Raw genomic sequence first — 64,139 nt, 5'->3', positions numbered from 1 at the left:
AAAAAATGAAAAGGACTTGGGATATAGCTCAGTGGTAAAGTGTCCCTGGGTGCAATCCCCAGTACAAAAAAAAAAAAAAAAAAAAAAACCAGAACTTTTTTTCTGCTGCAGAGCTGGTTATTACATGTTTACCAGAAAACCACTAGGTACTCTGTAGTATGTAGGTATCTTATATTTACTGTCTTGTGATAAATCTTCTACGATTTCATTGGTAGAATTAAGTGGACTAAGTTGAGAAGTCTTTCTTTGACTCTGATCTCTATGATTCACACTGTTATGCTAATTTTACATAATTAAGCAATCTGCAGCCTAGGAGGAAGCTTTTTAGCCACAAATAACAAGCCATAAGAAGACGTTGAAGGAATAAGGATATAACTCAACACATTTTTATTTAGCAGCTACTATAGGGCAAAGATGTGTGCTGAAGGCTAGGGAAGATATGAGGTGAACAGTATTTTATACTTTCAAGGAACTCACTTTAGAGTAGGTGGCACAAAACCTGTAGCTAATACAATGTGATAAGTGCCATAATAGAGAAACAGAAGCGTGGGTAAGCTAACTCAGAGATGATTAAAGAGACTTCAGAGAGATCCCGGACTCGGCACATTAGTGTTTATCTCATTCTCTGTGGTGTCCCTAGCACACTGCCTGGCACAGAATTACCACTCAATAATTGTTGCATGAAGGAAGTAGATAGCAATGCCCTTGATCCTTGAAAAATAAGTAAGCTTGCCAGACAGAAAAAAGTGGGTACAGGAAGAGCACAAGCAGAAGAAACAATGTGTAAACCAGTCACCACGGCACATGCCTGAAATTCCAGCTATTTGGAAGGCTGAGGCAGGAGGATTGTAATTTGGAGGACAGCCTCAGCAACTTAGTGAGACCCTGTGTCAAGATAAAAAATAAAAAGGGCTGGTGATGTCACTTAGTGGTAGAGTGCCCCTGGATTCCATCCCCAGTACCACCACAAAAAAAAAAAAAAAAAAAAAAAAAAAAAAAAAAAAGGAGAAAAGGAAAGAAAGAAAAGAAACATTATGTGCAGAGGCAAGAGCTTAACACAGACTCTTAATGTGCTCTAAGAGTCCAAGACCCAGGACTGGTAAAGGTGAAAACATGGAAGAGGGGTTCTCTGCTTCAAATCTCTGCAGAGCTCTCAATAGACAAAAGGAGTCGGCTTGGTGTGCAGAGCTAGGTGCAGTGCAGGGAGTCACAGAGAATCGGATTTCAGTGTTATATAAAGATCTTCCCAACAGAGCTGTCCAACAGTGGAATGGGCTGCCTTGGAAGCAGTGAGCAAGTTCCCTAGCAAGGAAGCAAGTAGATGCTGAATAAATTCTTGGTGCAACAAATTGCTGTGGGTAGGTGCATTTTCCCCCTAAGTAGATTTCAGAAGAATTTATCAAATCTCCTTTTCTAAGGGATATCAGATAATAGATGGATAACCATCTTCAATAGTATTACTGCAGAAGACCCAGAAACTTTTCTCAAGTGCTTGTTTTTGTTCATTTTGTTTTTGCAATGCTGGGGATCAGCCAGGGCCTCTCACACCCTAGATAAGCACTCAACCACCCAGGGAAGTCTCCAACCATGTGCTTGTTTCTCATGCTTCTTATTGATGAACACTGAGGTCAACAGGGGTGCTAAAGGCACTCACATGAAAGAATAATGTCTTTTCAAATCACTGAAGTCCTCAGTCATTCATGCGCTAATTATTTATTTAGCATCTTTGTGTGTAAGAGACTTTGCTAAGTGCTGGAAACAGAGATATAAATGAAAAAAAGTCATCTGCTACCACAGTGCAGGGTAGAAATTTAAATAAATATTTAGACTCCAGTAGCTACAATACAGTGTTGTGGGAAACACAAAGATTAAAAAATATTCTTTGGGCCTGGCACAATGGCGCATGCCTATAATCCCAGTAGCTCAGGAGGCAGAAGGATCAGGAGTTCAAAGCCAGCCTCAGCAAAAAATGCAAGACACTAAGAGACTCAGTGAGACCCTGTCTCTAAATAAAATACAAAAATGGGCTTGGGGTGCAGCTCAGTGGTCGAGTTGCCCTGAGTTCAATCCCCAGTACCCCCAGCCCCCAAAAAATATTCGTTGGAAGAATCAGGAATGGCCTCAGAGGGGAAGTGATTCAGCTGACTTTTTTTGTTGTTGCCAGGGATTGAACCCAGGAGCACTCGACCACTGAGTCACATCCCCAGTACATTTTTATATTTTATTTAGAGACAGGGTCTCACTGAGTTGCTTAGGGCCTTGCTAAATTTCTGAGGTTGGCTTTGAACTCGAGATCCTCCTGCTTCAGCCTCCCGAGTTACTGGGATTACAGGCGTGCACCACTGTGCCCAGCTCAACTGACTTTTGATAAGAGAGATTCACTAGAAAGAGGAAGAGAAAGATTGCCTAGGCAGAAGGAGAATATCTGCAAAGATATGGAGGCATGAAAATGCATGGCCAATTTGGAAGGTGAGTGATAAGTGAAAGTGTAAAGTAGTTGGCAATGTCAGGAGCTAAAATGTGCATGGTCTTGAATCCAATGCTGAAATTGTTGAATTTTAATCTGTAAATGATAGGAAAATCATAATGGAAAAGTAACGTGCTCAGATTTGTAGTAGAAATGATCGGCATACCTCTCCATGGCAGATATGAGAAAAATATACTGGAGGGGCACACACGAGGGGCAGAAGACCTGTCAAGAGGCTGGTTGGAAAAGTTCAAGTAAGAAATGATGATGACCTGAATTCTGGGGGTAATGAGGATGGAGAGGAGAGTTGAGATGATAGAGACCCTTTGTGACATGAAATGAGAAGGATGTAAGGGAAATCAATCTTAATCCACCTCTTAATACCTCAGACAGGAATATATATGCATAGCATATTTTAAACAAAGATAAAGGAAGATCTGTTTCAGATGCTGGTATGAAATTGTTTAGCAACTAAGCACTAAATTTAACTCAGAGCTCCCTGAAAGCCAAGGCAAGAAGGGAAAAATGATGACACACATAGCTCTCACTATTAAAAGAAAGTGCTGTACCTTTCTTTACGGGAGAGTGTGATTGACCAGATTCCAGCAGGGAGAAGGCAAGGCTGAAGGGCACCAGGTACTCTCATGTTTGCCCCTGATTCTAAGAGTCCTGGGAAAGGCTATTTCTGGGATCACTGGTTCCCCCTACTGCTCACTATTGGGAGCAGTGAGTGGCCAGCAGCACAGTGGAATGGGCAGCCCAACCTTGGCCCAGGATGGTATCTTTACACACAGGCAGTCAGAAGGTTTGAACCTGGAAATCTGACTTCCTACCAGAGCAGGATGGTAGAACATCCATTCTCACTGCTTTCTCCTCCCAGAGTTCTCCCTCCGACACTCACCGCAGCCTCCAGTAGCTCTGCAAGAGAAGATGGGGAAGAATTGACTGTCAAAAGCAGGTGTGGATGTATTTACCTAAAGCGGCCCAGCATGTTAGGGACAGAGCCAGGACAATGACTTTGCCTTTTTGATTTCAGAGTGTTAGTTAGCTTTTTGCTGCTGTGACCAAAATACCTGACAAGAACAACTTAAAGGAGAAAATTTTTATTTTTGGCTCATGATTTCAAAGGTTCAGTCCATGTTTGGCCCACTCCATTGCTCTGGGCCTGAGATAAGGCAGAACATCATGGTCCATTGTTACAGCAAATGAAAGCTGCCCAGTTCTAGCAGCCAGGAAGCAAAGGGAGAAGAAAGGGGAGCCAGGGATAAAATATTGTCCCAAAAGGCATGCCCCCAGTAACCTACTTCCTCCAGCCATGCCCACCTGCCCACAGGTACCACCCAGTAATCCATTTAAATTACTAATCCATCAAATGGATTAATCCATTGATGGGGCTACAGTTTTTTATAATCTGATCATTTCACCTCTGAACATTCCAGAATTACCACAAGAGCTTTTCCAGAGCTATCTCCTATTCAAATCATAACACAGAGTTTGGGTGTTTCATTAGTTTATAGGCTTATTTCACACAAAGCATGGAACATAAACCTGGACTGGTGTAGAGCCCTGCTCTCAGGGAGCTCACCTTCTGGTGGGAATGACAACACTTTTGACAACCGGTTCTCACTGAGGATGCCTGAACAGGCCCTCTCTCCAAGGGAGGTGTGGGCCTCAACTGCTCAGGCAAAGGAGAGATCAAGTTGTTTTAGGAGTAGGAGGTAAAGACCCAGGAGAAAGTCAAAGGATCCCGCTGGGCTCGCTTTCAATCAAGTCATGGCAAAGGGAGATGAAAGCAGGGACGAAGGGCAACTGGCATCCTAAGCACCTGCAATTATGACAGCTACTCTATGAGGTTTGAGTGCTTCGACGTTCATTATCTCATGTGATTTTTTGCAACAATTGTGGGAAGATATTAAATATATTTAAATTTAAAATTCTCACTTTAGAGCTGGAGGAATGGCTCAGGTGGCATGCAACTCAAATAAGAATGGCAAGTGTCCTGCCCATCTGTATGCTGAGTTCCGTGCGCCCACAACCAAGCGCCCTGCCCTGAGCTTTCCCGGTTCCCGCCAGTCCACTTCCCCACCCCCACCCGACATCTCACCCTTCTCCACCTTAAAGTTCCACCTGAAGTCTAAATGGGCTCCGCCCTCCTGCACTCTGGGCCTCGCGGGGAGTCAGGGGTTAAAACCCGTGGTCCCGGTGGCCCCCTTCCCCCTCCCCAGCCCCCTTGCTCACTCGGCGCCGCTCCTGGAGCGGCAGTCCCGGAGACCCGCACGAGAAGGGAGGGGGGAAAGTGGGCCTGTTTCTCGAGTGGCCAATCCACGAGCCCGCGGTGCCCCAGAGGAGGCGCCAGCGCTAGGCCAGGGCCAGGCCAGGGCAGCCTGCTTCCCGCGGCAAAGTACAAATGCGCCCGAGCACGGCGCCTGGCGCCCTTGGCGTGCACAGCCCGCCCGCGCTCAGCTTCCCCCACGGCCGCAGCGCCGCCGCCACCGCCGCCGGGACCGCCGCCCCGCCGGGCCCCAGGCCCCCGAGGCCCGACCCCCAGCCCACCGAACAGGGGGCGCCGGCCGCCTCCAGCCCGCGTGCCCCGAACACCGCTGGTCCCGGGCGCTTCGCCCAGCACCGCGCTCCCGGCCGACCCCTGTCCTCGCCCCTCTTTCTTCTCTCGCTCTCACCTTCTCCCGATCTTTGATTGCTTTTCCCTCCTTCTGGATCTTCCTTCATCTCTCCATCTCTCTCCCTCCTTTCCCCTTGTCCTCTGTCCACCTTTCTCTTATTTACGCCTTAGACCTTCCTTTCTGTCCTTTTCTCCTCTAGACCCTTCTCTGACTCTCCTCCAGCAGCAGCACCCCCTGGGTCTGTGGAGTGATTCGTGCCCCTGTGCCTCAGTTTCCCTCCCATCTCACTTACTCCCGGCTCCCCTTCCTGCTCGTGCCGGGTGGTCGGACCCTGGGGGAAAGAAGGATGGTTCCCGAGGTGAGGGTCCTCTCCTCCTTGCTAGGACTCGCGCTGCTCTGGTTCCCCTTGGACTCCCACGCTCGAGCGCGTAAGTAGAAGCGGGACGCAGGGCGTGTAGAAGAGGGTCCCAGGGATGTGTTGGAAAATACCCAAATCTGGGACTCTTAACTGTGTGACAGCTATCCAGGTAGCACCTGTGCCGGAGGGGTGGAGACTCCTCTGCGGACTATATGGGCTGGTGAGTCTGGGGGAAAGGGAGTGTTGACAAGACTCGGAGCTGAGGGAGCTGCTGCCATGGACCTGACTGAGGATGGGAGGACTGATGGCAGCGGCCAGACGGCAAGAGGTAGTGCTTAAGGGACTTAGTAGAGTGGGGATATGTTTGACTGCAAAAGCGGGTGTGCTGGAGATGCAAAGGCTACTGCCTTTGGGAAAAAAAGAGCTAAGTAGGATAACCTTTCCAGTCTCTTTTCTCTTTTGACCTTCCCAACACTCCTCTGCCCTGGGTATTGTCATTTATATTTTACAGATGAGCAAACACGTTGAGCAAAAAGAAGGAACTTGCTGGAATTTACAGAGTTAATAAACCATCCAAAGACAGAACTCTCTAATTCCAAATCCTGCCCCACAGAGTCTGGAAGGGACCCTGTGAGACAGGGAAGCAGCAGGGCATAGTGAAATAGACCAGGGTCTTCATTAGCTCAGCCCCCCTGAATGCCAGTGGGTGGGAGGTAGGTAGGGAGGGCATCTCTCTGAGCTCAGTTTTCAAATCTATAAAATGGGAGTAAAAACATCCCAGGACTGTTATGAGGATTAAATTATAGGAAATAGTAAAAGAGCTAGCACAAGGATAGTACATGGTATCGCCTTGAAAAAAATTCAGTTGCCTAATTCACACTTTTCTACTTATGGAACAGTGGAACTTCAAACAGGTTATATAATCTCGCTGAACTCAGTAACCTCACTGTCCCAACAGGCTGGTAGACCCCCTCTGCATCCCCTGCCAATCTCTTAGAATGCTCTGAGAATGCAAAGCCAAAGCAAAGATTTGCTTAATGAGGAGGAAGGAGTTCTGTTCAGACCCTGAAATACTTGATAATGAAATCAAGGCCAAGGAGGGGTAGTGGCTTGCTTCAGGTCCCACAGAACAGAGCCTAGGATTAAAAGCCCAGTTGCCCAATGCCCAGCCTGGAACTCTTTCGTCTCCACCTCTCAGCTCTCCTTTCCATCCCTTTCTTTTGCACGTGACTTTCTGGCACTGGCGTTGCTGGATTTTGTTTCAGTCTTGTCTCTGTTTCTGAAGTAAAGCCTGCATGTCTGTCTGATGTCCCTAGCCTGCAAGCAGCATGAGACTCATAGAAGTCCTTGGAAACAACTAATGAAGAGAGTTCAGTGTTGGTTTCAAGTGTTGGCTCTTCCTCTTAGAGTTGTATGACTTTTCCTAAGTCACAGTTTCTCTAAGCCCCAATTTCCTCATCTGCTTAAGAGAGATACGATCCTGGAACCTGAGGGTTCTGGTGAGGATTAAAGGAGGTAATGTGTCAACATAGTCCTCTGCAAATGTCTCCTTCCCCTCCTTGAACCCTGAAGGTTTCCTCCTAACACCTGCCTGTCCCTGCCTATTGTTCCTTGAAAGAAATTTAGCCCAGGAGGCCCTCCCTCCCTGACTGCCTTCCACTTGGCCCCTCATTCTTAGCCCCCATGGTTGTACTCCAGATGCCATTGCCCGTGGCCCGCACTGGAAAGATGTCCTAGAATCAGATCACTGCAGGATTGCTCATGTCCTACTCCTTTTGTTCTGTGTCTTGTCAGCCTTTCACTTGTGTCACCTCTTCCAGCAAACTCCCTGGTGATCTGATCCACTCTTCTTTCCCCTCCTTTGTGCCTCCATCGGCCTTCAAGTCCATACCTCTCACAGGTCCTGCCAGAATTCCATCTCTCTACAGCCTCGTAAATCCAGGGCTCCAGACATGAGAGAGAAAGACTTGGAGCCAACCCAGGGGTTTAAGGTGAGGTGGACTGGCATTCAGGGAGGAGTATTAAGATTCTAGGATGTCAGAGCTGGAAGAGCCTTCTCATCTGCTTCTGTTCATCAAATGACCAATCCTTAAAGTTAAACTGAAGCCCAGAAAGGGGGAATGATTTGTCACAACGTAGTATGGTGAATTTATCAAAGAAAAAAGACCAGAGGACTGATTTGTCACTTACTGACTTGTGAATTGGGACAAATCATTTCCCTTCTCTGAGCCTCATGTTATCTAGTGTTCACTGTCTATGAAGCCATCCTATAATAATTTCCCAGGATGTGATTTGAAGGTCTCTTCTGAAGGGCCTCATCTTAGTCTAAGTGAGATCTCAAGCCTGCTGTGGGTAAGAAATCTCCTACTGACATTCTGGATGTTTTAAGAAGTAGTGCCAACAAATGGGACTTCTGAGGTCTGGGTGGTGTCAGACTTCTGAGGTGGTCACACCCTGCAGAATGCTGAGGACCTGTGAGAAGGACTTCTGGCATGTTCCCCAGTTAAAGTCCAGGGCTGTTCAGGAAAGGTTATTTTCTCTCTAGTTTCATTTCCAGCCATGGATTGAACCCTGAAGCCAATTCAGACTGAGTTTCAACTCCAGCTACAGGTTGAGCATTGACCCTCCAGCCCTGCTCACTGACTGAACCCCAATTCTATTCCAGGCTGGAACCCTAACACAACTGGGTCCCTTACCTGGTCACTGACTGGTACTGACCCCAGGCTGAGCTACATCAATGTGCAATATTGGTCACTCTACTCTGGTCACTCATGCCCTCTAGAACCCAGAAGTAGTCTATTTTCTTCACTCCTTTTCCAGTATTCTTTCCCCTACATTGGCTCCCCTTCTTTGTGCTTGTGCCTTGGTAAGTGTTCCTTTTAGACCTGCTTCTGCTTTATCTTCCCTCCCCTCCACCTAGTGCTGCTCAGGAGAGTCAGTTACCATATGACAATATTGAACTTTCTATTCTTTCTTCAAGGGCTTGTGCATGATGGGAATTGAAGCTTTGGTTTGGAATCCCAGACCCTAGAAGCAGGCAGGGGCAGGAAGGGAGCTCTCCACGGTATGATGTGGTACTGAGGGAAAATTTGGAATCAGGTCAGGGCTTCAGTCCTGGCTTTTCCACTGACTCCCACAGAGGTCTTTTTCTGCCTCTCAGTTTTCCCACCTGTAAAGTGAGGCGATTGGACCAAAGTGGCTGATCACTGAGGACCATTCTGGCCTTAACAGCCCATCATTCTAAGTCTCTAAGATCCAAAGATTGCCTTGATTCTGAGTCCTCTCTGACCTTTGGAAAGAAAAGGGAGCTGGGACAGTGTAGGTACAGGGAGGAGTGGACACACAGATCCTTAGATGCCAAGCAACAGTGCCCAGAGGGCTTGGGACACTGGGAGCAGTGCACACCCACCAGTGGAGATCCCGCCCTGTTGTTCAGCTTCCTGGTATCCCCAGCCTCCTGTCTAAATGGGCATGAGGCGGAGGGGCACTGAGTGAAGGTCTGAAGTCCAGCTCTATCTAGGCAGACCCTGTCTGGGTCTCTTGCTCAGAGGTTCTGCACCTCCCCTCTTCCACCAGTAGAGGTCTCTGCCTCACTCCCTGGCTCCCAGGCTCTGAGCCCAACAGGAGACAGCTGCTCAGTTGCTCCAGCTGTTGCACCTGTTTCAGGACTGGCCTCTCAAGTTCCCTGGCCGCTGAGAGAGAGCCTTGGAATCCCTCAGACTCCCGAAAGAACTGGCTGAGGGGAGTGTCCCTGGGAAGTGCGTCTCAGAGATCATTCAGGCATCCCCCTGCCTTTGGGCAGGACCCCATCCCAACTTCTGGCAAGATGACCAACTAGAGTTACTGTACCTCAGCTTCTGTTGTCCATTCTTATATAACCTTTATTATGTCTCACCTGAGTCCTTTTGTTTGCAAGTTAAAGCCATGTCTCACCTGTCCCTTAGGGGATGGGTATTCCTATGAACATCTCCTGATCTTCCGACTGGCTTTGGAATTAGTGCTGGCACAGATCAGTTATCTCAGACAAGTCCCTTGCAGGGGCTTAGTTTCCAGGTACATAGAATGAGGGATTGAATGTCAGCCAAGTCCCTCACTTTCTAGAATTCTAGGCATTACAGAAGGCAAACAGTAATACCCCTGCCCCGCCCAGGACGAGTAACAGAGATGCCTTTCCTGGCTTGACCACTCTCTTCCCTGAGGCCCTCCTGTGCTGGTGTGCATCCACTGTGTGCCAGGTGAAAGGTGTCGGTTGTAGAAAAGTGGGTCCCTTTCCCTGGGTTTCACAACTCAGACACTGAGGCACGCAGGTTTTTCCTCTGATTCCTTTAAGAGGCCTCCCCCATTGGGTGCCAGAGCCCAGAGTGGAGCCGATGTCTCAGAGGGGAGCAAGTTTGTTTGTGTGAAGAGGGGACTATAAATAAATAAAGTATGGCTGTGTAGGCGTCAGGCAAGAGATGTAAACCTTCTCGCATTCCTGAGCAGCCTGGCTCACTCAGGCTTCCTGAGTTCTTGCAGGCTAGGGACAAGCCAGCCACAATTCCAGACCTCTTCTCCCACCCCAGGCCCTCCTGCCGCATTTTCATGACCTTATCCAGCCTCACCTCCAGTCCAGCCTCTTTCTGGTTGTCTTTTCTGCTTCCTAGTGGAAGAATTTCCAACCACACTACCCACTCCTAAGTGACACCCTGTGAGACCTTTTATTATAGCATGAGAGCTTCAAGCTGAACTGCAGGACGCACTTGGATGGGGACAGTTTGGATTACACATGGAGATCATGGAATCACTAGCCCCTTTATCTGCCCCCAGCTCCTGACCTTTTTGTACAGGGTGTTCTTTGGTTTGGCAGGTGATTTGGGAGTCAGATGGCAGGGAGCCCAAAGGGAAGGTCAAAGGCTCATTCCTATTAGGTGGCGAGGTAAATGTGCTGAGAGGGACTTGGCGGTCCTTCCATGTAATGCAGTTCTTATTTAAAAAAAAAAAAAAAAAAAAAAAGAGGTTTCCAGTATTAAGGACTGTCGGTTGACTCCTCTTCCAGAATTGCTCCTTCTCTTTTAACTCCATTCTTTCTTCATTCATTCATTTATTGAGCACAGGGCATAAAATGAGATCTGGTCCTTCCTTTCAAAAAGTTCACAGTGTAGTAAGGAAGACAAACCCACTTAACAAGTACCTTTGATCCATGACGTTGAGAATTTTAACAGAGGACTAAATTCAGTCTCAAAGGAGAGGCCAGGGCCTGGCGAGGTTGGGGCAGCTTCACAGAGACAGGGGTATCTAAGCTGGCTTTTGAGGGATGAGGAGGAGCTGATGAAATTGGAGATGGGGAATCACATTCCAGGTAGAGGAAACAGCACGTGTGCAGGCACAGACATGTGAAGGAGCCGGGTGGGGTGGTGGAAGAAACTCAGCAAGAAGAGGTGAAGCTGAAAACAGGGCCACCACAGAAAAAGTTGGGCTACAAAGGCAGGTGGAAGCCAGCCATGAGAGGCTGGGGGTGACATGATAACCCTGGAGTCTGTCTGGTAAATATTGCTGCCCTGAATTCAGATTAGATCAACTGAGACCAGTTACTTTAAATCTATCAAGACAGGTAAGGAATTTGGCCCAAGGAAGTGGATGTTTCCTGGGGAAGTGGTGGGTAGCGTGCATTGGACCCCAGCATGAACCATGTTCGCAGCCACCTCTGGACTTTGCAGGGCTCCCACTACCTGGGAAGCCCTTCCCCTCCTGCACTGTGTTAACTCCTCCAAGATCCAGCCCCAAAGACCTGCTCACACTCTGATAGCATTTATCGAATTGTATGTATTCCATCTGTCTGTCTTCTTTAGGCTGTGAGCTCCCAAGGGCAGAGACTGTATCATATTGAAGTCATGCAGCAGGCCCTTGGATGTGTGTAAAACAAAAAGCTCAATAAATAAATGAATGACAGGAGTGATACTATTACTCCTGTGTTTTGCCTCTTGCATCAAGTGCCCCACATGCACTGTTTTATTTTCTGGTCCCTGCCCAGGAATTGCCACCACTGTGGTCACCTTGTGCCACCCTTATCTCTACTGTCAGCTGCCGGAATATTGTATTGGCTTGCAGTTCTCCACAAAGGAGATGCTTTGGGCTGTCCCTGACATCAGATTCACCTATTTTTCAGGCCCCAAACCTCCATCTCATTCCTTTTTTTTTTTTTTTTTTTAGTTGTAGATGGACACCATACCTTTATTTATTTATTTATTTATTTATTTATTTTTATTTATTTATTTTTATGTGGTACGGAGATCAAACCGCAGTGCCTCACATGCGCTGGGTAAGCGCTCTACCACTGAGCCACAACCCTAGCCCCATCTCATTCTTGACTTGCTCCTTCGCCCTTTCTACTCTACTTATATCCTCTCCATCTTCCTTGTACCTATGAAGTGGTCCTCAAATCTGTATTTGTGCCCATTAGTACTGCTTCCATTTTGGCCCAGGCCCTAGGTCCAGGCGCAACATTAGCCCCAACAGGGTACTGCAGCAGCCTTCCCTGGCCTCTGCCTGCAGTCTTGCCTCCACAGCCATGATTCTAAAATGCAAACCCGATCACATGCCTCCCCAGGGTAAGGCTTTTCCATGTCTTTCCTTTCTCTTCCATGTTCTCAAGGTCCTTTGTGAGCCTCTCCCTCTATCTCCTGCCTCCTCATTCTCTGCACCAACCTTCGAAGCCACTTGATCTCAGCATCCCAGCCCGAGGTCTGTGTGAGCATGGGGTGTTATTGAGGAAAATGAGGCTAGAAGAGTGCAGAGAGTCACAGGAAAGAGGGTGGGTGTGGCTGTGGGACCTGGGAGATTGGACCTCAGTGGGTATTATGGTGTTCATGCCCTAATGATGCCTGGGGGCTGTTGCATAGAATTCTGGGAGTAAAAGAAATACCATGAGAAACACAATGAAGGAAATTTGGGGCAGCACCCAGATCTGGTTTTTGTCTTCCTTCCTTCCTATTTAAATGATTATCTAATATACATCAGACACTAGGCATATTACATATATTATCTAGTTTAATTATATAATAACCACAAGAGGTAGAGATTATTACTAGTCCCTTTTAACAGCTGTGGAAACCGTCCTGGAATGGTTAGTTTATCTTAACTCAGGCTGCAGATAAAAGCTAGAGCCATCATTTGAACCTTGCTCTATCTGACTCCAGAAGATCCTTGAGAGAAGACACGCTTGACCTGAGTGAAGGTGGGTGGAATGAGAAATGGTGGTGGATAAGAGGAAGTAGGGAGGTCCAGAGCCCGGATAGCAGTGAGAAGGCCACAGTGTAAACGAAGTAGATGGGAAGGGATGGGGAGGGGAGAGACAAACTGCCTCCTTCACAGTGTCACTCAGGATTGGCTCTAGTGGCTCCTGGAACTTCACCCTAATCCACCTTGGAGGCCCTGAGAGTCAGGTTAGGTGGGAACACGTCCAAGAACCATGGAATCTTGGAATGATCAAATCTTAGAACCATAACATCATACAATTCTAGAAACTTTGTGTTCTAATGAATAGGCTCTTAGAAACATGGCATTCCCAAATCTCGAATCCTAGGAACCTAGAATTTTGGAGTCTTTGAATCTGAAATCATAGATTTGTAGCTATGTAAAAAGCCCCTTTTTTGTTGTTGTATATGGACATAATACCTTCATATTATTTATTAATATTTTTATGTGTTGCTGAGGATGGAACCCCAGGGCCTTGCACGTGCTAGGAAAGCACTCTGCCACTGAGCCCCAGCCCCAGCCCTTTAAAAACCCTTTGAAGATCATGATCTACCCCACTGCATGTTTCCTGGTGGGAAGCAGGCTCACAGAGGGAAGAAAGACCCTTCCTGGACATCGCACAGTGCAGGGAGAGCTGCTTCCACCAGCCATGTGCACAGACTGGGGCTGGTGCCAAGGCAGCAGGAATGGAGGGTGCCTGCCCCTGCGGGTCCTCCTCCCCCTGGTGTTGGCATGGCCTTGGGCACTCACCTCCCCAGAGGAAGAGCACTGCAGGCACTGTCACCCCTCCTATGCCTTTCACCTTGGATGGTGTGGTAGGGTTGGGCTGTGGCCACAGGAGGCCTCCTGCCAAGCCCCCCACATTTTCAGTCTGCCAGACCTCTTGGTGGGGGAAGGGGCCTCCTGGCCTGGGCATTGGCTGAGACACTCCCAGTCTTCACAGTCTGAGCAGGCGGGGAGGTGAAGGGGTGCCAACTGGCACAGGGGCCCAGACTGTAGGGCTGCCCCAAGGAAGGTAGGACAGGATTTCTTCAGCAAGGGGCTGAGACCTAAGGTGGCCACGGTGTTGCAATCACCCCTTCCCTCATGCGGGGAGGGGACTGAGGAAGAAAGACATTATTCAGTCCTTGGAGAGTTGGGCTGGCTCTGACCAGTTCCCCAGCTGGGCCTGTGTTCCACCCTCAGACAGTGGAGGCCGAGAGATAAACACAGCTCATTTGATACGGGCCAGCCGGGCCTTACTGGCTCCCTGGGGAAAGGGGTCTGCAAACTGATTACTCCCTCCACTGTGGAGGCCTGGTATGCGGGTACGGAGAGAACTAAGCTGTGTGTTTCTAGGGTCCTTGGGGGTCCACTGAAGCAGACAAAGGCATCTTGACAGTGGCCTCAAATCTTTGTCCTAGGAGGGAGGCCCAAGAGGACCAAGCAGGAGCAGTGTGAGGGACCAGAGAAAGAGAAAGGTCAATATGGGTTTCTTTTTTTTTTTTTTTTTTTTTTTGGTACCAGGATTGAACCCTGGGGCACTTAACCACAGAGCCACATCCCTTCCCTTTTTATATTTTTATTTAGAGACAGGGTCTCACTGAGTTGCTTAGAGCCTGGCTAAGTTGCCAAGGTGATTCTCCTACCTTAGCCTCTCAAGTCATGCGGATTACATGCACCACTGCACCTGGCTTTATGTCGGCTTCTTACAAAGATAACATTCCTAGGTTTAGATGGTCTATGGGTTGCTGTCCCCTGCACTCCAGCCTACCACCAATGCTTGGGGGGATTCCCTGCAACATGTGTGAGCCACACCACACCGGACTAGCTGCCGCCGCCAGTGCTCTGCCATTTCCTAAGCTTGAAAGCCTAAGAAGTGATTCAGAAAGTGTGAGTCCTGACTGGAGTCATGGCTCGGTGGTAGAGCGCTCCCCTGGCATGGGTGAGGCGCTGGGTTCGATTTCCAGCACCACATATGAATAAATAAAATGAAGTCCATTGACAACTAAAAAAAATTTAAAAAGAAAGTGTGAGTCCACATTTCCAACTCTATAAAGCGGGAAGGGAGAGGCATGAAAGGCAACATCTAGATTCTAGACCAGAAGGGATCTAGGAGATAAAAACAGAATGGGGGCTGGTGGCCAGTGGAGCCTTTAGGCCTGGAGGTTGGCTTACAGGCCATAGTGACGGTGAGCTCAGAGGAGCTGCTCTTTGGAGCCTGGAGCCTTGGGTTCAGACCACTAGCTGGAGAGCTTCAGGCAAATCACTTGTCTCTATAAGCCTTTGTTTTCTTATCTAGCCTTCTCATAATTAAGATAACAATCACAAAGCCACAGCAGGATGGATGTTATCATTTTAGTCCAGATTTCCTCCTTCCCAGCATTCAGTCATGTCCACCTGGTAGAGTCTTTGTGATTGACACTATAATCATAACACTCAACCAGGTATCAGGAACTGGGCTCATAAGCACTTCACAAGCATTATCCTATTTAATTCTCAAGACAGAATGTCAAAATCATTAACTTACACAAAAAGGTCAACACAGAGGAGTCAATAAATGTTTTCGTTCTCTATATTTCATTCTCATTGAGTTCAGCAAGCCTTTGCTTGTGTTGGGTAAAGGAGAGTTTTCCCAAAGGAATGAAAGCTTCGCTTTTGGGATGAAACTCATCCATGGAGGATGGCTGGTGGGGACAGGGCAAGAGGCAGCGTGGTGCGGAGGCTGCAGTGTCGGCCAGGGAAGCCTGACCGGGGCTAGGCGGGGAGGGGCAAGAGTGAGGGCAGGGGGGATTGGTTATGAGAGGCGAAAGGGACAACAGAAAAGGAAATCAGTGTGATTATAAGGGCAGAAGCAGCACTGGACTGAGAGTCGGGAGACTTCGGCTCTTCTCGTCCCTGCTTGATGATGCTCTGTTGCTTCAAGTTATAATTTATCCCCTCTGGGCTTCATATTACATGTTACCCATCTAACATTTATACCATTACTTAAATATGTAAAGCTTTTGTGTGTGGGGGTGTGGGGAGTACTGGGGAATGAACCAGGGGCACTTTACCACTGATCCACAGCCCCAGGTCTTTTTTTTTTTATATATAAATTTTTATTTTTATTTTATATAATAAAATTTTTATTTTATTATATAAAATTTTATTTTTATAATTAAATTTTTATTTTAATTCATTGTACACAAATGGGGTACAACTTTTCATTCTAGGGGTTGTACACAATGTAGATTCACACCATTCATGTAATCATACATATACATAGGGTAATACTGTCTGTTTCATTCTACTATCTTTCCTTCCCCCACCCACTCCTGCCCCATTTTCCTCTACACCATCCAAAGTTCCTTCATTCTTCTCTTCTCCCTGTCCCTGCTGCCACCCCCATTGTTATGTATCGTCATGCACTCATCAGAGGAAACATTTGGCCTTTGATTTTTGGGCTTGGCCTATTTCACTTAGCATGATATTCTCCAACTCCATCCATTTATCAGCAAATGCCATAATTTATTCTTCTTTATGGCTGAGTAATATTCCATCGTGTATATATGCCACAGTTTCTTTATCCATTTGTCAATTGAAGGGCATCTCAGTTGGTTCCACAATCTAGCTATTGTGAATTGAGCAGCTATGAACATTGATGTGGCTGTGTCACTGTATTATGCTGATTTTAAGTCCTTTGGGTATAAACCAAGGAGTGGGATAGCTGGGTCAAATGGTGGGTCCATTCCAAGTTTTTTGAGGGATCGCCATACTGCTTTCCAGAGTGGCTGTACCAATTTGCAACTCTACCAGCAATGTACGAGTTTGCCTTTTCCCCTACATCCACGCCAACACTTATTATTTCCCAGCTCTTTTTTATTTATTTTTTTATTTTAATTTTGAGACATAGTCTTGCTAAGTAGCTGAGGCTGGCCTTAAACATACCGTCCTCCAGTCTCAGCCTCCTGAGTGACTGGGATTATAGGCCTACGCCACCACACCTGGCTATAAAGCATTTTTACTGCTTGATACCTTCATTCCCTGTAAGATAACTGTTAAGGCTCAGAGAGGAGCAGTAACATGTCCAATGTCACATAGCAAGTGTGTGGTCAAGATGAGATTCAAACTCAGACATTCTGGCCCCTGACTAGGAGAGCAGGTTCAGTGGATACTCTTGCCTGAAGAGAAGATACCATCTGAAGGAGATCAGATGACATCCTTCCTAGAGTCAGAAAGGAGAAGGGAAGAGGCAGGTCTTGGGGCCGGCACCTCCTGGGACTAACAGCAATTGTTGGTTTGTCAGGCCCAGACATGTTCTGCCTTTTCCACGGGAAGAAGTACTCCCCTGGTGACAGCTGGCACCCCTACTTGGAGCCACAAGGCCTGATGTACTGCCTGCGCTGCACCTGCTCTGAGGTAGGTTCCTCTGGCCACTGACACCTCACTTTCGAGTCCCTGGGTGCCTCCCAGAGCTAAGTCACAGTGGGTCAGCAGTTGGGCTGGGTTGATAACCTGGACCTCTTCCCTCATCTCAGCCTTCTTTCCAGCTAGTGCTGGTGCCATCCCCTGCCTCTCACACAACCTAAGACAGAGCCTTTCTGACCTTCCCTCCCACACCTTACTCCCCTGTATGATTTCCTCCTGCCACCTCTCCTGCCATGCCCCAAGATGCAACCCCCAAACTCTATTGGCCCAAATATTTGTTCTCCTCAAGTCTGCCCAAATGGGCAGATGACCTCTGCCTGAAAGTAGTTTTTTCTCCTGGGGTTCCACATAAGTTTCTTTGTTCCTTTCTTTTGTTTACTGTTCATAGTTTATTTGCATCTGTCAGTTACTGTACCTCCAAATTGAGTCCCCAAGAACAGGTCTTGCTGGACCCTCACATATGCCTGATGTGACGCCCTGCCAAAGGCTAAGCCAACTGGACAGAGAGCACAGATTTGTTTTCACTTGTCTTCTCCCACCCACTCCAACTGTGTTAGTCAGCTTTCTGTCACTATGACAAAATACCTGGAATGATCTGCTTATAAAGAGAAAAGCTTTATTTTGGCCCATGATTTTGGAAGTTCTAGTCTATGATAAATCAACTTCATTGCTTTGAGCCTGTGGCAAGGCAAAACATCATAGTAAAAATGTATGGCAAAGCAAAACCTCTCACCTTGTGGCCAGGAAGCAAAAGGGAGAAAGAAGCCAGAGTCCCATAATTCCCTTCAAGGGCACACTCACAATGATCTAAGGACCTCCACAAGGCCCCACCTCCTAAAGGTCCACAGCACCTCCCAAAAACACCACCCTGAGGACTAATCCTTTAACCCATGGACCTTTAGGTAACATTCAGCATCCAAATAATAACCCCAACCCAGCTCCTCCATTGGGCCTTGTAAAATCAAGTAGGTGGAACAAATGAGACCACAATGCAGTCCAGAGTCTCGGGTGAGGTGTGAGGTTGGAAAGGTAGGAGATGAGGGAGGGGCTTAGGAGGCTTGAAAAAGCCCTGGCTTTGGCTCAGTCCCTGGGTGCCCAGTCAGGATGTCCCAGCTCTCTTTGGGTGCTGGTGCTTGTGGGGAAAGTACAGCTTAGCTCCCTGCTAGACCCAGCCAGTCTGCTCCTTTCTTTCCCTGTATAGACCAAGAGTGGAAAGCAGAGGCTGCCAAGAACCTCCCTAGATAAGACAGGACAGAGAAGAGGTCCCCAGGAGACCCAGGTGGAGGAGCAGGTGGGCCAGCTCTCCGCTGACTCACCCAGGGGCTCATTCCCCCCTGGGGTCTTGATTCTCCTTTGCTTCACTGTTTCTCAGGTAGAATGTTGACACAGACAGGGACACAGCTCCCCCACGACTGCCTCCCTTTGGTTTTCCTAGGCACATCTGAGGCCAGTTAACCTTTTCAAGAAGAATTTTATGAAACATAGCCAGAGAACAGAGAGTAAACCATAACAGAAAATTCCAGACATATCATGTGGTCCAGTTGACAAAGTCCAAGTTCTTTGTGATCCAGTGGAGCAAATTCATTTCTCCATCCCCAGAGTTCACATACACACACACACACACACAAACACACACAGTTTCTTCACCCCAAAAGACCATTACCAAAACAGTCCTTTGGTATCTCCAAAGTGTTCAGAGTCCCTCCACTTCCCTCCACCATCCCTGCCCCCTGACCTAAGCCATCTTCATCTCTTGCTTGGGCTGCTACACCAGCCTCCTAATGGTCTCTCTGATCACCTCCCCAAATCCATCAGCCACACAGCAGCTAGAATGGCCTTTTCTGAACATGAAATTGATCATGTCAGGTTGGGGTTGTGGCTCAGTGGTAGAGTGCTTGCCTAGCATGTGCGAGGTACTGGGTTTGATTCTCAGCACCACATATAAATAAATGAATAAAATAAAGGTCCAGCAACAACTAAAAAAATTTTTTAAAAAAGGAATTGATCACGTCATTCCACTCTTAGAACCCTCCAATAGCTTTTGTTGCACCTACAATAAGATTCCAATTCCCTGCTGGGCGTTCTGTGCGAACCTGCGTCTGTCTCATTCTCCAGCTTCACTTAGGCCTGCTCACTCTGCTGCAGCCACGCTGGCCGGTTCTTGCAATGTGCCCACATATCCCCTCCACCTGGAATGTCCTTCCCCAGATCTCTTGAATGGCTCCTTCTCTCTCTCAGTTCTTAACATGAATGTTACCTCCTCATTAGGCCTTGCCTTCAGCCATTTCTAAAGTAGTCACCCAAACATTACATTGCTTTATCACAGACGCGACTTGAACATCCGGAATTCCCTTGTTCCCACCTGCTTACTTTTTTCTAGTCTAACTCCAACTGCTAGGATGTGAACTTGGTGAGAACACAAAGCATGTCTTCTTACTCTCCTGTGTTCCTCGTGCTCAGAAGAGGGCCTGGCTCCCAGTATGCATGTAGCATGTACTGAGTGAGTGAGTCCAGCCTCGTGGGCAGTGCAGTGTCCCTGGCGATGGTATTTTACCTGCTGTAGGATCTTAGATACTTCACCTCTGGGATACTCTTCTCATTTCAAAAGTGTGAATGGTAGTACTTACCTCTCTGGTCATTGTTCAGAAGAAGTGAGATAATCTACGCATATATAATACAAAGCCCCTGCCTAGTAGCCACTCAATACATGGTGGCTGTGACTTATCCAGGAGGTTCCTTTTAGCCTCAAAGGGCTTTGCCATGTGCCTTGCCCCTGCTTGTTCACCCCCAGCCTGTCTCTACCTGATTTCCTGCTGCATGCTGCTGGTCACCTCTAACCATGGCTCCTCCAAGGCCACAGTCAACTGAAATATTCTAACTCCTTAGGCCACACAGTCCTTCACACTCCACCTAGTTTCTCCTCTGAGAGCATCAGTTTGCCCGCCCGACTGATTAAGCACTCATGTGTGCCAGGCTTCTAAAAGGCCCCTGTTAGAGCTCAGAGTCCCTGTGACTCAGGGATGCTCCTCAGCACAAAGATTAGTCCTTGCAATTAGCTCTGGCCATCTTGAGCAGCAGTGACTCAGAGGGGCTAGGGCCTGTCTACAATCTTCCATGGGGCAAGAGGCTGCCTCCAGGGAAAATGCTGTCAGGGACCTCTCCTGGGAAGATGGCAGTAGGAAGGACTGGGATATGGGACTTGGAAATGAATGAGCAACTTCAAAGTTTTGAACAAAGCCTACATTCATCTAAGAGACCACCTATGCCTCCTCTCCAGTTCACATCCGTCACTCACTCATTTGTTCACTGGGACTTGAGCAGGTACTCAGAGCAAGGCCCTTTGCTGGCAATTCCTTTTGAGTTCATGGTTGAATAGGTGACACAGTTATAAATGGCTTGTCACCATACAGAGAGCCTGTAACGAGGGAAAGAGTGAGATGTGGGAAGGCTAGGGGGTGGCACTGGGAGGCTGCCTGGTGAACTGGAAAAACCTCCAGAGGGGTGGTGGCCTCTCTGGCAGTTTCTGCTCGTCTCTGTCTGCCTGTTGCACTGCCCAATCCCCTCTCACTTCTACACCTGAAAAAGTGAAAGAACTTGGAGCCCCTCCTTCTCTGGTGCCAACTCCGAAAGCTCTGTCCAGGATTTCCTGGACCTCCCGAGATTCAGGCAGTGGCATCACAAAGCCCTGAGAATTCTCCACATCAAGTATTTAATCTTGTCCCCATCCTGGTCACCTGCCCTCAGGTGTTTCATTCCTCCCTTGACAAGAGGCTCAGGCTGGAGTTAACAGAATAAAGCCCTAGAGTTAAGATAGTAGTGTCAAAGCACCAAGATCAATGTCAAAATAACTTGAGGCTATTTCTTGTATTTCTCACACACCATGAAGGGGATTACTACATCTGAGCAAATTCATAAACAGGTTTGCCCTCCTCCAGGGTAGGAGAGGGATACAGACGAGTGGCCACATGAGACCCCCATAGTGGGCAAGGGAGGGGAGGGCCTGGGTCCACTGGAGTTCGTTGGCTTTAATCCCATTGCAGGCTTAAACTCAGGGAGAGTTCCGCAGTTGGGTGGAGTTTTGGGAGAGGACCACCCATGCAGGTGGGAGGCTATGGTTCTTTGGAACCAGCGTTGACCTCTGTGTCCCCTTCAGACTGCCCAGGTGAGTTGTTACCGCCTCCACTGCCCACCCGTCCACTGTCCCCAGCCTGTGACGGAGCCACAGCAGTGCTGTCCCAGGTGTGTGGGTAAGTAGCCTCACTCTTCCCCTTGCACCAGCCTCCTCACTGCTTTCCGCCCTTTACCTCACTCTTGATGCAGTTCCGGGCTGAGCAGAGCCCTTGGAAGGAGAGGGGCAGTCTGCCCACTAAGGCATTGAGAAACAGAGATGCTTAGGGGAGAAAACGTGGACCCCCCCACGCAGGGCTGGAGTAGCAGCAAACTTCTCATTCTTAAGTTGGTGTGCAAGGCAGGAGGCAGAAAAGTGGAAGATAGCTGGATGAGACGGGGCTTGTTTGGCCTGTTGATTGGAGCACTTGGGCTCCAATCTCTCTCTGGCTAGCCAGAGGGCCAGGGAGTAGACACACTCTGGGAAGTGAAGGTGAGTGGTCTTGGGCTGGAAGTCTCTTCTCTGGGTCCATTTTCAGTTGCTGTAACGAAATACCTGGAACCTGGGTATATAAAGGTTATTTAGCTCACAGTTTTAGAGGCTGAAAGTCCAAGATCTGGCAGCCTCCTCACTTTGGCTTCTGGTGTAGTCCCTCTTGGTGGGGTCACAATATAGCAGAGAAACAGATAGGAAACTACATGCCAAAGGCAAGAGCATAGGTAGACTCACTGTATTTATTTATTTGTTTGGTATTGGATTGAACCCAGGGGTGCTCTACCACTGAGTTACATCCCCAGTTCTTTTTATTCTTTCTTTCATTTTTTTCTGGCTTCTATTTTTTTTAATTGTTTATTCTATTTAGTTATACATGACAGCAGAATGCATTTGAATTCATTGTACACAAATGGAGTTTAACTTTTAATTTCTCTGGTTGTACACAATGTAGAGTCACGCCATTCGTGTGATCATACTTGTGCCTAGGGTAATGATGTTTGTCTCATTGCACCATCTTTCCCTTCCCCCTGCCCCCTCCCTTCCCCTCATTTTCCTCTACACAATCCAACATTCCTCCATTCTTCCTTTACCCCTCCCCCTGCCCCCATTATGTGTCAGCATCCACTTATCAGAGAAGACCTTTGGTCTTTGGTTTTTTGGGATTGGCTTATTTCACTTAGCATGATATTCTCCATGTTCTCCAATTCCATCCATTTACCTGCAAATGCCATAATTTTATTCTTCTTTATGACTGAGTAAGATTCCACTGTATACATATACCACATTTCTTTATCCATTCATCTATCAAAGGGCATGTAGGTTGGTTCCACAATTTATTCTTTATTTTGAGACAGGGTCTCGGTTACAAAAGTTCTCACTAAGTTGTTGAGGCTGGCCTTAAACTTGTGACCCTCCTGCCTCAGCCTTCTGAGTTGCTGAGATTAAAGGCGTGCACCACCATGCTTAATAACAACTCACTCACAGGAACTAACTAGGTCCTACATTTTTCTCTTCTAAGAGCAGTGCCCCCAATGACCTAACCAATTCTATTAGGCCCCACCTCTTAAAGGTCATGCCATCTCCCAAGACCATCTCCTGAGAACCAAACTTCCAGTTCATGAACCTTTGGGGGACACACTCAAATTCTAGCCCAAATCATAGTAGTCCTGTATGGGGGCCTTCACAATGACCTCCCTGGGCCTGGGAGGGACCAAAGAAGTTGGTGCCTATACTCCAAGTCTCTGCCGAAATTCAGGGACTCTATTTGTCCTAATGCTAAATGTCTCTGATTCCATGATTTTAAGACTAAGAGCCTCTCAGTCTGGGATACAGGAAGCAGAAGGAAAAGAGAAGAGAGATGGTTTGAGAACAAGCTGGCACAACCAAGTAGCCTATGAGTTACCAACTTAGAAGGGACCAGTGAGATGCTGAGGGGAGAATCAATGTTCAGAAACATCAAGAAGGTGACAAGGAAGAGGTTCCCTACGATGGCCTCAACTCTGGGCTGTCCTGTGAACTGCAGCGGGGGTTCGTGTGGAGAGGGGCCCATTTTCTAAATGGGAGCCCTGGAGGGCCTCACGAGTCTGACATGGCTCTGGGTTCCTCGGGGAGCAGAGGCTCTCAGGGTCACCTGCTTAGTGAGGACACTGTGCCTCCTCCGTGTCTGGTGCTGACTCCAGGGCCCTCACCTCCTGGCTGACTGTGGACGTCCCCATGCCTTGGCCCATCCCTTCCTACCTGAAGGCTCTTCACTCTGTCTCCACCCTCTGTCCCTTCCTCTGCTTGGCTCTACTTGTTCTTTTATTTTTTCAGTACTGGGCTTGAACCACTGAGCTACATCCCCAGCCCTTTTTATTTTTTATTTTGAGACAGTGTCTCACTAAGTTGCCCAGGCTGACCTTCAACTTGCAATCCTCCTGCCTCATCCTCTCACATCACTGGGATTACAGGCAGGTGCCACTGCACATAGCTTCTCCTTGTTCTTCGAGACTCCGCTTAACCCTCAGTCTCCCTGGGGAGCCTTCCCTGAGCTCCCCTCCACAATGGAGGTACGGGCATCTCTGTGCAGCCCCTTCTGTGCCACCACCAGCCCCAGCCCTCGCCATTCTGCAGTTTTGTTGCTATGGCTTGTCTTTCTCTCCCATTTACGTTGTGGGTCTTCTGGTGGTAGGATCTGGATGAATCTTGGTCTTCACTCCATTCCCAATGTCTTACATGGTGCCTGGTCAGGGAAGCTGCTTAGTAAAGGTGTCCTGAATGAATGAGTTGTCCCAGCCTGGAGGCTCAGCCTCTACCCAACTGACTGACTGGCAGGTGATGGGGAGGGGGTTCTGGCGGTCGGTGAATGGTGGAAGTTTATGCCAAGCACAGGAACAGTGGAGATCATTCCAGCTGACTCTGAGAGGATGGGGACTTTATATCCTCCCACCTGTATCCCTTGGCACCTAGAAAAGGACCTGGCACCAGGAGCTGCTGCATAAACACCTGTGCGCCTCAGTGGAGCTGAGGCTTCCTGTCTTTCCTTCTCGCTGTGGTCAGGGCCGGCTCAGACACTGAGGGCTGCAAGGCTGTGGTGGAGGGTTGTGAAGAGAGGAACGTGGTCAGATGTCCGTGATAGCAGGACCCCTTGGTGGGCTGATGTGGAGAATGGCTGGGGAGGCAGAGGCCAGGGCTCAGTGTAAATGCCAAGAAGAGATAAAATGCAGAATTTTCAGAAGAGTGGACAAAGCTCTTAGGTTCTGGTAAAGATCTTAGGTTCATCTAAAACCTCGTTTTCTTCTTCCTCCTGCTCCTTCCCACCTGCAGAACCTCATACCCCCTCTGGGCTCCGTGCCCCCCCCAAAGTCCTGCCAGCACAACGGGACCACGTACCAACACGGAGAGATCTTCACTGCCCGGGAGCTGTTCCCTACCCGCCTGCCCAACCAGTGTGTCCTCTGCAGCTGTACTGTAAGACCTTCCACTGTCCCTGTAGTGTCCAGGCCTGGAAAAAGCACAGTATGGAAGTGGGTGGGGCGCATTAATTCCCTGGTCTTAAAATGGGAGGCTTAGAGGGAAGGGAACCCCTGGGGCCTGGGATATCCCGCCTTATCTGGGTCAGGTGACCTTTCTCTGGGCTTCCACATCCTCCCGATCTTCCTGTTACAGCACTGTCACTGGTGCTGAGTGACCTGTTTCTGCCTCCCTCAGTGGGCACTGCACCCCTGGAGAGGCAGGAACATACCTTTTCCTGGGGGGCCAGTGCTGGGGATGGAACCCAGGGCCTCACATATGCTCACAAAGCTCTGCACCACTGAGCCTCGCATCCAGCCCCGAACATACCCGTTTTGTTTGTGTCTCTGCTGCTCTTGGCCCAGGGTGTGGCATACAGAAAATGCTTATAAAAATCACAGAATGAATGAGTGAATGACCATTTATCAGTCCTGGGACACAGAGGCTGGGCCAGACAGTAGCAAATGGAATTTAATCTGAAACTGCTTAAACTCCCCCTGTCTGTATGTAGTCAGAGACAGGCAGGGCAGACTTGGCAGAATTACCAGGGAACAGAGAATGGCCTGGAATGGCTTGGCCTAGAAAGTCTTCGCCCTCTTGCCCAGAGCCCTCTAGATGGGGCTCTCTTTCACATCTAGAGAAACCTCTGCTCCTCTGACCTCTTTGTTAGCTAATCATCAAACTTCTCTGGCCATAGTTGCTCTGAGTCCAAGGGGAAGTCTGACAAGGTGATCTCTCATGCCCTCTCTAGAGGAGGTCTCAGAGACCAGGTCTGAACTCCAGCTCTGCTTTGGTTCCTTGTGCGATCCTGGGTGGGTCTCTTCTCTCAGGCCTCCCTCCCCACCTCTTCAGTGAGAAGACCCCATCAGTCTGAGGCTCTGAATCCAATCTGTTGCTACAGAGCAAACAACTTAAAAATACCTGGAATGACTATGTAACAACCTTGAAAGTGACCTGAGCCTCTCCCAGTAGTCTAGTACATTGCACCATTAGACTCACAGAAATGCCATATATATCTATCTATAGAAGATAGAAGGAGGATATTACGATTCCTATTCTGTTTTAAAAAATAACTATATTTTCTTCATGTATTTTCATGTGGTTGCTGAGGATTGAACCCAGTGCCTCACATGTGCTAGGCAAGCACTCTGCACTGAGCCACAAGCCCAGCCCACTATTTCTATTCTTTAGATTAGCAAACTGGAGCTCAGGACAGTCAAGTGATTTATCTAAGGTCATACAGCTAGCAAAGGCAGAGCCAGAATACAGACCTAGGGCTACATGACTCCAAAACCCCACGTTCTTTTCCCTGTGTCACACTGCTTCCTGTGTAGAGAGGGCCTACATTAGGACAGGTATGTGAGAAGAGGCAAAAATGATGGTAGTAGGCTGGTGAGAATTTTCTAGTGATACCTCTGTCTATTCTCCCTGGATACTAGGGTCCCCCCCTTCTTTCTTCTCATTCCTGCTTATGAGACTGGCTCGACTCCTGGCCTCATCTGAGGGATAGGGATCCTTTCTTCTCAGACTCACTGGGAGGAGCAGGGGAGGACTCAAGGTCACGTCACTTCCTCCAGGAACACTAGCCTCACACTGGTTTTCACAACCCAGATGGGTATGCCCCCATTTCACAGAGGGGGAAAGTTGGGTCCAGAGAACAGAAACCCTCACCAACGTCATCTGGTCTCCTGCCTCCCAGAAGGCCCTTTGCCCTGTGGTTTTGCCTTTCAAGGCTGGTCCCAAAGTGGGAGGCCAAGGACTTTCAGTAAGAGCAAGATGAGCCCCAAGCATCACCATCATTCATCTGGACCCCCACCCATCCTGGGGCCCCTGTCCCAGGCCAGGGGAGAAGGATCTTGATTTCAGTAGGAGAATCTTAAAGACTGCGCTCCAGTCCATTCTGCCCCAACCATCTCTCCAACTCATGAACCAGGCCCTCCTTGGGGCTCCCCTCATCTGCAGGATGGGAACAACCCCTCCTCACAGGTTGCTAGGAGAGCCCAGAGGAGACTAGGTGGGGAAAGGCTTTAAAAAAGGAAGGAAGATATTACCTTCAGGGCTGTGGGGACATCCCCCTATCCCCCAGCCCCAAGCTGGCTGGACCTTGCCCAGGAGCCTCATGCTCTCCGCCCCACACCTCAGAGGAGACCTCCAGTGCATTTGCTCTCAGGGACCCGGGCTCTCGTAGCCCCAGGGCTGGTCCTCTTCAGAGCTCATTTCCAGCCCCCATTTGTTCTGTCTGTCAGGAGGGCCAGATCTACTGTGGCCTCACGACCTGCCCTGAACCTGGCTGCCCTGCACCCCTCCCGCTGCCCGACTCCTGCTGCCAGGCCTGCAAAGGTGAGTCTGTACCTAGACCTGCCGGTCACCCTGGCCCCTACTCCAAGGACTAACCATGGACTGTCAGAGCTAGGAGAAGCCTGAGGGGACACCCAGCATACAGTAGACCATTTCTCCAGGGCAGAGGTGGCTTAGCTGGGACTCCTCCCAGAAAACAGAGCCCACTGCAGAGGCCAATGTGCCATTTACATTACTATCACATCCCTGGAAGCGGGGAAAGGGAGAGTGGGGCAGAGCAGGAGAAGGAACACAGGGACGTTTGGGAGCTGACCTGTGCTTGGCCAACAAGGTACCTTGTGCTCTAAGTGGTCTTCCTAGAAAAGTCTGGGGTGGGGCTGGGGTGCAGTATAGCGGCTACCTATGCACAAGGCTCCGGTTTCAATCCCAGCACCAGGGAATAAGAATGGAAGGAAGGGAGGGAGGAAGGAAGGAAGGGAAAGAAAGATAGGAAAATATGGGGGTGGCAGAGGAAGAGGTAAGAATTTATCTACCCATATATCAATTCCCATGGGTCAAAGGTTCAGCCCATGATGGGGAATTCCTTTACCCTTCCCTGTCGGTGCTGGGTGCTGGCTGCTGGGTGCACTGGGAGCAGCAGGCAGGAGTGAAGTGAGGTAGGAAGTCAGGACACAGGCCACGAACAGGAGGTGCAGGCCCAAGGAAGGGCACTGCTAGGTTGAGGACACATTGGCTGGAGACAAGGGACACTGCTGTAGTGTGACAAGTAGACACGTCCCTACAATCAGATGAGGCTGAGAGGAGCGAAAGTGGCACACGAGCAGGAACTAACACAGGCTGGGACTATGTCTCTTCCTGTTTTCCTCAGGGCAGGGTGGGGCACAGGATTGGGCTCACCAGGGCTCAAAAATATGGCTGTCAGGCAGAATCCAGGTAGAATCTCTGGATGCAGAGAGGCCTACACATGGGCTAGCGATGTGCAGGCTGGGCTTGAGCAGAAAGGAGTGGCCAGACTGCTCCCTGTGTGCTGGGTATTCAAGGACGGCTTCTTGAAGGAGGCAGTGCTCAGGGCAGGGGAGCGCTTCACTGTGAAATGGTCCAGGAGTCAGGTGACTCCAATGTAGTCCTGGTTCTTGAGCTAACTCCCCAAATTTCTTGTCTTCTCTGGGCATCAGTTGTGCCCAGAGAAGTTGGGCCTGTGTTTGCCAGCAGATATTCTAACTCCAGTGTCTGAGTCTGGGAACCAGGAAAGCTTGGTGGGAGCCAGATCGTAAAGTGAGGGCGGCCTCGGAGAGAGGATGGCACCCAGGGCTGTAGAAAGCTTTGTGTGCTGGTCCCCTAGGGGAGTGGCAGCTAGAAGATCCTGGGGTGTTCAACTGGAGGGGCAGGGTGGAAGAGGAGCTGGAGAATACAGACCTGGGAGTGTGTGGTAAAAACCAAGGCCTAGTTCTTGAGTGTAGCTGTAGGTAGGAGGAGTGGCTGCCCAGAACACTGTAGCTATACTGGCTGCAGGAATGGGATTCTGGATCCTTGGACCATCCACGATGCCTCAGTATCCCAGAGAGGCAACTTGTTTTTGTTTTTGTTTTCTGGAGACGGATGCTATGTTGTCTAGGCTACTCTTGAACTCCTGGGCTCAGGGGACCCTCCTGCCTTATTCTCTCAAGTAGTGAGCTACAGGTGGGTGCCACTGTGCCTGGTTCAGAGTTGACTTTTACATAAAGACTAAGCAAAACCAGATGCAGTGATGCACGCCTGTCATTTCAGGGATTTGGGAGGCTGAGGCAGGAGGATCACAAGTTCAAGGCCAGCCTCATCAGCTTAGGAAGGCCCTAAGCAGCTCAGCAAGACCCTGTCTCTAATTTAAAACTTTAAAAAGTTGGGGATGCAGCTCAATGGTTAAGCACCTCTAGGTTTAATACCCAATATAAAACACACACACACACAATGAAACCAAACAAGATGCTCTGGTCTGGTCAAGCAGTCCTAATGGTGACCAGGAGGTCAGTGTGGGAAAACAAGGAAGCAATCCAGAATGAGGGGAGGCTGAAATGGGAAGTGGGATGAGTTACCCCTGGGAAGAGGAGCCTGCTGGTAGGCTGGAAGGAGCAGAGTCTGTGAGTGGGGGCCTCAGGGCCAGAGTCAGCAGGGCTGAAGAGCTGAAGGCTGACCTATCTTCCTTTTGAGTTTTCAGATGGGGCAGGTGAGACATCAGCTGAAGAGGACACCATGCGATCACACAGTGGGGCGGTAAGTACACAGCTTTACCATAGCAGGGTGGGGAGAGAGGCTGATATCAGGGCCTAAATCTGCATCACTCATAGCTCATTCATGCCCTGGGTCACCTGTTAGCCCCCTCCCTCCCCGCATAGTCCAGCTCCTCTCCCTACACTCCTGTCATGGCTAATGGGCCAGGAGGAGCCTGAGAGAGAAAAGAGGTAGCCGCACAGGGTAGGAACAGGCCCTAAACCCTGAACTTCCTTAATTCCCTCTTGTGAATCTCTTCGACACTGTTCCATCCATCCTGTCCTCAGGCTGCTTCCAGGAACATGTTCTCCGGAGGGAATGACCTCTGGTTTGGGCCAGCACCTCCCCTCCCCCGCCCCAGTTCTTGGGACACTGGTTCTTTGTCTGGGATCTACCTCTCTGTTTTCCCCTCCCAGTCAGTCTACAGTTAAGATGGGCTGAACTGCTCTCTCTCTCGTCTGAGAAGGAGGAGGTGGGAGAAAGGGCCAGACACTGACTCAAGTCCCCACTTGGTCCTCTGTGCTAGGTCTCCAATGGGAACAACCCCACCTGCTCTTTCAGACTGGGTCCCCTGAACCCTGGGGCACTGGAGGCTGGGTTCTTCTTCCCAGAGATCCTCGGGAGTGCTCATGACCTCTCCTCCTCTGCCAGACCATCCTCCTTTCCAGGCTGGACCTTCTCAAGTGGGGGCCTGTGCCACAGGACCTGAGCCATTCCATCCTCTCCCTAGGAGGCAGTGACTTCAAGCCCACCCAGGCTTAGTTCCAGGCCTGGAGCATCAACTTGCTGGATGACTTGGGCAAGTCACCACATGGGGAGTGGACTCTCTAAGTCCTTCCTGCCTCAGTTCCACTCAAAAAGCCTTTTCTGGAAGATTTCTGTGTGCCTGGTCCTGTGCTGGGGTCTGGGACAGTTTCTACTCTGGATCTCTTGTGAGCTCAGTCTCTGGCCTATGAAAGAACTGACTTAGGGACTGTAAAGGCAGGAATGGGCTTTAGCAGAAGGGATGTAAGTGACTCTGGGTCACGAGGGCAGTAACAGGCTTTGCTCTCTGTCCCCACCCACTTGTTCTTCTCCATGGCCTGGAGCAACCCAGTTCCCAAACTGAGCTGCAAAGCTCCTGCCCCATAAGCTGTCCTCACTTCCCACCCTTTGCTGTCACTGCTAGCCTCCCGACATCTGATCTGGAGGGGCAGGGCCTTGGGCTCTTGGATTCCAGGGGCTCAAGCAAAAGAGACCTGAGCTCTGAAGACTCTCTCTGGATGCAGCCTGCTATTAGTCTTCTGCCTGTAGGATTTTGGGGCCTACTGGGATATTCTGAGGCCCATCCTTTTGTCATATCACTTAACTCTTCTCAGACAAAAGAGAATTTCCCAGTTTGTACCCTTACTATGTACTCACCTTTTGGTTTTTTGTGTTTTTGTTGTTGGTGGTGGTGGTGGGTTTTGTTTGTTTGTGTGTTTGTTTTTTGGCACTGGGAATGGAATCCAGGGGCATTTTACTGCTAAGATACATTACTAGTCTTTTAATTTTATTTATTTTTAAACAAAATTTTGACACAGAATCTTGCTCAGCTGCAGAGCCTCTAAGTCGCTGGCCTTGAACTTGCAATCCTCCTGCCTCAGCCTCCTGAGTTGCTAGGATTATAGGCATGCACACCATCTTCACCTTCTGTTTCTCAAACTGAAGTTCTCTATATCCTTCATCTTGTCTCCCAGATCAAGACCTCAGCAGCTTCTACTCACTCCAGCCCCAAGCTCCTGGCTCTGACAAGGCCTGGGAAGGACCTGATGGAAACTGGATTTCCAAATCACTATGCTCTGAGAGTTTTCAGAGATCCACAGAACATCTTAGACCCCATCCAGATCTTGCTATCTGGAGCCAATCCCTCCCTTCACTGGGAAGTCTGCCGGTGTCCACCCTCAGGCCTCTTGCTGCAGCCTGGCCTGTGGCTCCTCCCCCACAGTGGACCATTGCAGTCAGTCAGTGAGCTGTGTTCTTCTTTTGCAGAGACGTTCCCAGGATCCATGTTCAGGTGATGGTGGGAGAAAGAAAGGCCTGGGCACCCCAGCCCCCACTGGCCTCAGCTCCCCTCTGGGCTTCATCCCTCGTCACTTCCGACCAAAGGGGGCAGGCAGTACAACTGTCAAGATTGTCCTGAAGGAGAAACATAAGAAAGGTGGGGGCTGGACCCTCCTCCAATCTGTTGATGGGGGCAGGGGACCCAACTGCTTCTACCTCCTGCACCTGCTACTCTGGTTCCCCAAACAAAACTTGGTCATGAATTTATAATCTTGTAGAATATCAAAACTGAAAGTGCCCTTAAGGTCAAGGGTCTAACCCCCATTGACAGGACCTTGAAGTGCACAGTGTTGAATTAGAGATAGAACCAGTCCTAGAACAGCACAACAATATTGTTTTGAGCCTCTGTCATGTCTTTTCTGGTAAATGGAAGAGACAGAACAGAGAGATGAAGAATGGCCTGGGGTTGTGGCTCAGGGGTAGAGCACTTGCCTAGCATGTATGAGGCACTGGGTTCGATCCTCAGCACCACATATAAATAAAATAAAGGTCCATTAACAACAACACAAAGAATGTGCTCTGCCCTCAAGTGGTTCATGGATTAGCTGGGAAGACAGACATGAATAAATTAATATGAAGCAGTGCTGAGCAAAAGTTTGACAAAGGAAGGAGGGAGCTGGGCTGCAGGAAGACAGTGGGGTTAGAGTGGGGGAAGCCATGACTGCATAAGGGGACAGGGGCCCCACTGCAGGGCTCCCCCACAGGTGGAGACGGAGGAGCCATGTGGCTACCAGATCCCAGCCCATTGTACAGATAGGACACAGGTGGGGAAGGGGAAAGGGACCTGCCAGAGCTCATATGATCAAGTGTGACAGAAGTTAATCTCGGTTCTCCTACCCCCAGGCCAGCCCTCCCCTTGCTTCCCGAGAAGTGCCCTGAGGCTAGAGGAGGGCTGTCCATCTTCAGCTAGTCCCTACTGGGCATCTCAGCCCTGGGTGCTGAGATGGGGGGATACCAGGGTCAGGGGACAGGTATTATACCCTGGCCTGCACTTTGCAGGCAATGTAGCTGGTCACACTGATGGTGGGAGGGAACTCCTCCAGGGCCCATCCCATCTGCTGCTGGCTCAGAGAATCTAGAGGGGTCCAAGATGCTGACCCTTCCCGCTTCCTGTCCTCATCTAGCCTGCGTGCACAGTGGGAAGACATACTCCCACGGGGAGGTGTGGCACCCAGCCTTCCGCTCCTTTGGCCCCCTGCCCTGCATCCTATGCACTTGTCAGGATGGCCACCAGGACTGCCAGCGTGTGACCTGCCCCACCGAGTATCCCTGCCATCACCCTGAGAAAGTGGCTGGCAAATGCTGCAAGATTTGCCCAGGTACAAGGAAGTGCTGGGAGCAGGGAGGGCACACTCTCCCCAGGGCCACAGACACTCGGAACATCTCAGACCTGGAGGTGCACACACTCAGAGCCACAGGATGCAGGGTTTATAGATGCACAGGCTAGAAGCACAGGAGTGGAAAATGTCAGACTTTAATAGAACGATCAAATGTTATAGTAATAGACTCAGGTTCCTGATATAGATGTAGAATCAAATAATGTCTGGACTCCATCAAGTCATAAAATCTTAGAACCTTAGAACTTTCAAGAAGAATAGCCAATGCTGATTGAGCACTTCACGAGTTCCTTATCTCATTCAGAGGACAAAGCAGACAATGGCCACAGTGAGATCAGTTCCACCAGGTGTCCCACAGTGCCCGGCCGGGTTCTTGTCCACACATCGGTATCTCCAAGCCCAGACACCCTGCATCGCTTTGCCCTTGAGCATGAGGCCTCTGACCAGGTGGAGATCTACCTCTGGAGGCTGGTAAAAGGTGAGCGGCTCACTCTCGACCGGGTGTACCTCTGAACTTTCCCCTTCCTGTCCTCCAAACCCCAACGGGCTTTAGGGATGTTTTGTTGATCAGGTGCTTTTGGATGCCCTTCCAGGTATAAGAGTCCCTGATTCCAAGAAGCAGGGAGATCAATTTCGTCTGTGATTCTCTTGACAGTTCTGATAAATTCCCTCATTGAATTGCCAAGGCCTTGAAGTGCTCCCTCTCCTGGGGGGAAAGGGTTATTGCACCTTGCAAGGAGCCTACCCTGATGAAATCAATAGTTTAATGGTAGGATTTTAATCACCCGTGAGGGAGACCTTTCCAGGCAGGACAGCATCCTCAAAGCGCTAGGTCTTGAGGCTAGTTTCACTCAGCCTTTTCTCAATGGTGGATCCTATCACTTCAAGGTAAGCTAATGTCAGAACATACTTCTCATTCTGTGAGAAAATTGCTCTATTTAATAGGCTGCTTATATCACCAAGTGAAGGGTTGCTGAGAGTTTGGTTTTAAGGCTTTTCTTAAAAAACCTAAGTCCCTTAGGTAGAGTGAAACATTAAACCATGATTCAAACTAAACTTTTTAAGTATGAATTAGTGATAAGATCACTTTCCTCGACATGGGTTTGCCTGGGGGAGTGGGGTGGAAGAGGAAAAGGGAATGATGATAAGAATGATGACTGATAATGACAATCAATGTGTGTCGCACTTTAGAGTTTATAAAGTGCTTCCACATTCACTATTTTACTTGATCCTCAAAGATCCTGAGAGTTAGGTATTATTGTCCCCATTTTACAGATGAGGAAACTGAGGCTCAGAGAGGTGAAGTACCTGGCCCAAGGCCACACAGCCAGTAAGTGGAGGACGGGAGCTAGAGCCCATGTCTTGTGACGTCAGATGCGGCTCTTTCCCTGCTCTACTCTGCCCCCTGTCGTAGGAGGAATGGACGAAGAAAGTGGAGCTGTTCAGCCTGGAGAAGAGAAGACTCAGGGGGCCAGGACTGCTGGCTTCATGGCTCTGAAGGGATGCCCCAGGCAGAGGGAACAGCCATATACTGAGTGATCACAAGGGTCAGACCACAAGCATGGGCTTTGGAATATGGCAGACCTGGGTTCAAGTCCCACCTCCGCCACTTCAAATCCTGATTCTGCACTTTCTTAGCTGTGTGATCTTGGGCAATCACTTGACCTCTCTGGACCTCAGTTTTCTCTTTTGTTAATTGGGAAGAGGGGTTTTGGAGGGTTAAATGAAATGATGTAAGCATAGCATCGGACTTATAGTCAGTTCTGCAAATGTCAGTTTCCTCCTCCCACCCCATGGGTTGGTTAGAATAGCAGAGAGGCAGGTTTCTTATCACTGAGAGGAACTTTCTCATAGTCCAAGCCTTCCAACAGAGGAAGGAGGGAGTAAGCTCCGCTTAGGGGCAGAGAGTGAGCAAGACCTGGTTAAGGGTCTGTCCTTTCATTGTTTTGAGTTTTAAGATTCTATGGGTCCCTGGACTGGTGCTGGCTGCATGTTACTCTGGGCCTCCCCAGAATCCACACTCTCCAAGCAGGTGCTGAGGCCACGAAAAGTAATAAACCCCAGGCTCTGTCCTTAGGAATGCATGGCTTAGTGACCCAAGTGCAGTGGGAGCTAATGGGGAGCTAAGCTGGTCAGGAAAGGCTCCCAGAGATGGGCCTCCACAATGTAGCAGGGTGCAAGGGACTTAAGAGAGGCAAGAGGGGTGCTTTGCAGGCAGAATGGCAGTGGCAGCCCCAAACTCTGGCCCCAGAGCCTACGATCATGTTCCCTGTGCTTGCTGCACTGCAGGCACCTTGTAGCGGGCACCTTATTAAATCCTCAAGAGAAATCTAAGGGGTATGTACAAATGCCCATTTTGTGGATAAGAAAACTGAGTCTGAGAAATCAAATAACTTGCTCAAAGTCACACAATTTAAACAGTAAAGCAAGGATTCAAACCCAGGTCTGACTGTCCCCAGTGCCACCTCCACAGAGGTGACTATGTTTTTTGGAAGGTGCTAGAGGAAGGCCAAGGAGTGCCAGGATGGCACAGCAGGGGTGTAGCTCAATGAAGTATGTGTGGGACTCTTCACCTTCACAATGCCAGGCCACCCTCCTGTCACTACCATGTTCCAATCTCCTGAACCTTGAACTGCCTAAACGCTACTCCGGTCGCCCTGTTCCCTCCCTGTCCCAGATCATGAGTCAAAACAAACACTCTTAGGGCTGACTGTCAGGGGACACCGATCAGTGTCCTATAAGAGGGGTGTGAAGAGTGAGCAGGAGGGAGCTGAGACCGGTGTTAACAAGGCCTCCCCACGAGGGCCAGCCCCAGGCACCGGAACCAGAGCAGAGAGTTGGCCTAGTGGTAAGGACCTTGGAGATTCTGGAGTTTCAGAATCGGGAAGACCTCAGAGGTCTCAATTCTAAGCACTGCTAGGAAGGAAATGCCCCTGCATCTTCCTGATGGCCTCTGGTCCTGCTTGCACGTGCCCCCAAGTGACTCAGTCCCAAGACTTTGAATGGCTCAGCTCAGGGACAGTTCATCTTCATAATGAATGGTACCTGTCCTCTTTTCTGGAACTCATCAATTAAAGCCAGCTCTGCCCTGGGGGACCACGGGGCCCGGCTACCCTCAAACCTGCACTGCCCTTCAAAGGACAAGAGACACTACCATGACCCTCAGGCCAGCTCTTGGTTCCAGGTCAAGAGCCTAATCCTCTCCATTATACTTTACAAGCTATAATGCGGGCACCCTCCCTCATTCCTGTCACCCCTCTCCAGGGGCAGGCCTGTGCATAAGGACCTGTTCCTATCTCATCTCATGTTCATAACTCTGATGTAGCCCCTGTACTTTTGGAGTTATATCCTGGTCCTTGATCTCTGGGCTCTGAGTCCCAAGGACTGTGCTAGGTGTCTGTAGAGATGGCACTGAGGACAGTTTCCTAGTTCCTAAAACTTAGTTCTAGGATCAGTATTTTGTTTGGGGTCCCATTCTGATTCCCATAAACCTGCTTAGTTCTTGGTTTTCTTGAAGGCAGTGCTGGCTTAACAGAGGTCTTGCTGGTTGCATCTGTTCTTTTTGGCCAGAGGCCTTGGTGGATAACAGCTGGTGCCATGTCACAGTCCATGTGCTCAGAGCCTGAGTGTCATGTGTGGTGTCAGTGGCCAGCTCCCCACAAACTGCAAACATCAGGGGTCCAGCTATACTTCTCTCCTCCTTGGGGCCTCACCTAGCCTAGGTACACATGTATTTGTCCATTATCCATCCATCCATCCATCCATCCATCCATCCATCCATCCATCCATCCATCCATCCATTCAGGGATTCATTCATGCTACATCCTGATATAGGCCAAGCTCAGGACCCAGAGGGGAAAGCCCTCTAGAAGCTGGAAGTCTGGTAGGGACATTGAAATAGACATAATAGTAGCACAAAAGCCAAATGCTGTGGGTGTCCCAAGGAGGAAGTTCTCGGTGCCTCGGGCTAGATTAGGGAAGATGTAGCAGCCAAACATGGTGGATGGTACCTCTGGCAATGGGAGAAGTAAAAGGTGCAGAGAAGGTGTTCCAGCAAAGTGACTGGCGTTGTAAAGGCTTGGCCCTCAGGGAACTTAGGAATTTGCTTAGAGTTGGACCACATGCAAGGTACTGCCACTCAGCTCTTGGGTGACTGAGTAAGCACAGCAATTGATCTTTACCATACATTCTCTGCCCAGGGGAAAGCTTGACCAGTCTATGTGGGCCAGTCACCTGCCTCCCCCTACCCTTCCCTCTCTCTGTCCTGGCACTGTAGCCAGGTTGCTGTGTGAAAGCAAATGGTGCTGGTGAAAGGAGCAGGGTCAGCAGAAAAAAGAGGCTATAGGATGTGGGTCTTATCTTGGAGGTGATGTGAAGGTCATGGAAGGGGAATGGCAGGGTACCATACGATGTCAAATGGCCACCATTAGGATTATAGTTTAGAGGGACAATGAAAGGGGTTAGGCTGGAGTAGTGAGTGGGGCAGGGCAGTGGGGGTCTGAGTGAGGAGAGTGACAGCAAGCAGATTGAAATATTTAGGTTCGTTCCACAGGATTTGGTGTCTGATCAGAATGGGGGTAGGGGAGGGAGGTGGCTGGGTTGGTTCTAAGTCTAAGTCACTGACCATAAGGTCCTGCTTTCCCTGCTCATGCCCTTGTCTCTGCCCTCAGGAATCTTCCACTTGATTCAGATCAAGAAAGTCAGGAAGCAAGACTTCCAGAAAGAGGCACAGAACTTCCGGCTGCTCACCAGCACCCAGGAAGGTGGGACCTTGGGCTGAGGAATGGGGCCTGGGAGGAGAGCAGAGTAGAGGCAGGACCTCTTGGGGCGTTCCCAGGCTGCTGGTGCAGGAGGAGGGGCTGTCAAGGGGGGGGTGGTGTCGGCCACAGACGTCAGTTCCCAGCACAGAATCCAGTGGGCGGCTGGGCCAGATTTCCCAACTCGGAAGCCAGAGAGGGAAGGTGAAGTAGAGCTGACTGGCTTTGGTCTTAGTGCTGGGGATGGGGGTAGAGGGACAGAGCTGTAGGAGGGAGGACTGAGCCCCCAAACCCTGGTGCTCCCGCCCTCTCTACTAAAACATTCCCCATTGAAACCCTCCTAAACACTTTCCTTGACACCTTAATTTGTTCTGCATTACTTTTAAGAAGATGGACCCAGGTAGGGCTAGGAGAGGAAGGTCACAGATGGGAGTGTTACCAGCAGGGGTCAGGAACTTGCCCAGTCCTAAAACACAGGTTGTTTGAAGGCGGAGTCATGGAACAGAACTGTATGATGTGGATTTCCCCTCTGACCTCCAACCCCTGCCATGCAGCTCCTCCTGCCCTCAGCTCCCCATCCCCTATCCCCACCACTGTTGTATGCATGCGCACACACGTTCCCCTCCTCTCTCTTTTGCCTCCCTCCATACAGGTCACTGGAAAGTCTTCCTAGCCCAGACTCCAGAACTGAAGGTTACAGACAGTCCAGTCAAAGTGACCAAGAGCTTATAACAAAGACCTAAACAATTGCAGATGTGAGCTTTATCATTTTTGTTATTATATATTAATAAACAAGAACCTGCATTACCCCTCACCCCTGTCTGCTGTGTTCAATGCAGCTCTTCCAGGGACTCTGCAAGGTTGGCCCAGTATCCCTATTTTATAGGGGTGGAAACAGATCCAGAAGGGGCAGAAAGGAGCCCCAGTCCTCATGGTAGCTTACCACTGGAGCCAGGGACAGTTCCTGCAGCCTCCCAGCCCGGGCCCTTGTCTGCCACAGTACCCTTGTCTTCTGCCCTGCACTTCTTCTACCCCCAAGCCTCCTACTAAGACAGCTCCTGCTTTTACACGTGCAGTTCCCTCCCCAACCCCAACCCTCCTGGCCTCACCTAAGTGGCACTGAGCCCAAGAAGGCGTACTGACTCAGTTAGCCAAGTGGGTGGTGAATGGAACCTCAAAGCACTTACCCAGGAGTCAGGGGCCCTCACCGTCTTCAGTCTCTTGACAATGATGAAACTGAGTTTAAGGAGCATAAGCAATATTTGCCAGAAGGCACAGAGCTGGTTTGTAGCAAAGGTGGAACTGGAAGCCAGGGTTCCTGCTCCAGGCGAGTGCTTATTCCCTAGTTCCATGCTGGGATGAGTGTTAGAAGCCCAAACATTCTCCCCTCTCAGGAGTTCCAAGGCTTTGCAGTGAGATAGCCAACTTGGCACCATGTAATGAGAAGAAGAACTAACACTTATAACTAAGGACAGATCAATAATTAATTCTGCCCACATGCACAAGTCCTTGCCATATCAGAAATGCTTTAAGACCCACGATTTCCTTAAGGTGAGCAGTATAGGATTTGTCCCTGTTGTAGAGAGGAGAAATGAGACTCAGGAAGGGTGATGTCCTTCCCAGTGCCTCACAGTGTTTGGAGTACTGAAGCAGGACCAGAGGCTCTGGTATAGTTGGTCTCAACTTCCCGTGGCCACAGCTCCCCTTGGCCACCCTGCCCAGGCCTGTCTGAAAGCCCTGGAAAAAAGGTGGACAGGATACTTATGCAGGCACTTAGAGGGCCTGGCAGCTGTTCTCATAGCCTTGGTCTCCAATCTAGGGTTCCTGAGGTCTAGAAAGACTGTTAAGTACCCCACCAATGGCACCCTCACTGAGCAGGGATGGGTGTCCAACTTCCTTGAGATCCCTCTGCCAGCCCTAGGGGCCCTGGTTTGAGACACTAGGATTGGAGTAACATGGCCAGAACTTTACCTTCATCCTCTGAGTCAGAAGACATCTACCTCCTTCCCTCATAGCCTCTGCCTGTCCCTCCTGAAGAAGACTCCTTACTTCAGCCTGCCTTGCTTCCACGCAGGCTTAACCTAGAACTTGGAATGGGTTCTGAGCATCCCATATTCAACTGAGCACAGGAATAAGGTCCAGTGGTGACTCTGGTCCTCTTATTTTTTAGTTGTAGAAGAACACAATATCTTTTCTTATAATTTTTTTAGTCGTCAATGGACCTTTATTTTATTTATTTATATGTGGTGCTGAGGATCGAACCCAGTGCCTCACACATGCTAGGCCAGTGCTCTTCTACTGAGTCATAACCCCAGCCCGACACAATCTTTTTTTTTTTTTTTTAGGTGCAGGTGGACGTAATATCTTTATTTATTTTTATGTGGTGCTGAGGATTGAACCCAGTGCCTTGCACGTGTGAGGCAAGCGCTCTACACTGAGCCCCAGCCCTAGCCCATCTGGACCTCTTTCAAGCTAGCTTGGATGTGTTCTTCTAGTGCAACTTTCCCTGACACCAGCCCCCTCCCCTCTGCTAGAGGGTGGTCTTGGAGGCAGGGCTCTGCAATGGGGATGCTTCAGGGTTGGGACTGGATACAGGGAATGGATTTCCCTGTATACTTATCCTGATGTTACAGCCAATCTGCCATCCTGGTTTCTTCGATAGGCTTATCTGAAGCCTGTGCTGTGCACCCCGTGTTCTACTGTGGGAGTGGCACATCAACCCCTCCTTACTTTGGTCTGGGCTTTCCTCAGTGTGTGAACACAGGCTCACTGTGTTAATCTAAGCAGCTCTACCATGGCCTCAGACTGCTCTAGGTGTCTTCTCCTTCCATCATTCATTCATGAAACATATTCTAAGCCACTCGGTTTGACCTTGTGCTAGACCATTGACAGAGCAAGGAGTCAAAATTGCCCTTCCCATTCTGAGGAGGCCTCAAGTCTTTAGGGGATGGGGGAAACAGAAGTGTCATGACACCTAAGTGCTGAGGGTGGTGATGGCAGGGACTGTGGGAAGTATAGTCCCCAGCCCAAACTGAGGCAGTTTAAGACAGCTCTGAAGGACGAGGAGGTGGAAAAGGGGTAGGGATGTCAGGCATGCGAGGTGATGCATACCTGTAATCCCAGTGACTTGGGAGGCTGAAGCAGGAGGATCCCCAGTTCAAAGTAAGCCTCAGCAATTTAGCAAGGCCAGCCTCAGTGAAGCCCTAAGCAACTTAGTGAGACCCTGTCTCAAATAAAAAGGGCTGGGGATGTGGCTCAGTGGTAAAGCACCCTGGGGTTCAATTCCCAGTCTCAAAAAAAGAAAAACCCTCTAGAAGGATTGGTGATAGCATGTGTAGAGAAAACTCTGTAGAAGATGAAAAAATAGGGAGAATCACAAATAGCTCACTGTTGTTAGACAATAGTTTGAGGCAATGGGCAAAGGGAAGTAAGGTTGCCTACTGGCTGAGTCTCTGACTTCATTCCAAGGGCAGTGGGGAGCCTGGGTAGCACTTCAGTGCTGTGGTCAAGATTTGTGGTTTAGAAAGCTAGAAGGGGTTGGGAGATTGGGAGAAAGAGGCTGAGACCACGTAGGAGGTAGTTGTGGGAATCCATGTAAGGGATGAAAATGGCCTGGCAGGAGGGAGGCCATGGGGAAGGCAGAAAGGGTGACCGACTGGATGCAGGAATGAAGGAGAGGGAGGAGTCAGTGTGCATCTGGAGTCTCACCTGGTGAACAAGGAAAAGGACCCAGAAGTTTCAGCTGGGCACATCTGGAGTCTCAGGAGACAGTCTCTTTGGGCATATTATGGATCAGGAGAGAAGGCTGGGCAGGAGAGATGGAGAGTTGGGCACTACTGGACTATAGGTGGTAACAAAAGCCAGGGGAGAGACTGAGAAATGAAACCAGAAGGGGACAAGGACAGAGCCCTGGATATCAGCAAGGGAACAACTGCGAAAGCCAGAGGGAACATAGGAGGAATGGAGGCTGAGAAGTCTGCTAGATGAGGCCTTAAAGAGTTCTCTGTGGGCACAAGAGGGCTCTGGTGGCCATGGCAATCAGCAATGTCCAGGATTATTGACAGGGAGATTGCTGGGTTTTAGGGGGTAGGGTTGAGGTAGTATCTGGGAATTGAGGAAACTGAAAAGTCTTTTAAGTCTGGCACTAAAGAAAAGCCAGTTGTGGTGGTGCATGTCTGTAATCCCAGCAACTCGGGAGGCTGAGACAGGAGGACTGCAAGTTTGAGACCAGGATCAGAATTTAGCAAGACCCTCAGCAAAATAGCAAGGCTCTGTCTGAAAATAAAAAGGGCTGGGGATATAGCTCAAAGCTCCCCTGGGTTCAATCTCCAGTACTAAAAACTAAGCAAGCAAGTAAATAATAAATAAAATGAAAGAAATTGGCAATAAAGGAGAGAGGAGGAAGAGTGCCTGGGTGTGCACATGAGGTGGAAGAGGAGTTTTCAATGGGAGATTCAAGCCAGTCTCAGTGATGAGAAGAAAAAGGAAAGAAACAGAAGTGAGGAGGGAGGAAGGTAAGGTTCAGGAACTTGCTGTGTAACCCTGGCTTGTCTATCATGACAGAGATGGGGAAGAAGGGAGGGGTAGTCTCCAGGGTTGCCCAGCTCTCCCCCTCCTGGGGCTCCCCATGGGTCCAACGAGGAGTTCCATGGATCCACTGTCCTGCCTGGTGACCAGTGACATCCCTTCCCATATGCATGGCCACTAGTAAACAAAGCAGTTTCAAATTCATTGTCTCATCTGATCCCTAGGACCAATAAGGTGGGGCTTATTAACCATATCGTAGAGATGAGGACATTAAGGCTCAGGAAAAGTGACCAACCAAGACCATATAAGAGCAAATGGAGGAGTTGGGTTGAGGACTATGATAACAGTATCCTTAAAAATTCCAGAGCTCTGGAGGGGGCCAGATCCTGGGCTGGGTCAGGTATAGCAGACCTGGGCTCAGAACCTCTATTCCACTTGACCCTCCTGGCCCCCAAACTGAACCATCCTATTACAATGCTAGGCCTGGCCTCCAGGTTTCCTGGGGATGCTTCCTCCTCCTCTTCCTGGAGCAGCTGTGAAGCTATGTCCTCCCATCCCCCAAGAACATGGGGCTCTGGGAAATGGCAGTATTTCTGAGAAACAGGACGTGGCCTGTGGTTTGGAGCTGGCCTGGGGGTGAGGGAAGGCCTGGGGCCCCACCAGGCACAATGGCATCTCTCTCTAGGGCTGGCACAGCAATCCTCCTTCCTTTGTCCTGGTCCCTGGATGTCACCCCTGCCTGCCTTTTCCTCCAGTCAGTTCAGGGAAGATGAGGAGGAGCTTGGCTAAGGCTGGAAGAAGCATGAGTTGGTGCAGGCTTTTCTACATATGAAAGTTTTCTCAGACTCTCTAGAATTAAAACCTGGATCTTTGGGCCACAGCTTCAGACTGGTTTAATGGCCACATGAAATCTGATGTCTCTCCCTAGTCCCACTTTTATCTCCCTCTGGCACAAATTAGAGTTCAAACAGCAAATGAGAGTCTGGACTACGAATGGAGCCTGAGGGTCTGATTCTGAAGTTTGGGCCTTCCCTCCTTCATGGCACCTGTCCCAAGGATGAGGAGACCAGCCTTCTTACCAGCTCCTCTGCCGCCAGACTCTCTCTTCCCCAGAATGACCTTTCAAAAGCAGATCTGACCATGTCTCTTCCTTGTTAAGGCCCTCTTTGCATGACTTTCCACTGCCCTCAGGATAGTGTCAAGCTCCCCCCTGAACCTTCCTTGCCTGTCTCCTGTGGCCTCTTCCATCCAATCCCCAGCTTTGTCTCCCAGTGTCCAGTGTGCTACACCACCTGATCAAGTTGGGATGGACCTGGGCTCCGGGAAGACCTGAATCATAGACTCTGATAGATACCATCAGAAATGTTCTCTCTTTATTCTCAGTTCTGTTGCCCCTAAATATCAGCCCTTCCTTTTCAACCAACTCTTCCTAGAAGTAGACGACACACCATGCACTGCTGAGCATCTTCAAAGCTCATAAGCAGACTGGGTACAAAGGGTCCTCCTCTCTAATTCCAACAGAAATACTCTGATGGGTCCTCACTGGGTGATATGTAAATAACCTTGGGTGACCAAGCATAAGGTGCTATAATGAAGACATGTAGTAGGTGCTCAAAAATGGTATTGAGTCCCAGTGTCACCATCACTGCCACCATTACTGCCACCTCCATCACCAGGACCACTCCTCACATTTTCAGGGCCCAGACAAAAATACAAATGGAGCCTGCATATCATGCCTTATATTTAAAACTTAAAAGCCAAATTAACAAAGTATTACATATATTTTCTCTTTCCACTTTGACAAATAGAACTTCTTAATGACCTTGATGTCTAAGTTCAAATATAAAGTTTTCTGACTTCTCTGAATTCTGTGCCAAAACATGGTGGCAGAATAGGGAGTTTTCAGCTGTTGGCTTCCCTGTCTTCTCTTCTTATTCTAGCTCTGTCCTGTACTGAAAGGGGTCTCACACATACACATGCTGGACACCCCAGTGTGCATATCTGTGATGCCTTTAGAATACCTCCATAAATGCTTTTATACTCCCAACACTGTAAGTTGTGGTCTATGTCTTTTCCTCTTAAATCTGGGTGGGCTTAACTCATTTGTACCAGCAGAATGAAGCAGAAATTGGGCTGGGTAACTTCCAAGACTAGGCCAGAAAAAACAACTCAACTACTGCTTTGTTTTCTGAATTACTTGCTTTTGAAACCCTACATCACTAGGTTTGAAATCCAGCCACTCTGAGGCTGCCATGCTATGAGGAAGCCCAGACCACATGGAGAGGCCACAGATAGATACTCCAATTACAGCTGTAGCTGAGCTCTAGGCCAACTTTTGGAAGCCACTACCAGATCATATGCATAAAAACCTCTCCAGGTGATTTCAGCCTCTAGTTATTGAGTCTTTCCAGCTGAGGCCCCAGACATCATGGAACAGAGATAAAGCATCCCATTGCCCTTGCCCAAGTTCCTGACACACAGAATTCATGAGCATCCTAAAACATTTGTTCTAAGAAGCTGAGTTCTGGGGGCTGGGGTTGGGGTTCAGTGGTAGAACATTTACCTAGCCTGTGTGAGGCATTGGGTTTGAGTCTCAGCACCACATATAAATAAATAAAATAAAGGTCCATTGACAACCAAAAAAAATTTTTTTAAAAGATGCTAAATTTTGGGGGTAATTTGTTATGCAGCAAAAATAAGTAGAACAAGTCCAAATTTCACGCACAGTTGGTGGGACCCTTTCAGTGGTAAACTATCCCTCAGGTTAGAGAAGGGGCCTAGGGCAGGGAGATGTGCAGGTCTATAAGTGGATTTGGCTGTTTGGATAGAGAAGTTCAGGATCCTGGGATTCTGAGTGTATTCTACAAGGGGCTGGTGGTGTACATCACCCTTGATTTCATGGATTCCTTATGTTATGAATGTGGGGGGCAGTTGAAAGAGGGCCCATGTGGGGCCTTTTACAGGTAGGGAGTCTCTCCTGAGTCTAAGGGTGGTCTTGCTCTCCACCACCACCAACACAGGTGATGCAAATATTCTCTGCATCCAACTATGTCCTCAGAAGTCCCCAGTGTGGTTAAAGAGAAAGAGACATAAACAAATGACAAAAGAGCGAGCAAGCACTCAAATAGAAGGCAGCTCAGGGGGGTTGTGAGAAACCATAGCTGGCAGATGGGGGAGAAGGAAGTTAGAGAAAGCTTCCCAGAAGAGGGATCATCCAACTAGAGACCTTAAGGAATGGCCCAGGAAAATTACCCCAGGTGATGGGGGATGGAGAAATCTTATTCCAGTTCTAGGAAACAGTATGGCTAGAGGCCCGATGACAAGCATGAGTGTGGACATCTTGGAAACTGCAGGAAGTCCAGCTAGGCAAGAGAACAGCTTTGGGCAGTGGAGCACAGGTGAGGGGCACAGTGTGCAAAGAGAAGCCTGGAGAGGCAGCAGGCATCAGCTTTTCCCTTCTCTCAGAATGGGACTGATGATCAGGGAAGAGGTGCTGGAATGGCTGCCAATACCAGAGCCTACCCTGACGCCCCAGGGCCTCTTCCAAACCAGTAGTTATTTTAAATATCTCCCCTATTTTTGAACCTGGAAGGATTTGCAGCAGTGGAGTGGCTCAGTCAGATCTGTGCTTTACAAAGATCAGTCAGTCTTCTGTGGGAGATGGCTTAGAGGGAGTCAAAAATGGGAGTAGGATGATCTGTTAGTAAATGATTGCAGCTCTCTGTGTCAGACATGGTGGGAGTCTGGACCAGGGCACTGACAGAGTTAGACTGGATGGCTTTGTGAGTTATTTAGAGGGCAGAATCAAAAGAAGCCAGGGTGAGCCAGGCACGGCCCCTACCTTCAAGAAGCTCATAGTGCAATGAAGAAAGAGCATAGACATGAATGGCAATTACAATCACTGTTTTGCAGGCCACATGGGAGCACACACATGATCTCACTTAATCCTCACCACCAATCTCAGATAAAAGTATCTGAGATGCAAGTGTATTCCAGTTTTGCAAATAAGGGAAATTGATACCCCACGATAGATGCTATTAGCTGCCTACCCAGCAGTGACTGTTTCTTACTTTCTCTTTTCTAATAGAACCCCATTTGGATGGATGCTCGGCACCTGGGGTGAAACATGACTGACGTAAGCCAGCACTGGTAATCCAATTCTCCTCTGTTGGAGATGGATCTAGGGTTGGGTACATGATCTAGTGCCAGGGGAGAGCAGATTTTCCTCCTCACAGGAGGGAGTCATATGAGAAAGCATTTTTTTCTGCTGCTTCTCTTTGCTTCTTGTTTCATATGGTATTAGTTAAGGATGTGTGACATGATGCTGCAGTAGCCATGTTGTGACCATGAGGCTGAGAATGATGAAAGCCAACATACTGCAGAAGACTGTAAAGAGCTGAGTCTTCAAAGACATCCATGACCCTCACTGAACCAATCTGGAGGTCTACCTCCACATTTCTTATTAAGAAAACAAGGTATCCTTAGTTTACATGACTATGCAGTGCTTTAGAAGTGACTCGTTCAGTGCCTCTCATCCCTTTGCCATTTTCGGATGCACGGGCTCCCAGGGCTGATGTTTCACTCCCAACAGCCAGGCCAGGCCAGCATCTACTTCTTGTCAGAGAACTGCCCTCACTGCTAGAGCTGGTTGCATGTGAACCTGGAAAACCAGAAGAGCCTGAGAATCTACAGCTCCTATCCCACCGCGGGTGGCCCTTACCCAGTGACTGACAGTGCAAAAGCATTAATCCCCCAGCTCCCTTGTGATGTGGACAACTGAGGAGTAATTTGAACTGTCCTCAGAGCATCTCTGTAAGGCTGAGCCAAATTCCCCTTTGTGGGACTTGGCCTGAATCGTGCTCTTCCTTGCCTTCTTCCTTTCTTTTTCCTTTCCTTCCCACTCCTCTACTATTGATCTGTCTTCAAATATGTTACTTCCTAACACATCATTTTCACATGACTCATCTCAACTTGTGCTCCTGGGAATTTCAACCTAAGAGCCGCCATTAGCCAGGTTTTCTGTACCTGCAGCCTAGAGCATCCTAAAGGACACAGGCCCAGCAAGGTGAAGTTCCCATGGCAGGTTTGTTCATATCTACCTAGGTTTTCTGCCTGAAAATCCTGTTTTGTTTTGGTTTTGAGGTTTTATTTTGTATTTTTGGTAGTACTGGGGACTGAACCCAGCAATGGTTTACCACAGAGCTACATCCCCAGCTCTTCATTTTTTTGAGACAGGCTCTTGCTAAATTGCTGAGGTCATTCTTGGACTTGCAATCTTCCTTCCCCCGCCTCCTCAGTCACTGAGATTATACCTTTAAACCACACATCTGACCTCCTATGGTCTTGCAAATTAAGAAGCTGATGACTGAAAATATATTTTAGTGAAATGCTATATCCTAAAAATAGTAATGAAGGCAGTTAATTACTTTTACCCAATTAATGAGCATCTTCCTTAAGTTTGGCACCAGGCCTATACTACCTCAGTGACCTCTTTTAATCTTCACAAATTAAACCTATATGGTGGATACTGCTTATATTAGTTTTCTATGCTGAGTAACAAATTGCCACAAATTTAGCATCTTAAAACACTTATTGTTTCACAGTTTCTGTAGGTCAGAAGTCTGGGGACATGTCTCTGCTTCAGGGTCTTACCAGGCTGCAATCCAGGCACCAGTTAGGGCTATAGTGGAATGAGAGCAACAATCAGATTGATGGGATTCCAAAACCCAAGATCTTAACCAGTATAGAGGGTAGCCAGAGCTCTGACAGGAACAGAGTGTGCTAAAGGAGTTCATAGTGACAAAGAGCACCCCCACAGCGGCAGGGCAGGGCTAGAGGACCTTTCAACAGGGTCAGAAAGAAATGACCAGCTTTGGCTATTTGAGAGTGGAGGAGGAAGGAGAGAAGAAAGCATACTTCCAAAGAGGGGAGAGTTTGGGCAAATGAAGCAGGCAAACACAGGCATTTGGGATGGGATGGCGTGGAGGGTTGTTTTGGCACAAGATAGGGGACTGTGAGAAAGGAGGCTGGAGATATGGCCAGGTCCTGGTTTGGAAAAATAGGCTGAGGAGCGGCAACTTTGTTCTGAAGACTATGAGGAGCCACAGAGGATTGTTGAGCAAGAGCAGTCAGGCACAAAGATGCCTTTAGAAAGGTTAATGGCAGAGAATGAACTAGGGAACTGTTGAGCATCTTCTGGCCTCTGGTGGCCTTTCTCACTCAAGGGCACCTTTGATTCTCCCGCAGCCTATAAGGGAGTGTACATGAATGAGGCTGTGACCATTTTGTGAATGAGGGAACTGAGGCCCAATTTAAGACATGGGGCCCTGTGAGTGTGATGAGTTTCAGTGGTGGGAACAAATGTCCCACTTCAGCGATGATGCTTGGGAGGATGGGGACCAAGGATTATATTTTTTCCTATAGAAAAGGCTCATCCACCCTCTGTACATCCCACATTCATGCAACAGATTCAACATGGAGATTCTTCAAAGTGTGGATTCTGGGACTCCAAGCCCCAAAGTTCTGATTCAGTAGGTATTGGGTGGAGATATAAATTGGCGTTTTAAACAAGCACCCAGGAAGACGCAAAGGTCCTGGTTACCCTTTAGGTAACTGGTTGGAGATGGCTGCCCAAGATTCAGCCGGATCCTGCAAGGCCTTCTCCTCCTGACCCTCCCTCTAGTAACTGTGTTAGCCCAACACACCTCAACTCTTCAGTCTCAACTCTTCAGTCTCAACCCTGAGACCTGCTTTACCCAGCAGCCCATATGAACTTTCCAAAGTCCAGATCTGTCTCAATCCCCAGCTCAAACTCCTTCCGTGGCCCCCATCACCCACAGGTGATGCAACGCACTCACTTAGCAGCCCTGCTCCTTCTGCCTCTTCCCATGCGCCCTCTGAACACCTCAACTTCCCCCAAGCCGGCTTCCTCTCCATTAAGGGTCTTCTGTGCCTGGCCCCAGAGCTAGCACACCTGTTAACCTTCTATTTTCTTCGTAAACCTCCCAGTGACACGTTAGGGGTAGGGTGAGCGTCATGGGGAAACTGAGGCGCGGGGTGCGGACTACTAGTCCCCGGGACTCGAACTCGAGACAGCCGCTCGGCTCCGGGAGGGCCCCACTTCCCGCGGCTACCAGCAGGGGTATGCGGAGCCCAGGGACCCGGGAGGCGGGGTCGCTGGAAGAACGGGGCTTTGATTCTGTCTCCCGGCGCAGACCCAGACGCTAATTAAAATCGCCTGGCCTGCGGGGGCGGCGGGGCGGGCACAAAGCCGGCTTTGACCCGGCGGCCGCGGCGCTGGCGGGCGCGGGGCCCCGCCGCACAGGGGCCGCTTGTGGGACGTGTTTGTTTTTGCTCGTAAAGCGCGGCCGCCGAGCGGTGCCCGGGCGGCGAGGGGGGCCAGAGCCCAGCGAGGGCCCCTGAGGCCACTGCCGCTCGCCCCGTCCACCCGGCAGCGCTTGGCTCCGAGCACTCCTGGCGACCTTGGGCAAGTCCCACTCCACTTGGGCCTCAGTTTCCCCTTCTATTGCATGGTAACGATGACACCCTAATAGTATTACTAAGAATATTTGAGTGCTTGCTGTATTCCAGGCCCTGGGCGTAGGCTTTTCCCATTTCATTTTGTGAAATCCTGCCAGCTCTAATAATATCCCCATTTTATAGGTAAAGCCCAGGGAGGTGGAGCACCTTGCCCAAGGTCACACGGTTCTAAATGAGAGCCAGCCTGGAACCCAGGACTGTGTCTCCAGAAGCCACAGGAGACTGCCACTCAGCCGAAGGAGAACTAGGAAGGGCCAGCTGGGCCACAGGGAGGTGGGCTTGCGCAGGGGGTTTTCTGGTCAGAGCCTGCTCACCACCTATCAAGCTGTCCTGCACAGTGAGCTCCCAGCGCTGGGCTATTCAGGTAGAGCCCTAGACAGAACTAGTCTGGCTCTGAGAGGTTCCTTAACAGCCCCAGACTTGAGGATCTCTGGCTATGGTCAGTGGTACGCCTCTGTAGGGGAGGTCCCTTCCATCCTGGGCTACACTAGGTGGGATTTAGGGCTATTGTGAGTGCTTGCAGGGTGCAGGTCTGTGTGGATGGGTGGATATGAGAAAAAAATGGTAGCCTCCTTATTGGGAGCTCTGGTGGTTGAAGGGACCACCCCACCCCTCCCCCTCCATGGTTAAGTGTTACTGAATCTTGGGCTTACACTCTTAGGGTCTTTGCACTTGCTCCTGCCATGCAGCTTGCTCATCCCCAGACTTTTCACCTGACTCCTGCTCCTCTTTCACCTCTCAGTTCAGAGTAGGCTATACCCTCCCAGCACCCACCACTTCTCTTCCAGAATACCCAGCCCAAGGGTAATGAATGCTCACGGCCTTTGCCCTTCCTGCCAGGCCGGAGCCCCTGAGGATGGGACTGGAAGGGATTGTTCCCCTCTGTTGCCGCTTCAACTCCCTTCATAAACTGTCCCAGGACAGAGATGCACCAGGGAGGGTTTTCTCTGGTGCTTTAGATAAGGGCTCAGTCTAGGCAGGTACAGAACTCAGTCAAGGCCTTGTTGAGGGACTCTGGGTTAGGGTGGGTGTTGTTAGAGAAATACAGAACTTGGTGGTCCAGTTTCACTGCCAAAGGAGGTAACAGGCAAAGCAGCAGATAGTTCCCATTCAGTGACATGGGCACTGACAAGAGTGGCCCATGCTTGGGGTCCTGCCTCACCTCCGGGACTGGTCCTTCAGCAGTCTCAACTCTATATCTCTGCACTCCCCCAGCCCTCCATAGCTCTGCTGCTTACATGTGGCTGTGGAGGGCTCCAACTGGAATGGGAGTCCTCCACTGATCCCAACCACCTGTGAGGAGGACAACACAAACGAGGAGGAGGAGGAGGAGCAGGAGGACAGGGAGGGAGGGAAGTTTCTCAAAGGCGCTCCCTCCCTGAGCCCGGGGAGCCAGAGCTTGGACAGAGACACTATTAACACAAAATTTGCAAACATGGCTTCTAAAAATAGCTCCAGCTGGCAAGGACCACCTGGCACAGACTGCACCTTTGCGGCTGCTGGCCTGTTTCCCTTCGAGTACTGGCCATCAGTCTGTCAGCAAACATGTCACTCTGCCCTCCCCAACCTGTGGTGAGGGGCAGCCACAGCCCTGGGCTGGATCCAGGGGAGAGACCAACCTGAAGATGAGACTTGTCCCAAACTGATGAGAGGAACGGGGAGGATGGGCTGGGTAAGGGGGGAGACAGTTTTGTCTATATGGTGGGTAGGGGAGACAGTGCTGTTTCCCAAAACGGGGTAGGGCTGGGGGACAGGATATATATGTATAAAAATGACCAAAGCAGTGCTTAAACTCCTACAAATGAAAATAGCCTAAAATAGAAAACACCCAGAAAATGAAGACAAAACATGAAGGAGGAGGGCAAAGCCAGAAGAGTAGTTCCATGATCATTATGGATCCAGAGTTGGGTGGGCACATGGTCACTCCCCAGTAAACCCTCAGGACTTCAGAACCAAGAAGGAACCTGAGAGCTCATTTTGTCCAACTCTTTCATTGAATGAGTGAGAAAACTGGGGCCCAGACTTGTGAATTTCCAGGTCCCTGAGCAAGCTAGTGGTTTGCTCTAGGTCTGGCCTAGAACTGGAGTCTGCTGGCCTGATGCCATTTCCAACAGGCCCCTTGGCCTCCCGCTCTGCTGGCTGATGGAATGACCATCATTAATAATAACTCTCAGAATGCTCCTTTCCATTATCAATTTGTTGGGAAAGGATTTATTAAGCACCTATTATGTGCCAGACACTGGGCTCAAGAAGGTGAACTGATAGGCAACCCCTAACCCCAGTAAGTTCCGTTGTAGTCTAATGGCAAGAATGGCTCAGGTATGCATAGCTCTGCCGTGCTCAGGTGCTTTCCCATTAATGCAGGACAGATCACATGTTTCCCGGGATATGATTGAGGAAACCAAGTCTCAAGGTAGTTAATAACTTGCTTGAGGTCACTCAGCAAAGTTTGGACTTAAGCCTCCCCCATCTTGCTTCTAGAGGTCTTGGGCTCCTTGAGAGTCAGTGGAGACAGGCTTGTTGGAGGCCAGCCACATGGTCCTGGAAGCTTCCAGTTGTGAATGTCCCCATGGAGGAGAGCTAAGAGGTGACTGGAATCCTCATGACCAGAAATACCATATTCCTCTGCAGTGTCTTACTGTAGGTTGGGCTTACTGACAACCTCTGGACACTGCATAGGTAGGTTCCCTGCCTTCACAGAGCTCATGGGGAAGCCTAACTTCTCCCTATTAGATAGCACCTACCCAGCTTTCCCCAGGAATGGATCATACCAGACACAAATGCCCATTCCACAAATGGGAGAGTAAATCAAGGGCTGTAATCCTCTGGGTCCTCATACAGGCTGGGTTATGGAGGGGAGGCTAGTAGATCAGATATAGGGACATGTGACCTCCCTCAAGGGTACCCGACTGAGCTGAGTTCCTCACACCACCCCTGGACATTGCCAACCCTGTGGCTACAGACCAGGCTCATGCTTGTGAGAACCCACATACCCACTTCCTCCTCTCTTCTCACATCATGTTGAATTCTTCTCTGGAGTGGTGCCCTTACCTGCACATTCCCTCTAACTATTCCCCTACACCACAGGGGCACATCACCACATCTACACCTTCCCATTTCACTGCCGAGAACTTCCCAGAACACTCTGATACAATCCTTGTCTCAAGAATACCCATCTATCACACACCTTGTGGGCTGAGAGGGCTCTGCGCATGGGCACTAGGAGGGAACAGCTCCCACTCCACTCACAGACAATGAAGACCCATCTGCATCAGAGTTGTCCCGTGCCTGGGAAAGCTTCTTCTGCAAATAACCACTATGGATATAGTGGCAGTTTGGAGTTACATCCCTTCCAACCCTAGCTGCACCTAAGGCAGAAGCATCCATCTCTAGCTAAGCCTAAGAGAGACTAGCGCTCCGTGCAGTGGACCGGCTCTGAGGAGGTAGAGTCAAAACCCAACCTAAAGGCATAGGGGTTGGCAGCAAGCCTCCTCCCTCCAATATTTTGTTCTTATGAAAGAGATCCTCTACTCCCTTCAAGGAAGTGGTGCTGGGCAGAACTTTGCCCAGGGATGGCTACCGCTTGGGAGTGAAATTGGAGAGAACACCAACTTACATGCTCACAGAGCTCCCAAGGTGGTCCCTGGGAAGGGTTTGCCAGAAAAGTGCTTGGCTCAGCCTGACTAATACCCTTCCAGGGTTCTGGACTGAAGGTGGCCCCGAGCACTGGGCAGATGAGAGTGGAGAAGAATGGAGCACACTGAGGGTGGCTTTGGTGTTTCTTTCCCAGTTCCAGGCCACATGTCCCCCAGTGAAGTATTCCTAAAGTGGCCTGAGGGCCTGGCTCCTTGCAAGCACAATGCCTGCCTAGCTAATAGATTGTCTCTTAGTGGGTTAAAATAGGAGACTCAGTGCACAGGAAAGAGAAGCAGAGGCTGGGGAACTGAAAGTCAGGACTAAGAGAGGCTAAGGGAGGAGTGGAGGCTGCTCACTGGAAGGTACTGGAGGGATATCAAACCAGCAGAGCTGCAGTTTAGACACTGAGCTCATCACTGCCATGCTGCCTGAGAAGTCCTTCTGTGCTCACAGTCCCATATGTCTACTCAGTTCCTCAATGGCTCTTCCTCCTTGCAACCTGAACAATCCAAACTTACCACTAGACTCCTGCAAAAACCCCTGAGCTGGAAGGGACAAGCCCCAGTTGTGGCGTCAACTGCAGGGTGATCTAGAGAAGTCACTCACGCTTCTTCCAGGCTCAATTTTCCCATCTGGAAATTGGGGAGATCAATCCCAGTTTCTCCATGTCCTCCCACAAGACATGATGTTGGTAGGGGGTGGGAGTTGTGAGAATAAATGAGATCACAAATTGGAAACCGCACGGAGGCTCAGCATCCCATTACAAATGATTCATCATTTATGACCTCATCAGCATGAAAACACCAAATGGCAAATCCTCGCCTTCTGCCCTCCCCCAGATTAGAAAATTATTCAGTCAGTCAATGGATTCAGAAAAGTCCCACTTAGAAACATGACACCACTTGGGGCTGGGAAAGGGGGACAAGAGAAAGGGACCTTAGCACAAGCCTCCAGGGCTCATAGTCTGTCTTGGAAAGATAAGATTCACAGACATCCTCACCATGATCTTTGGGAGTACCTATGCTACGCCAGCCCTGTGTGGTGTGATTGATACGTGATGACTCCATTCACAGATCAAGCCTATCCTTAGGGAACTGTCCTCAGGCCTCAGGTAACAGATGAGGAGAGGAGAGTCAGGGAGTTGCTGGGGAGCCTTGTTGAACATCAGTTAGTGGTGAGGAACCCAGGATAAGCTGAAGTTGAGCTTGCAGTCTTTGCAGCATCCCTGACTTCCTAGGATAATGTTGAGAGGGACTGTGGGACACAGCTGCCTCATAGTCAGTCCCTAAGTCTGCACTGGCCTGGCCCCATGTTGGACACTGTCATCTGGAGCAGAATCTTGAGCTTTAGACCCTGAAGAACATGTGTGGCCAGAGCCACCTAGCCTCCAGGTGCAGTTCCCCATCTCAGTGCAGTGGGCCCTGCCTCACCTACCACCCGCTGTGGTAAAGAACAGAGCTCAGGGGTGTGTGCTTGCAGCTGGCTCCTCAAAGACGATGAGCTGGCTAGGTGCAATGGGACACACCTGTAGTCTCAGCAACTCAGGAAGCTGAAGCAGGAGGATCACAAATTTCAGGCCTGCCTCAGCAACTTGGCGAGAACCTGTCTCAAAGTTTAAAACAAAAAAGGCCAGGCATGTAGCTCAGTGGTAGAGTGCCTTTGGGTTCAATCCCCAGTACGAAAAGGAGAAAAAAAAAAAAAAAAAAAAAAAAAGATGAGTTCTACATTTGACAGTTTAGAGAATGAATCCCCCTTGAGTCTGACTCTCAATGGGATCAAGCACCTATGAGAGACTCAGCAAGATTCAAGGAATCAGATCCCACTCAGGGTCTTAGCAACAGAGTCCAGGGTAAGCCTGGGACATCTGAAGAGTCACTGGGTTGCCATCTGCCATGGATAAATGTAAGTATCAGGCTCTGTGCTAGGCACTCCCTTGCATCATCTTATTTCATCGGCACATTAAATACTATCATTATCCAATTTTACAGAAGATGATAATGGAGGATTAGAGAAGTTTAGTGACTTGCCCAGGATCACACAACGAGTGCATGATAGAGTCAGGCCTCCATCCTCAGCCTTTTGAGTACAGATCACATTCTCTATCTGGCATTCAAGACTTTTTGCAAGGCGACCTCAAAAGCATCAACCAGACTGGCCTCCTGCCTCATGGGACACAAGCATCCCTGCCCCTTCCCACCCACACAGCTTTACTCCTATCCCTGCCCATTCTGGGGAAAGGATGGGGCAAGAAGGAGCCGGGGGAGGAGGAGAATGAGATGTCTTAGGGGTCAAGGAACAGGGACATGTGAACACAGGAAGACAGACCAGTACATTGTCTAGAGCTGGGTGACTTGATGTTAGTCACCTGACTGAAGGCCACAGATTGTGTGTGTGATTAAGCCCACTCTGGGTTTCAGTTTCATCCTGTCTTGAAGCAGTGGACTTTGGGCAGTCTCTAGAACCCACCAGCTCTGACACTTCCTCTAAATGAGGCAGCTGCAAGGCCTTCTCCATAGCCAGGGTGCACCTTACTACAGGTACGCTGTGCTCCAGATGGATAGTAGCAGTGACCCCCCCCCACACACACCACATGTATACAACATACCAATCTTCTTGAGGCAGGCTTTAGGGAGGGGTCCAGGCCTGGTGGGTGGTCTCCTGGCTGAAAGAATCTCCAGAGCCCTGTAATGAGAGGCAGGGCACCTGGGTTCTGATTTTGTTCTACTGTCTACCTGGAAGATGGGGGTGTGAGGAAGGATTGCTAGTCTTTAAGTGTGCTTCCAGTCCTGATAATCAATGAGTATATGAATAAAAGTAGAAATGGAAGAATTCCAGGCATCGGTGGAGAAGATGGGGGAGATTTACACACCTGGGAAGCAGGGTCTTTGGCAAGAAGTATAGCTGCTCCCTCCACCTGGGCAGCTTATTGACTGGCTGAAAAATAGATGAGAAGGAATTGTGGCAGAGTTGAGGAGAGGTGCAGAGAGAGAGATGGGGACCGATGGGACAAGAAAGGCAGTGAGGCTGAGATGGGAGGAAAGGGAGAGGTCAAGAAAGAGAGTAGGCAGAAAGTGAGAAGTTCAGACAGGTAAGAAGGGGTCAGAGGAGGGATCATGTCAAGCTGCACACTAGGAGAAGGAGCTACCAAGGGTGGAGTGACATCCCTAGGCCACCAAAAGCCAGGTGTATAACGAAGGAGCCATTTCAAAGCTCCTTTTTTCTTTTTTCCTTAAGAAAACATTTTGGTGGGGTGTTGTGGCACCCCACTCAGTGACTTGGGAGGCTGAGCAGGAGAATAGCAAGTTTGAGGCCAGCCTCGGCAACTTAGTGAAGCTGTGTCTCAAAATAAAACATGAAAAGGGCTAGGGATGTAACTCAGTGGTTAAGCACTCCTGGGTTCAATCCCCAGTACCAAGAAAAAAAAAAAAAAAAAGGAACTACCAATTTTGGGAGGGTTGGGGCCCTTCTGATATCTTTTCTGTACTTTTTTGGTACAAAACTGTAAAATCACAGTGATATCAACTAAGCAAAAGCAATAAGCATAAAGAAAAGCCTGAAAGGACGCCCTTTTTTTGGCGGGGGTGGGGTGGGTGCTGGGGATCAAACCCAGGGCCCTGCCCATACTAGGTAAGCACCTACCACTGACCCACTTCTGCAGCCCCCTCCCCTCTTGGCAGGGAGGTAGGGAATAATGGGTAACTGGTCCACCAGAACTTCAATTACAAATGTTCATCAGCTTACAAGAGGGTGATTCCTGATAAACTCTTTGTAAGGTGAAAATATCGGATGATGAAAATGCATTGAATACACCTAACCTATTGAACACCCCAGCTAGCCAGCCTACCTTCAGTGTGCTCAGAACACTTACATTAATTAGCCTACAGTTGGTCAAAACCATCCAACACAAAAGCTATTTTGTAATGCTGAATCTCCCTTTAAAAACACAAAAGGGTGTTTTGTACATGTGATGGAATAGGAAAACAGAACACAATATGGAAAAACATTTTTAACATAGTACACTGTAGAATATGAATCGTTTCCTTCACGGTGCCATGGCTGACTGGAGCTGTGGCCCACTGCAGCTGCCCTGCACTGAGAGAGCGTAAGAGTATAATATGGCATATTGCTAGCCTGGGCAAAGATCAACACTCAAAATTTGAAATAGTTTCTACCAAATTTGTTTCAATTTCCCACCTCATCAAGTTGAAAAGTCCTAAGTTAAATCATTGTAAACTGGGGACCAGATGTGTGTGTGTGTGTGTGTGTGTGTGTGTGTGTGTGTGTGTGAGAGTGTGTGTGTGTACGTGTGTGTATGGTTCTAGGGACTGAACCCAGGAGTGCTTTACCATTGAGCTACATCCCCATCCCTACTTATTTATTTTTAAGACAGGGCCTAAGTTGCCACAGCTGGTCTCAAACTTACCATCCTCCTGCCTCAGTCTCCTGAGCTGCTGGGATTACAGGTGTGTAACAACACACCCAGCTAACATTTTATTTCATAAAATGGAGGGTGGGTACATGGATGTGGATCGTATTACATTTTTTCATATGTTGAAATATTTTACTTTATAAAAATTCCCTTAGGAAAATTTGTCATGGCCAGGTGCAGTGACACATGCCTGTAATCCCAGCAGCTTGGGAGGCTGAGGCTGGAGGATTGAGAGTTCAAAGCCAACCTCAGCAAAACTGAGGCACTAAGCAACTCAGTGAGACCCTCTCTCTAAATAAAATACAAAATAGGGCTGAGGATGTGGCTTAGTGGTTGAGTGTCCCTGAGTTCAATCCTCAGTACCCCAAAAAAGAAAGAAAATTTGCCAAAATATTAATAGTAGTTCTTTTGGAGTGTGGAATTATCATAATTGTTATCTTCTTTTTACTTTTGGTATTTTCTAAATGTTTTATAGTGAGCAGATATGGAAAGAATAACTTAACCTCTTACAATAAATAAAATCTTCCTTCTATGACCATAATTTGTTTTCAGTGGAAATTAAACACAAGTGGTTGAATCACTGTATCATCACACGCATTCTCATAGACTCAGAGAATCCCATCCATCATTCTCCGTCTCTATCCAACAGCTGCTGCTTCTCTAAAATAAAGCCTCTGATCCTCTTAGTAACCCAAGTCCAACTACACTAAGTACAGAGCTTATAACAGGAAAGATCTGTTTGAAAGTTAGCTTCAATACCTTCTGGTTGGTCACTTCACCACCATAAATCTCTCAACTTGTAAAATGACCCAAGATTTTTGTGAGGACTCAATGAAATAATACATATAAAGCATTCAGCATTCATTCTAACAGTGCTTGGTAGTGGTGCTTAAAAAGTTGTCATCCTCATCTTCCTCTTCATTATCACCATTGATGACTGTGCCTACCACTTCCTCTAGGGAGTCTTCTTGACTTCAAAGAAATTGTTCAATCTGAATGACACATCAGTCTGGCCTTCTCCTTCTGGCAAAAGGTCTGGGTCCTAGTCTCAACCCTGTTACTAACTGTGACATTGAGTAAGTTCCTTCCTCTCTCTCTATGCCTCAACTTTTTCACTGGAAAAATGGAAGGCTTGGGCTTCTTGCTTTAATAGTCTGGAACTAGAACAATCATATAATTTATCCATCAAACCAAAATGCTTCTGAAAGTGAAAGGGTACTATCACTCTCAGGATGACAGCTTTATGCCAAGACAGTTTCAGGCACATTGGAAATCTGGTCATTTTACACTCAGTGGAGCCGTGCCATTGCCTCTTTGCCCACCAATGTGTAGGAAGCAAAATGCCTCTCCCTAGCTTTCCCCCTGGCAAAAGATGGGCACTTCCTATCCCCTGGAATCTGGATATATGTTAGGATATATGGTAAAGGAAATTAAAACAGATCAGCTGACTTGGACATGAAGAGATTATTTTGGATCGTGTGGGTGAGCCCAACATAACCACAAGAATCCTTATAAATTGGAGAGACAGAAAGGAAGGTGCTGGCGTGATGCAATGGAAGAGACACCCCACTAGTCATTCTGGCTTTGAAGATGAAAAGGGGCCATGAGTCAAGGAAGACAGGCAGGCACAGAAGCTGGAAAAGGTAATATGGAGTCACATTGAGAGCATCCAGAAAGAAATGCACTTACTGATATCTTGATTTTGGCTCAAGGAGACTTGTTTTGAATTTTTGACCATTAGAATCATAATACATTGTTGTTTTAAGTCACTAAGTTGTGGGGATTTGTTATAGTAGCAATTAGAAACTAATGCATCCATTATATAGCTCAGCTTTAGTGAGTCTGAGCAACCTTTGGCTGGCTGCTCTATGAATATTGTCCTTGGTGTGTAGGAGAACAAGTCTAAGCTCTAGAAGAGTAGGACTCACCTTTGGACCTGCCCTGATATTAACTGATTGGACCTTGAGCAGGTAAGATAACTTCTCTTGGGTCTCAGTTTTCTCTCTGTAAAATGGGGGCTAACACTTCTTGCTTTATTTATCTTTGTCTGGGTGGGGAGTATTCAATGTTCAATAAATGCTTACTTACTCATCCTGTGCTTAGTTCTGAATGAGGGTCTAGGATACAAGATGAACAAGACCTAGTACCAACTCCATTTCTGTTCTTGTTCTTGAAAAACTCCTATTCTGGATGAGAAAACAGACAGATATGTAAGCACAATATGATGAACTTAAAGATACATTATTATGTATATACAATGAGAAATATATAGGCCCATATGTTGGGGGAATGGTCAGAGAAGATTTGCTGGGTAAAGTGACACCAGAGCTGAGTTTTAAAGGAGTTAGAAAAATTGTACAAGGAGGATCAGGGAGAAGGACAGAGCAATCTAGGCAAAGGAAACATCGCAAACAATATCCCAGAAATGTAAATCAGCATCTTAGGGGACAGAGGGACAGGCATTTGGGTGGTGTTAACTTGGAAAGCATGAATGTAAAGGAGGTTAAGTGGGATGATGGGTGAAGGCATGACGTGAGCATCAGGTTGCATTTTTGGTCTGTGTGTCCCCTAGACCAGTGTTGGGTCAGGAGATGGTCTGTAACATAAAATTCCTCTTGACCTGGCTTCAAGTGATCCCTTCTGGTGTCTCATCCTCACATTTCCCCAAATGAGTGCCAAAGGCCTGGCAGCTTCCCCAGCATACTGGGGGAAGGGGGCTGTGCATAATTACAGCCACTGCAAAGAGGCCGGCGTGACCTCAGGAGCTGGGTTTCATCATTCTGAAATCATGCTCCTGGCTTTAGTCAGAGCCAGAGAGGTGGGGAGGAGAGGGTGGGAAAGCAGAGTGGGTGGCAGTAGGTTTGGGCAAGGTGCCGGGGCTGGAGAAGGAAGCAGCTGGGACCAGTAGGGAGTTAGACAGCAGCTTGGATACCATCCACTGTGCTGTGTGACCTCAGGCTATGTTCTTGCCCATTCTGGGTCTCTGTAGGCTTGTTCCCATTGGAGCCTCCTTGTGAAGGACAAGAACGTTGGAGTTTTCTGGTCATTTCTGTGGATGTGGTTTGTTGTGGGTGAGGGGGAGTCCCTGTCAGGCCTGCTAGGGTTTGAGGTAGGACTCTAGCGGTAGGTTTCTCTGCTGCATCCACACTTCCCGGATAGTCATGCCTCTGTGAACCCATGAGAAGCTACCTGGCTTCTGTCAGGGACAAAGCTATAGATGCCTCTCAGCTTTGGTTTTGCTGGTCCACACTGCTCAGATATGTTCCCTGTTTGCATTCTGCATCCTCAGCCAGTTCTTCTAAGCAGCAGTCCCTTTTAACAGCAGACCCCAGTCCCAGGTTGATACATTAGTTCACTAAAGCTGCCATAACAAAATACCACAGACTTGTGACTTAAACAACAGAAGCTTATTTCCTCATACTTCAGACATTCAAGATCAAGGTGTCAGCAGGGTTGGGTTTTTTTTTTCCTGAAGCCTCTCTCCTTGGCTTGCAGATGGCCATCTTCTCCCTGTGTCTTCACATGGTCTTCCCTCTGTGTCCTAACCTTTTTAAATCCATATTGGATTATGGTCCACCCTAATGACTTCATTTTAACTTAATTGCTTTTAAACGACCCTATCTCCAAATGTGCTCACTTTCTGAGATACTTGGGGGTTAGGACTGAATTCTTGGTGGGCACAGTTCAGCCCATGACACTGGGCTTTGGAATTACCAGTAGAGCTCTTTTCGGTACAGATGTCTGGGCCTCTCCTCAGAGATTCTGTGTGGAAGCTCCATGATGGCAGGGACTTTACCCATTGCTGTATCCCCACTGCCTAGAGCAGGGTCTGGTATGGTATGTGGGGATGCTCAATAAAATAAATTGTGAAATAAATGGGTGATTGTGTAAGCTTGGGATGGTGCCTAGCCATGTGTCATTTAGAAATTCCATGGTTGATTTTGATTCATCTTTGGGTGAAATACCCTGAGATTTGACTGGGTCTCATCCTTCCCATTGCTGGATGGGAAGCCTCAGGCTGGTAAGGACCAGAAATACTGCAGGGCATGACAGCACACACCTATAATCCCAGTGGCTCAGGAGGCTGAGGCATGAGGATCATGAGTTCAAAGTTAGCATTAGCAACTTAACGAGGCCCTAAGGAACTTAGTGAGACCTGTCTCAAAATAAAAAATAAAAAGGGCTGGGGATGTAGCTCAGTGGTTAAGATCCCCTGGGTTCAACCCATGGTAGAAACACTGGCCCTGCAACTCTACGGAGAATGTAAACTCATAGGACCTGTCCTGGCATCTCCCTAGGCTCTCTAGGCCCAGAATACGAGGGACAAGGAAGGTTGAACTTGTTACCTTTAGATGCCTCAATTCTAATCTGTCCTTTAGCCTTTGTAAGCCAGAAGAGTGTTTCTAGAATGCTCATTTGATGACATCTCCACTGCTCAATACTCTTCAATGGTTTCTCCATCATTAAAGGTCCAAACAATGACCTGCCTTTAGCACACTTCACATTTGGTCTCTGCTGTGCTCCAAGCCCACCCCTCCCCTCACCCCGACACAATCTGTAGTTTAAGCCACACCAAACCCAGCTCTGTTCCCTCAGCCTATTATCTCTTATACCTCTCATCTTAGCACAGATTTTCTGGGATACATTTCTCCACCTTGTCTGCCCAGGAAATGTCTCGTCTTTTAAATAGCTATTTGACCTTAGTGAGGTCTTCTCTGAACAACCCAGGTCTATGGACAAGGGATATCCTCTGGGCCCGGAAGTCCCCTCTGCTTCCCTCTCTCATAGTGCTGACCACACTGACGGTGAGTGTCCATTCTGATTTCTCCACCAGACTTGCATCAGAGGGCAAGGCTGAGCTGGTAAGTAGTTTCTGAACCCCCACAGCCTTAACAAGGCATGCCACAGAGTCTAAATCCTCAGCAAGGGTGTGTTAAATAAAGAATGTACTCGGAAGGGAAGTGTCCTGGGAAGGAGTATAAGGAGGGACATGAGAAGCTCTAATATAAGGTTTTCATAGAAGAGTTGTTTCAGGAGACATGTATGCCCTCTCATACTCATTCATGGAGAGCTGAGCTGGAGCTGCAGCTCCTCACCTAGACCTCCCCTCCCCTGTCCCCCAGTCCCATCTCGATGGACTCCTAAAGCTGGCCAGTGTGCAGCAAACAGCCAGAGAGCAGAATCTTAGCCTCAGATGGAGAACTCAGAGCTGGCAGAGCTGGTCAGGAAGCTCTGGGAGAGATGAAAGGGCAGCATCCCCAACGAGAAGAGGCTAGAAAATATCAGTAAGGAGGAGTAAGGAGGAGAAGGGGCAGAAGTGTATAGCTGGAAGGCAAGAGACCTGATTTCCCAGTTCCATTCTGCAGCCTCAGAGAAGCTCCCTGGCTCTGACCTTTAGCAACTTCTTGACCTCTCCAAGTCTCAGGTTCCTCAACTGAAAATTAAGGGGCTGGACTCAGGTTCTCTGAAGCCCAGGTCATGAAGATTTGGCAAAAGTGTGGCCACCTTAAAGGTGTGTTTGAGAGGACTGCACCCAGACTACATTCAGATTTCAGGGGCTCATATCCAGCCAGGCATTTGGGGGGATGTGTCTTTGGGCCTGGAAAAAAATAGAAGCAGTTTCCCCAAGCTTCCTGTGCTGGACCTCATCCCACAGTTCTGGCAGGCCCAATGCAACTCTCAGCACTAATGAGGCTGGCCACCTGGGGAGCCATAGAAACTCTGCCTGGCTTATTTTGTGGTGAAGCCATGGCCACTTTCCTGCCTAACCCTGAGGTGATGCTCCTGACCGTAGTCTGGGGTCTGGGCAGCACCCTTCACGGGCCACCTGGGACTCTAAGAAGTACATTTGGTGGGGCTGGGCCTGATGGCAGTTCCCAGCTGCAGAGACCTAGGGACCAGGTCTCTAGCCATGTGGACAACCTCTGTTGGCCCTGTATTCCCTGGGTCCCGCCCCACCAGGACAGAACCGATGTCCTGGGCCTGGGCCTGCAGCCATTCCCTGGGCCGTGATTTCAGATTCAATTGGTGAAGACAGGCCTCCTGGGATGAGCCAGTTGGCCCCTCTTGTTATTTGCTTCTCAAAGTTGGAAAAAACTACGCTGTGCACCTGGCAGTAATTGCTACTGCTGGGTTTTCTTTCTTTTTAAAAAAGAAATAGAGAGAGGAACCTCTGTGCTTACTGTAACCAAATTCATTTTATTGGCCTCCTGCATCTCCCACTGCAACAGTAATGATCCATTACATTTGACGAGTCTTTTATTGTTTACAAAGCACTTTCTTATGCCTTCTTCTTTTGGGTCCCACAATTCTCAAAAGGAGAGGAGACTGGCATTACTGTCCCTTATTATAGGTGAGGAAACAGAGGCAGTCAGTCCAACTGCCCAAGGCAAGATGAGCTAAGCAAAGAACCTGGGTCCTCTGATTCTAATCTTTCCCTTGTACCACACACCCGTCTTGTCACTTGAATGCTCAGGGTCTTAAACACCCTCTTCCCAAAACAAGGAAGGGCAGAAGGCTCAGCTGCCTACCTTCTGCTCTTTGCATTCTATACTTTTTCTGGAGTTGAACTTTTCTCGGAGGTAAAACTACCGTGACTCCTAAATCTGTACTTCCCTCGCAGGCC

The 64,139-nt window shown here is 49.0% G+C and overlaps 1 protein-coding gene across 1 annotated transcript; it reads left to right on the top strand.

The window, feature by feature from the left end:
- Positions 1-4,989: 4,989 nt before the first annotated feature.
- Positions 4,990-38,439, top strand: CHRDL2 (chordin like 2). Its single transcript, XM_079104456.1, is given in 12 exon segments — positions 4,990-5,516; positions 16,947-17,059; positions 21,222-21,315; positions 24,477-24,517; positions 24,519-24,620; positions 26,909-27,002; positions 29,155-29,210; positions 31,218-31,386; positions 32,414-32,608; positions 32,931-33,104; positions 37,297-37,389; positions 38,036-38,439. Coding segments are annotated over 12 exon segments (1,293 nt in total). The 5' UTR covers positions 4,990-5,434; the 3' UTR covers positions 38,116-38,439.
- The last annotated feature ends 25,700 nt before the right edge of the window (positions 38,440-64,139 follow it).

The sequence above is a fragment of the Sciurus vulgaris genome (assembly GCF_902686455.1).
Source record: "Sciurus vulgaris genome assembly, chromosome: 11".
NCBI lineage: Eukaryota > Metazoa > Chordata > Mammalia > Rodentia > Sciuridae > Sciurus > Sciurus vulgaris.
This window is presented reverse-complemented; position numbering and strand designations above follow the sequence as displayed.